Source organism: Brassica rapa, chromosome A02, assembly GCF_000309985.2.
Source record: "Brassica rapa cultivar Chiifu-401-42 chromosome A02, CAAS_Brap_v3.01, whole genome shotgun sequence".
Classification (NCBI taxonomy): domain Eukaryota; kingdom Viridiplantae; phylum Streptophyta; class Magnoliopsida; order Brassicales; family Brassicaceae; genus Brassica; species Brassica rapa.
The window spans coordinates 20,047,770-20,108,717 of NC_024796.2; the positions used below are offsets into that span (position 1 = coordinate 20,047,770).

A 60,948-nucleotide genomic window follows, 5' to 3' on the forward strand; every position below is an offset into this window, starting at 1 on the left:
GGTCGCTACGTAGCGACCGAGCGATCGTCCCGCTCGGTCGCAACGTAGCGACCGAGCTCGAGCCAAAGCTCAGTCGCTACGTAGCGACCGAGCGACTCGTCCCGCTCGGTCGCTACGAAGCAACCGGCCTCGAGCCAAAGTTCGGGGTCGCTGTGTAAGCGATTGAACCTTTCCGAACATCGATACGACACCAGTTCTTGCATTCTCGTCAAACCTTCGAATGCTATCTCCCGAAGACCGTAGCAAGCTTAGTCCATGTTTCCCGTTATTCTAATTCATCGATCAAACTTCGCGGATTAGAAACCGCGGAAAACTCGTAGTAAACGTGTCGAGTCGGAAGACGGCCCTAAGGGACCTAAAACACGACTCGAGGCCCATCCTACGATTTTCCTAACCAAAAGCCCGTAAACCACAGCATGGTTTACGCTTGGCCCACAAGGAAGGATAAATGTCAAGTTTCCGCGGATAAATACGGAAGTTTTGAAGATAATGGTGAAGATCGGGAAAAATAGAATATCTCCATTTTTATGCTATGACGGCTTAAGGGCAGAAGAGTAAAAGCGTAAACCGACCTTGGAGCTAGTATATAAGGAGTCCTAGGCGAGGAGCAAGAGAAAGAACTTTTTCAGAGCAAACTTAGCACTTAGAGCAATTTAGGCAATTTTTCCGTTTTTTGTTATTTCGAGCTGCGACTCAATTAGGTTTAGCCGTCTTAGGGTTGCTAGAACTAGGAATCTCGCCGACAGCTCTCGAGCCCAGGCTTATACCTTGTTGTAAACGCTCATACGCAGATTCGGAATAAGATCTTCTTTGCTCTCTTTTTCGAGTTCTTATTCTTTATCGTTGTTATTCTCGTGTTCTGATTGCTTGACGTGTGGTAATTAGCAGATATCCGGGTCCTCTGGGAAATTAGGGTTTTCCTAGTTTCCTTATTTAAACAGAAATCGACGTGTGTGAATTTCGGTTCCCACAATCGCGATGAAATCCCTAATTTTAACCCGCTCTAGCGTTTTGAAAGGAAGTCATAAAAAAAAAGAAGTTTTCGGATATCGTCTCCTCTCGACTATCTTCTACGGTTCTATTTTCATAATAGGTAACTTGAATTTGGTTTGTTGAAGAACTCAGTCTGGTTGGTTTGTTAATGTCGTTGATTTGCAGGTTTTAAAAAAATGGTTTAACACAAAGAAACTAAAGGGAGAGAAACCCCTACTACTGAGGAAGAGGATAGAGATACGAACTTGGTCGCTGCGATTGATAACATAAACCCGATGGATTCGGTTGAAGAAGAAGAAGAAGAAGACAAGAACTATGGAGACACGAGTGTTAGTGATTCTATCTCTCTCTGTATAACTAGGATGAATATTTCGTTTTCTTATTGGAATAAATGGTAGTGATTAATGTTTAGTGAGTAATTGGTCTAAAACAAGTCTGATTTGTATCCTTCTTCCCACTGTATGATTGTTGCATGATTTCTGCACTCCGCTCATAGCTTAGAGATCTCATTAATTGAATTGGGAGAACTAGTTAATGCTGAGGAAGAATAAATGGGAGGGTGGATTAAGGCGTTGAAGGCGTTAGACATGAGAGTCGCTGCAATAGAACCTTATGTTGAGAAAGTCGGTGAAGACTCACCTCAGGATGTGAAAGAGAAGGAGAAAAAAAGTAAAGGGGATTAAAAGGACAGTGCACACACTTGATGACAACCTGAACAAGACAATGAGTAGGTCTAAGAACAAAAATGAGATCTTTGTACCTGGTTGTAAACTTGCTATTGTTGGTTGTTGAAAATATGGTGAAAATGTCTTAAGTACTGCTATATCTAATTGTTGTTTTATGTTTAAACTTATGTTGGTTGTTTTTGGTTGATGTATAACTAACTCTGTTGTTTCTTATTTGAAGGTGTAGTACTAGTAAAACATAACAACCTAGCGAACAAAAACACATAGCAATATATAAGTTTAGAACAAAGAGATAAACACGAGAGCACCACAAATTTCATAACATTTTAGGGAATCTAACACAAGAAATTAAGGAGAACCCTTTACTAATTTCTTGAGCTCTTCGATCTCCTCACTCATTTGTTGAATCTTTAATTGCAGCTTCAAGCGGGTCTTGACGTCGTCACGAGCGTCTTTCTTCAGATCATTCACCTCATTTTTGAGTGCTTGAAGACATCAATGCGAAAGTGCGAGCCGTCATCCTGAAGGTGCAAGGGTAATTTTGAAAGTCAACAAATAAACAAGAGAAACAACCATATATTCATATACCGCACATCATTCTAACTTCGAACACTTTGCATACATAGTACCGCCTTCCTTGCTCGCCTGTTTCCACTACGATAGATTGACCACAAGCACACTTGTTTGGTATGCCATGGTTTGCGTCCGCCACTGCATAGAGCCAATCACATTCTCTTTTGTGTTTCTTCATCTGGCCGTAGTAACGATCCGTTATTTTTTGACGAGAGAGAGAGAGAGAGAGAGAGAGAGAGAGAGAGAGAGAGAGAGAGAGAGAGAGAGAGAGAGAGAGAGAGAGAGAGAGAGAGAGAGAGAGAGAGAGAGAGAGAGAGAGAGAGAGAGAGAGAGAGAGAGAGAGAGAGAGAGAGAGAGAGAGAGAGAGAGAGAGAGAGAGAGAGAGAGAGAGAGAGAGAGAGAGAGAGAGAGAGAGAGATGTTAGGAGTTTTCAAGGCTCCTAGACACAAATGATGTAGTATAAAAGATTGTCGAACCAATTCTAAGGGATTTCAAAGTACTGAGAATGCAAGTACTCACTTAATTTAAGTGCAACCGATGATTTTAAAAGGTTTCTAAAATAATGATTAATGCTAATGAATGAAGTTTCAGAACAATAAATGAAATGACTTTCTTTCTAAGGGAAAAGAGAACTCATGGGTATAGGGATTAGACCTTGGGTGATCAAGTTTCGAACTAAGGATGGCAAACGATCAATCAAACTATCAACCTTAAGCTTAGACACAATTCTAAACAAGCTCTATGTCTAGATGAATGCTCATTTACTAACACATTTCAGACATCAAATGTCTTTGGTTGAATAATATGAAAACAATCATTACTAACAAGTCTAATGGCTATCTTAGCACCTCTAACAACAAATGTTTTTGGCAAAATATGCTAAAAGCTAGAAGAGTTGTCTCATGCATTTCATCGAACACCTTTTGGGTGGGAAATGCCTAAGGATCAACTTTTGAGAGGCCAACTCAGAAGATTCATTATGAATACTCTACTAGCAAAGAATAAGAATGATCTACACTAAAACATCCTAGCTCTAACCTAATCACCCTAAATCTCCCTAACCCATGAATTCAAAAGGTGATTACTCACTAATCTCCATGATTCCTCTTAAACCCATATTGGATTTCAGATTAATCATGTAGAGAAACACAGAAAATAGATATGAAAACAACAGGATTGCAATAATAAAATGATCAATTGATTCAAGAGATGAACTTTCCAAGAGGTTTTTGGTGGTTTCTTTTTGATAAAAGATAATCTGCCTCTGATGGCATACAAAAGATACTTAAACATAGGTTCAGGAAGTGTAAAACGTGCATAATAAAATGACCAAAAGGCCCTTGATAAATCATAAGTTCGAGCAAATAGGAGACGCGCAGCGACCTCGGGACGTCCCTCCGACAAGTCGCTCCAGGCTTCGGGAGCGACCTAAGATGGTCGCTCTGAGAGGTCGATCCGGCTCCATTTTGTGTCGTCAGACGATAGAAAAGCGAGCGACCTTGGAGTGTCGCTCTGGCCAAGTGGCTCTGAGAGGGGTGTCACAGCGACTTCACGGTGTCGCTCCGGTGAGTCGCTCCCATGCACTGCTCGTCCAAGGATCACCTTAAACACTTCTTTTGAGCTCCAAATGCACCCAAATGTCTCCAAGAACTCCATGTGGTACTCCAATACCTGATAAAGACTCATGTATGCAAAATGCAACCTAAACATGGCTAAATCCTAGTCTATATGATCAAAATGCACATGGATGAGTGGATAAAACAATGGAAATATGCAAGATATCAACTCCCCCGAATTTGTTCTTTTACTTGTCCACAAGTGAAACTTTCTAGAACTCATAGGGAGAGAGGTTTGAAGGTGGGAGCTCATAGCCAAAAGAAACACAACTAGCACTCAATTCAACATCTAATCTAACATGAGCACACTCTCTTATTACACTCTAGCTTCTCTAGGCCTATCTCAACTCTTCTTGCTCTTACACTCATCATCAAGCATCCACACATTCAAATCAACCAACTCTCACATTCATTAAGCATAAAACATCAGGTGAATTCTTGCAAATGGTCAGTTGGTCCAAGTCATTTGGTTGGGTAAGCGAAGGCTTTTATTCAAGTGAGTCAAGAGGTTCAAAATATATGATCTTTAAGGTGGTTTACTCTCGAAACAAGTAGCCTTGACATTGCACATAATATATCTAAGAAAGAGATCAACTCATGCATACAATGCTCAATCTCCATTGTTCTACCCTTTTCCCAGACATACAATTACACAATCATTCCCAAATGTCAAACCCAACTCACATCTCTCACCAAAAGATCCTAAGAACTTTAACTCCTTCTCTTTGAAATCTACAAGGGATTTTCCACAACCTCAAAACATTTATTAACTCCTAACAATTTTTGCTAGCCCCCTTTTTCTTTCTTTTCTCTTTTTTTTTTTCTTTTTTCGTTTTTTCCTTTTTTTTTTAGGTGGGGGCCAAGACTTTACATAACTTGAGCTAGAGGTTTTTCTACTTATCCCAATAAGACAATTCACTTAAACACAAAGAGTCATTTATTTTCCTTTTTCATTGCTCCCAAATCATAATCACAACACTCACCCCCCACCTATAGCTAGACAATAGAGTGCCCAATCTAGCAAGAATGAAGATCAAACATTGTCGTTTCCGATACTCTTAATATTATGTGCTTGTAAGACTTTCCGAAGAAGGCCTCACTCATCAATCAATGAAGGCTTAAAAGGAGGAAGGGATTTTGGGGAGAGGTCTACCACTAGAGATTGTCAAAAAGATTGGCATAAAGGATGCGACAACTCAAGTGTGTATATCCATGATTCAGTACACAAGGGACCATGAGAAAGATGCATTAAGTTTGTTCAGTTCAAATAAGGGTGTAGTTGGCTTTAAAGACTGAGTTTCAGCAATCAACAAGTTTCAGGAAGAGTTTTCAAGGCTCGAAGCATACAAGTCTTTTTGAGAGGTGCATAAGCTACTCAGGTGCAAAGTAGTGTTTTTTACAAGGCATTTAAAATCATTGCTCCCAATGCAAGTGAATGCAACCTATATGCTCTAGACTCTCCTAAAAATGTAAGTGATGTATTCTATATGATTTTGATTTTTTTTTTATGCAAGAAATGTATGTATGCGAGACTCAAATGCAAAATCATCAAAGCAAACATGATCAAATACTTGGTACCTCCCCCAAACTTAAGTGACACAATCTCTGTGTTATCAAGTAGAGAGAGATACCCTGTTGGGGTCAAAAACAGTTATGACGGAATTACCACCCGAAAATCCTCGGAGATCGTATTTCCGAAAGAGATAGTAAAAGGAAAGATGTAATTTTCGTAAAAATAACCAATACGAAGTTTTTACGAAGAAGTATCCTTTGAGATTCAAACCGAACAAACCAAGCTCGGTCACCGCGCATACACACCGTCCGGTCGCTATGCAGCAACCAAACACGAGCCAAGCTCGGTCGCTACGTAGCGACCGAGCGTCCGTCTCGCTCGGTCGCTACGTAGCGACCGAGCGATCGTCCCGCTCGGTCGCTACGTAGCGACCAAGCGATCGTCCCCTCGGTCGCTACGTAGCGACCGAGCTCAAGCCAAAGCTCGGTCGCTACGTAGCGACCAAGCGCTCATCCCGCTCGGTCGCTACGAGCGACCGGGCTCGAGCCAAAGTTCGGTCGCTGTGTAGCGATTGAACCTTTCCGAACATCGATATGACACCAATCCTTGCATTCTCGGCAAACCTTCGAATGCTATCTCCCGAAGACCGTAGCAAGCTCAGTCCATGTTTCCCGCTATTCTAATTCATCGATCAAACTTCGCGGATTAGAAACCGCGGAAAATTCGTAGTAAACGTGTCGAGTCGGAAGACGGCCCAAAGGGACCTAAAACACGACTCGAGGCCCATCCTACGATTTCCTAACCAAAAGCCCGTAAACCACAGCATGGTTTACGCTTGGCCCACAAGGAAGGATAAATGTCAAGTTTCCGCGGATAAATACGGAAGTTTTGAAGATAATTGTGAAGATCGGGAAAAATGGAATATCTCCATTTTTATGCTATGACGGCTTAAGGGCAGAAGAGTAAAAGCGTAAACCGACCTTGGAGCTAGTATATAAGGAGTCCTAGGCGAGGAGCATGGGAGAGAACTTTTTCAGAGCAAACTTAGCACTTAGAGCAATTTAGGCAATTTTCCGTTTTTGTTATTTCGAGCTGCGACTCAATTAGGTTTAGCCGTCTTAGGTTACTAGAACTAGGAATCTCGCCGACAGCTCTCGAGCCCAGGCTTATACCTTGTTGTAAACGCTCATACGCAAATTCGGAATAAGATCTTCTTTGCTCTCTTTTTCGATTTCTTATACTTTATCGTTGTTATTCTCGTGTTCTGATTGCTTGACGTGTGGTAATTAGCAGATATCCGGGTCCTCTGGGAAATTAGGGTTTTCCTAGTTTCCTTATTTAAACGGAAATCGACAGTGCAAATTTCGGTTCCCACAGTTTGGCGCTAGAAGGAGGGGGGGGGTACGGATCAATCTAACCCGCAAAAGCCACATCACTCTCAATCAGACATGTCAACTAACGACGGATAACGTGCAAACTCCTCTTAACGGAGGCAGCGGCACCGATCTCCACACTCCAGTAGCGGACGTATCCGCGGCCAACGCACAAGCCAACGCCGCGACGCTCGAGGAGTTTAAAAAGATGTTCGCCACCTATGAGAAAAGGTCGGAAGAACAGGATAAGCTCGTGAATACCTTGACCAAACAGGTTGAAACCTTAACGGCAAGGACCCAAGCAATCCGTCCCCGCGGAACCACCAAAATCCGCGGGAAGAGGCTCGACTTCGCCACCCCACTCGATAGAACAGGAGTCGCGCGGGAACGACCTTCCGGTCAAAACCCTAGCGAGAAATCTCCCATCGAAAAGGGGAACTCTGAAAATCTTCCGCCCCCTGCAAAGGACTCGGAGGATAACGAAGCCGAACACATTGACCTGGATCCTAGCGATGTCTCCAACGACACCGACGAGGATGTCGACAGACATCCAAGAAGGACCAGGAGCCGATCTGCTCGGGAAGGCTACCCGTTCGAAAAACCAATGACGGAAGAAGAAGAAATCGCCTATTGGAACGAACAGAGGAGCTGGCTGAAAGGCAAACCGAGCTCACTCGCAGTAAACACCGACAGGCTCGGAAATCTACTGACGAGACATCGGATATCCGCGATCTTCGTGACTACATCACCAAGACTGCGGCAGAAGTGAGAGCCGTAAAATTCAAATCCATCATGCTACTAGTGCTGCCCCCGAGATCGATCGACTGCTGGAAGGAGCTCGAAAGACCCCCTTTACCAGTCGCATTTCGGATATGAGGGTGTCCGATCCGGGAAAAATCAAAGTACCGAAGTACGATGGTACGGCCGACCCAAAAGCGCACCTTCAGGCTTTCCACATCGCGATGGGAAGAGCAAGACTGAAGGACGGCGAAAAGGATGCCGGCTATTGCCGCCTGTTCGTCGAAAATCTTGAAGGAGCAGCGCTCGAATGGTTCGCACGCCTTCGTCGCAACACCATCGGGAGTTTCCGACAGCTCGCATCGGAATTTCTCAAACAGTACTCTGTATTCATAGACAGAGAAACTTCCGATGTTGATCTCTGGAGTCTCTCCTAGAGGGAAGACGAACCCCTCTGCGAGTTTATCAGTCGGTTCAAGCTGATAATGTCCAGGGTCAGCGGGATAAGCGACAAAGTGGCCATCGACGCGCTGAGAAAGACGCTCTGGTACAAGTCGAAATTCAGAAAGTGGATAACTCTCGACAAACCGCGAACGATCCAGGACGCCCTCCACAAAGCGACGGACTACATCTTAGTAGAGGAAGAAACTAAAGTCTTATCGCAAAAACATAAGGCGGCAAGACCATCCTCGAAAGACGTGGATCCGAAAGGGAAAAAGAAGAACTCTCGTAACGACAAGTACGTCCATCACGAGGGGGAAGATCTCTAGGGGCGCATAACTATGCGATCAATTCGGATCAGGGCCGGACCACGGGCAACACATGGACTCGCAATCAAGGGTATGACGAAAACACCTTCTGCGAGTTCCACCAATCCCGAGGACACTCCACGACCAACTGCAAAGTCTTGGGAGCAAGACTGGCCGCGAAGCTACTCGCTGGAGAGCTCTCGGAAGTAACTAGCGTCAAGGATCTCATCCTCGATTCTGATCGCCCTCCAAAGACGGACAGAAATCCGCCCGCTGAAAAATCCCCTCAACGAAACCAACCTGGGGATAAACGCGGTAGGAGGCCGGACGACAAGGGAAACGATAACAATCGTCGCAGAGTCAATATGATCATCGGAGGATCACAATACTGCGGCGATACCGTGTCGGCCATCAAGGCTTACCAACGGAAGGCAGAGTCGAGTGCAAATTGGCCTACATGGTCTCCTCCCGAGATGGCCAAAATTGCTCGATCACCTTCACAAAGGAAGAAGGCCGGCGGCATCGATCAACCTCACTGCGACCCACTCGTCATAGATCTCGTCATACGAGACTTAGAAGTCGGAAGGGTACTCGTCGACACGGGAAGCACGGTCAACGTAATCTTTCGCGACACTCTCAAGCGGATGAGCATCAAACTCGGAGAAGTAATTCCGACGCCAAAACCACTCACGGGTTTTTCAGGCGAAGTATCGATGACTTTCGGATCGATCCAATTGCCAGTCATGGCCAAGGAGATCACGAAAATGTCGAGTTCGCGGTAGTCGATCATCCCGCTATCTACAACGTGATCATGGGAACCCCATGGCTCAACGCCATGCAGGCAGTTCCGTCAACCTACCACCTGGGTCTCAAATTCCCAACGCCAAGCGGAGTCGCGAATATCTGGGGATGCCAAAAACAGTCGCGACTATGCTTCCTCGTAGAACACAAGTTAAGGCAAATCACGACTTCTGCAGCTGTAAACGGCAAGCGCACGAAGATAGACCGATCTTCGGCCAAAAGCGCCCCAGGAAAAGACAAATTAAAATCGTCTACCGACGCAAACGCATCGGACGTCGAAGCTCGACACAAGTCCAAAGCCCACGCTACAACTCAACCCGAACATCCAGAAAATAGCGTTGACCCAGCCACGATCGACACGGTCAAGGCGGACATCGCGACATCTACCGCCGAGTAAGAACACTCGCGGCATGAAACAGAACTACGAGATGGCTTGATCCTCGAAAGGGGTACGTAGGCAGCTCGTCAAAAGACGAGTTCAGCTATCCCCCTCTCTAAAAAGGGGGGGGGGAGTGGGTGCGTATACTCGTATACTCCCACTTAGAAAAATCTTCATTATTGTAATCGAGTTTTTAGAAACTTCAAAAACTTTTACAATATACGTTGTCCTTTTTATCGAAAACGCTTACGCTTCAGTAAAACACAAAAGAAACTTTCAGGACACGCCTGTAAACATTAAGACATCCGGTTTACGCTTGTCTGCGGCCTCATCCGGCCCAAAAATCGTAAAAATTATCATCTTTCAAACACACAAATATACACGTATAATCCTCGAAATAACTGCGAGACGTCGCAAAAGTTAAAATTCAAGGATAATACTAACAAATTGTCCGAACGCGACCACAAAAACCTTACACCCCGTTCGTCGATTGGCCCCGACGAACACGCCAGCCGTCTTAAACAAACGCAATTCGATCACTCTTTGGATCTTTAAAAACGTCCAGCACAAGTACAAAAGCGCGCTACAACAAAAATCCAAAATTTTGGTTTAGCACTTCCAGTTGATTCTGAGAAGATGCTCGATTCGTACCATACAAGTCATATAAGCCGAGAACATATCGCGGACTTTAAATCGGTGCGAATCAGGAAGAAATCACAACAGGAAAAACGATAGCCGGCTAGTCACCGCACAAACCTTAACCGAAAGTAAACCTAGGTCTTGCCCTAAACCCAACGCTCTGGTCTCAAACATCTCAAGGCATGATATCTAAAAGATACGAGATCCTAAACCATGTCTCTCCGTTCGTACCTCAATGTTCTCGAAAATCGTAAAATAGGTAATTTTTACGAGAATCACGAACGAACTAACAGGTCGAACGTCTAATCATAACTAAATACGAGACGACAACTCGTATTTACTTCGACCCTATTCAGGAAAACTCGAAACGAAACATTCGTCATATAAATAAACCGCGTAAGGCGGCAAGGGATTCAAAGCCACCAAAGGCCAGTCCCGGTAAATACAAATACGGCCATCTAGGCCTAAGCAAAATCCAAATTCAAAAGGCCACACTGGGCCGAAAACAGATAAAACGATAACTACTCCCCCGCTCATAATCCAAAGTCAAAGTCCCCGGACAACGAAGCACCGAACGCATCCGCGGGACGATCCACTTCCTCGCCACCATCGGGAAACCCGGTCGAAACCTCCTCGGTATCAGGGGAAACCGGGATGGAATCCAGAACCCTTGAATCCGCTCGTCGATCGGAGGGATAAGCGCCTCAGCGTGGGCACGTTCATTCATCCCACTCTTCATCAAGCTCATTTCTTCCTCAAACACGTAGTCATCGGCTCGCGTCCTCCAAAGACTTCCGACCGAACCGCGGCACTCACGGAAATCACCCACCGAAGTAAAGGCGTTCTTGAGGTTTCCATACTCAACCTGGAATTGAGAGGCACGAGTCTTCATCACCTCAACGATTTCTCTTTTGCCTTTCCTTTCCGCCTTACGGACAGCCCGCGCATGATCACGAGTAAGTTGCGCTTCTCGCTCCAAGATCTCGCCTTGCACGCGAGCGAGATATCGTTCCGCTTTCTCCGCTTTCAAACGATAGATCATAGCCTCCCTATGACTCGCTTCAATGGCCGATCCAAGCAAGTTAAGGCCCTGCGAAATCAATTAACGCATTGTAAGCAGAAAAGGAAAAACCTAGGCAATCACGAATATTTTCGAAAAAATCATACCCCGTTGATGATTCGGGACCCTTCCGCGACGATTTTCGGCCTCGCCGACTTCTCGCAGGGGAGGAGCATCAAAACCCGGTGGTAGACCGGCAAAGAAATCATCGAAGTCCGGGATAGGGGCCTCGCTCGAGCCATTGTCATCGCCATAAGCTAGGTTCGGATCCCATCCTGGAAGCATAGAGTCATCCATCGAAAATTCTATATCGCCAAGGTCGATATCTTTTCCCTTCCAAGAGCTCGACTCCGGCACGGCTGGTGGGCTACAGCGGGACTCTGGTCATCAGGTTCAGAGTCACTTCCCGTGTCTGCAACCGAGGCAGGACCAGGGTGCACGAACCTCAGTGCCCTCCAAACCTTCTTCGGCGTAAAGGAAGTCCAAAAGAAGGGACCATTCCTGAGAAGATCCCTCACCTCAATAGTGTCCTCAGGGAACGAAGCAAGAGGATTGATGAAAGGACGATCGTTCGGTAACCTCCGGAACAGTGGAATGCAACTCTCTTCGACAGACGCAGCGTCTAAACGGACAAAGAAGAAAAACTTCTTCCACGAGTTGAAGTTCGAAATGAACTTCTTAACCACTGACATAAATTTCCGAGAGACCAACCTATGCTTATCCGTATCCGTGACAAGTTGAAGCCTCAAAAGCGCTTCATAATGATCGACGGAAAGGGAAAGGCCATGCTCGTAGCTTAGTATCAGGATCCCAATAAGATGCTGAATGGCAAGGGGAATCAACTGAATTATTGCAACTTCGAAACGATCCAACACTCGGACGAGAATTTTGGGTGTTGGGAACCATAGGCGACAACGCACTACGAACGCCTCATAGCAAGTAAAGTAACCCTCTGGGGGGCTGTTAGCACATTTCCCGCGGCGGGGAACCCGGAACTCCACAGCATCCGGGATATGGTAGAACGATCGCATGATCGCGAGAAACTCGTCGGTACTCCTGCTTGCATCCCCTTTCTCGACTCCACGATGGATAAGGACCGGGAACGACTTTTCCTTGGGAGGGGTCAACGAGCCATAATGAGCAACCCACCATGCCTCGTTCTCGGCAGGATGTACCGAGTGAGGCACGAACTCCATCTTTGGAACGATGAGCTCTGCATAAGCACTCGCGGACGAAGACCCTTTTTCGCAATCTTTTTCTTGCTCGACATCTTTACACTTCTCTTGAGAAAATAGAGGAAAAGGGTGGAGAGAAAGATAGAAAGTTTTTCTTAAGAAAGATCTTAGAGAAAGACTAGAAAATGAAAAAATTATGGAACAAGTTACCTCCCTTCTTATAGGCCTGAGGATTTACTATTCAAGCTCGGACTTTCGGATATTAATTTCATCCATCACGCCTAACTTGCCAAACATGCCTAACCGCACGCTAGGATCCTACGATGCATGATCCTAACGGGCTGGGGGGCTAACTGTTGGGGTCAAAAACGGTTATGACGGAATTACCACCCGAAAATCCTCGGAGATCGTATTTCCGAAAGTGATAGTAAAAGGAAAGACGTAATTTTCGTAAAAAATAACCAATACAAAGTTTTTACGAAGAAGTATCCTTTGAGATTAAAACCGAACAAACCAAGCTCGGTCACCGCCCATACACACCGTCTGGTCGCTATGCAGCAACCAAACCTGAGCCAAGCTCGGTCGCTACGTAGCGACCGAGCGATCGTCCCGCTCGGTCGCTACGTAGCGACAGAGCTCGAGCCAAATCTCGGTCGCTACGTAGCGACCGAGCGATCATCCCGCTCGGTCGCTACGTAGCGACCGAGCTCGAGCCAAAGCTCGGTCGCTACGTAGCGACCAAGCGATCGTCCCGCTCGGTCGTTACGTAGCGACCGAGCTCGGCCAAGCTCGGTCGCTACGTAGCGACCGAGCGATCGTCCCGCTCGGTCGCTACGTAGCGACCGAGCTCAAGCCAAAGCTTGGTCGCTACGTAGCGACCGAGCGCTCGTCCCGCTCGGTCGCTACAAAGCGACCGGGCTCTAGCCAAAGTCCGTTCGCTGTGTAGCGATTGAACCCTTCCGAACATCGATACGACACCAATCCTTGCATTCTTGTCAAACCTTCGAATGCTATCTCCCGAAGACCGTAGCAAGCTCAGTCCATATTTCCCGCTATTCTAATTCATCGATCAAACTTCGCGGATTAGAAACCGCGGAAAATTCGTAGTAAACGTGTCGAGTCGGAAGACGGCCCAAAGGGACCTAAAACACGACTCGAGGCCCATCCTACGATTTCCTAACCAAAAGCCCGTAAACCACAGCATGGTTTAAGCTTGGCCCACAAGGAAGGATAAATGTCAAGTTTCCGCGGATAAATACGGAAGTTTTGAAGATAATGGTGAAGATCGGGAAAAATGGAATATCTCCATTTTTATGCTATGATGGCTTAAGGGCAGAAGAGTAAAAGCGTAAACCGACCTTGGAGCTAGTATATAAGGAGTCCTAGGCGAGGAGCATGGGAGAGAAATTTTTCAGAGCAAACTTAGCACTTAGAGCAATTTAGGCAATTTTTCGTTTTTGTTATTTCGAGCTGCGACTCAATTAGGTTTAGCCGTTTTAGGGTTACTAGAACTAGGAATCTCGCTGACAGATCTCGAGCCCAGGCTTATACCTTGTTGTAAACACTCATACGCAAATTCGGAATAAGATCTTCTTTGCTCTCTTTTTCGATTTCTTATACTTTATCGTTGTTAATCTCGTGTTCTGATTGCTTGACGTGTGGTAATTAGTAGATATCCGGGTCCTCTGGGAAATTAGGGTTTTTCTAGTTTCCTTATTTAAACGGAAATCGACAGTGCAAATTTCGGTTCCCACATACCCAAAAGAAGACTAATATGCAAAAATGAAATGGTATATACAAGGGAAAGAAAGAAGTACCTTCTACGGATAGTGATATGCCCCAGCATCGTCGTCATCAGGTGGGAATGTGGTGTAGTAACCGCCTGATGCTGAGCCGTAGCCTCCATACCATGGTTGGCTCTCAACCTCGTCAATCTCGACCTCACTATCAGAAGAAGCGAGGGATGGGGACTTGTTTCCGGAGGTGGAGGGTTGAGTGGGTGGATTCCTCCACTTGCGCTGAAGCTGTGTAGCAGTGAGGGGGAAACCAAGAGCATCATGCTGTGGTGGAGGCTGGGGGACTGATATATTCGCGAAAGCGAAGTCTGCTGAGCTACATCCAGCTATTCCTCCCCTGGTTAAGACATCAGCTACTTTCTTCATGAACTTGGCTGAAGTCTTTGCCTGCTTCTTCACAGTCTTGCTAAGCTCCTTGCACTTATCCTTCAGCTTTTCTATCGTCCTGTCCTGTGCCTTGCTCCATCTCTGAAGGCGACCAATGTGCTCATGAGCATCACGAAGAGCCCCAGGCGGAAGAACTCCATCATGTGGCTTGAAGTAGTAGCGCGGAGGTCCATAGATAGGCTCAGATGTGTTTGTAGCAGGTTCGTCAGGTCTCGTAGGAACACTCCTTTTCCTTGGTGGAGCAATGGGACCGAGAGACCCGTGTTGTCCAAGAAAGTCTTCCTGGGATATGTTGAAGCTGACAGCTCCAGGTCTCTCTAAGCTCGTCAGGTTCTGGTTTGGAAGAACCACTTCGACCGGCTTGCCCTGCAAGTAATAGTGGTAGACGTAGTCCTTCCTATACATCCCACTGAAATAGGTGGTAATCCTCAAGTAGGTGCCATCAATGAACTTAGGCCCTGCTGCGTCCTTTCCCAAGGGAACATTCAGAAACTGGAGCAGTGGTGTGATCATAGAGGTGTACCACGCCCAGTCTCTGTAGTACTGGAGACGACTCACGAAGAAACTGACCATCCTGAAGGTAGCATAGATGTCGGTGCTGGGAAGGGGCAACACTCCGGAGGGGGGGGGGCGTAGGGACGGATAGCTGGGCAGAGCAGTCGCATGTCTTTCTCAGTGACATTACCAGCTTGCTTCTGTGGGTAGACTGCATGGACGAGCATCCTATGGAGGTAGCGTACTGACGGGTGCCGGATATGTGAGTTCTTGTCAGCCCCGGTAGAGTGTTTGTTTCCAGTGATCAACTTCCAAAGCTCGGTGAAGAGGTTTTCACACTTGGGAAGGGAGCGGTCTTCTAGGTCTTAGAACACCATGACTCTCCCAATGTCCTTGAAGTTCATGTTGTATTCTCTTCCATTGACCTTGAACCTGATTTTTCCTCATCCTTGCCTCACAGGTGCAGTCTCGTGATAAGTGACCACAAGGAAAGACAAGAACTGACAGAAGACATTCTTGTAGAGAGGGTAAGCCATGGTGAGGAGTTTTGGCATCTTCAAATATCCCAGCATCGCCTCAATATCAGACTCAAGACCCAATTCCTTCAGCAAATCAAGGTCGGCGAACCTGGTTGGAGTCCAAGTGACCCCATTCAGCAAGTGATCATACAGCTCTTTCACAGATGGAGTTTTCTTCCTGTCCATATCAACAGCAACCGCCTTCCCTTTGGACATCTTGGCTCTCTTTGTGGGAGCCTGCTCATCACCACTCTCAGTGTCGCTCTCCTCATGAGTGGGAACTGCTACACTTTTTCCTGCCCTCTTCTCTTGTTCTTGTGATTTCCTTGTAGCCAAGGTCTGCTGACGAAGAGTCCTCTGTGTCCCTGAGCCAATTGGCTCGGAGGTTAAGGCCTTTCCTCTTAGTGCAGACTCTTTTCTTTCAGCTTCTTGCCTCTCAGCTTCCAACTTTTATTTTGTTTTCTTAACCATTGTCACCTGAAAAATTCAAAACTTGAAAAGAGATAAGTAGGTGGAAGTAAAGAAGATCAAGACTTTGCAAGTGAAATTTGTAAGAGTGAACTCAACAAATGAACGAACAATTTAAGATCAAGTTCAACTCAATGCAACAATTTCACACATTTAGCACTAAAAGATCAAGTGAAAAGCAAGAATTACACTTCTCATTCTTTCAAACATCTAAACACACCTATTTCACCCACCAACACACTCAATTAAGGTCAAATTCGAAAAGCCCCAAATTCATGAACCCTAATTTTGTCAAAGTGCAAATTAAACTCAATTTCACCATTAATTCATCAATCCAACTCGATAGATAAGCTTTCCCTAGTCTATTTCACCACAATCTAGCAAGAAAATGACCAAATTTCGATTTTCAAATTCTAGGGTTCATGGACCTACGAATTTGAATTTAAAAACTCAATACCTTGCTTTGGATGAAAGAAAATGGTGAATGGGTGGTGAGGAATTGACTACAGGGGCAAAAGCTTGGATTTAGAAACAAGAACTAGGTGATTTGGTTGGATTTTGAGAGAGTTGTGGGAATTTTGGTGAGGAGGAGTTTGAGAGAGTATGAGTGAAAAATGAGAGGAGGGGAGAGATGAGGGAGATGAATTCGTGGGTTGTGGGTAGGTTTAGGGTCGTCAGGTTCGGTCTAGGGTGGTTAGGATCGGTTCACTTGAATTAAACCGGGGTTTAGAGTTAGAAAACTTACCTGGATCGGCTCGGGAGCGACCTCGGATAGTCGCTGTGGGACGTCGCTCCGACTAATTTTTGTGTGTTCCAAAACGTCACAAATGCGAGCGACTTCGAGGTGTCGCTGTGGTGACGTCGCTTTGGGCTGGAGCGACTTCGTGTTGTCGCTTTTGGAGGTCGCTCTGAGAGCGTTTTCGAGCACCAAACGTTAAAAACGCGAGCGACTTCGGGGTGTCGCTCTCGGGACCTCGCTATGGAGCTAGAGCGACTTCATGTGCTCGCTCTGTGAGGTCACTCCGAGAGTGATTTTCTTGATCCGATGCCAAAAACGCGAGCGACCGTGCGTTGTCGCTCCCGTTACGTCGCTCCCAGCTGGAGCGATCCTTCACACTCGCTGCTGATCCTCGCTCCCACGATCGATTTTCTGCTCAAACCGGATCGACCAGGCACCTGCACACAACTTCAAATCTCCAATTCTTTTTTTTTTTTTTAGAAATATGATGAAAATGAAAATACTAATGCAATATGTACAAGGATACGCATGGGACTTCCTCCCAAGTGAATAAATACATACAATAATAGTTAAATACTTTATATTCGTTATATATGGCAATTGTATCGAATATAGCCCATTAATTTACAACTCTCTTATGCCAATTAAAGGAGGTGTCTTGTCGAATACCTCTTCCATGCATGCATTGATAAGTCTACCAAACGTAACAGTTTTATGAGGATAGCTAATGCTATGATTTACACCAATTAGCAAGTTGATTTGACAAGAAGTAGAAGTAAAAAATGTATTTAATAAAGTTTAAAAATTAGTTTTCATCTCAATATACTAATTAATCGAATTTTGTGTGACCAACTAGTCCATATTTATGCTTTTATTTAGTTGGTTGGAGATATATACTGGAGCTATATTAACAGGTGAAATGACAACTTTTTAACAAGTATCCATTGTCTTATATAATGTTGGTGCTTTTATATGAAAATGTAAAAATGAAGTTAGTTGTAACTAATCCAGTAAAGAAAAAGCCACATAAAAACGAGAAGGCATGGCAAGGCCACATCCAGTATAAGGCAGTAGTGGAAAACAACTACCAATAATATCCGTTTTCTAGAACACTATTAAATGGTCAAAGAGAAAGTTCATGCTTTTTTAAAACAAATTTGAAAGTTGGGGATTTCAGTGACAATTTTCCCAATAATCTTCATCTATATTTAAACATGTTTTGTCTCTTTATATATCTTCATCAATATCCATCTCTAAAATATTAATTATCTTTGACCCGACCAAATTTTCTCCGTTACCAAACTTTCTTCATGGCCAATTCGAGGTTGCTTTCCCTACCAGATGAACTGCAAGAGAAAGTTCTCCAACACGTGGCTGCAGGATCCATCTCAGATCTTGCCGCTGTCAAATTGACCTGCGAACAACTTAAGGAGGTTTCGGAACGACCGTTAGTCTATGCAACCTTTAACCTAGTAAACATCAATTTCCCATTGTTGGCTCGGATGCCTGCAACGTTTTATGCGGAGTGTTATCGGCCCGGTAACCCGTATGCAATCTACTTAAATTTTGTGTTTCTTGCATATCTAATTATGTAATTATGACCTTTTAATAAAGAGCATCTTGTGTTTTTTTCAAATCATATTATGTAATGCTGTTTCTTATGGTTCCTTCAAAAATGAATTAGTGGATAGTGTTTCTTCATCCATCTGAAGAAATCATACAAACTACTCCGTAACTTTAATTGGTTTCAATTTCTTTGATATTTAGTTATAAAATACGAGATCAAAATTTTCATAGAATAAGTATTATAAGAATTTAAATGTTTGATGTTAGTTTGAGAATTTTAGGAATATTTTAGGATTAAAAATTATAAAACCCTTTAATTGAGGTAATAGTTTCACTTCAACAGTTAATGCTATGATTTACACCGCTTTGAAAGTTGATTTGACAAGAAGTAGAAGTAGGAGTAAAAAATGTATTTGATAAAGTTTAGTTCACTTGGTTGGAGTTATATAATGTTGGTTCTTTTATATGAAAATGTGAAAACGAAGGGAGTTGTAACATATATTATCAGAAAAAGCCACATAATACCGAGAAGGCATGGCAATGCCACAACCAGTTTACTGCAGTGGAGAACATATAGCAAGAATGTCTGTTTTCGAGAACACTAATATTATAAAAATTTAAATTTTTAATAATTTATAATATATGACATGCACTGCGACTTTTTAAATTGAAGCACTTTCAAATTTGGTTGACAAAATCATAAACTTTCCCATGGACCAATTATAGCACCAACTTACCTTAACATATCAAATTAATTTGACTGAACCAATTTTAAGACGTCGCCAGTTCGGTTAACATATAAATTAGACCGGTTAATTTACGTTTATAATCCCTGGAACCTAAACAACCTCGTTTTGTCAACCATAATTCCCTCAATTATGCAATCCTAATTCCTATTTCTCTCAACATCGAAAAACAGAAACTCACTTCAAAGCTTTGTCTCAATTTCATGATGAGTTCGGCTTCAGAAGTACAATATGGAGGAGGCGATCGTGGGTTCCCAATGAAGTGTGCCTGTGGATTACGTGTTGTATCTTTATTATCGAAGATAAAAGAGAATCCAAGAAGACCTTTCTACCGTTGTATAAGCAAAAAAGATGTAAGCTTCCTCCTAACTTGTTTTTGTTATTTAGATAGAAAGATATCTAACTGGGTCATGAATTAGGGGCATATGTGTAAGTGGATTGAAGATGCTGTATGTGAGGAGGTTGAAGATGCTATTCCAAAACTCGAAAACCTTGACATGGAGATTACTAAGACCAAAACGAGGTTGATGAGTTAAAGACTTTGATTGTAGATTTGAAGATAGATGTAGCAAGGAGCAAGATAGAAATCATGAATTGGAAAGCTTTGATGGCAGTGTGCCTTTACTGTGTTTTATGGATTTGTTGTTAGTAGAACATGGTAGATCCAAAATTATTTAAACATGGCAGATCCAATATTATTTAAACATGGCAGATCCAAAATTAAACATCACCAAACCATAACAGAACGAGGTCATTCAGGTTTAACATCGACAACCATAACACCAAATATTATAGAAGTATCAATCGAGAAACAAGATCATATCACTTCGTCTTTCTCAATTTTGTTGAGAATAACATGGCAGAAAACAAAGTCAGTATAAACAGACAATGGTAGACTAATCTCTTTAATGAACCATTTTTCTCTTGGAGATTCTATTTCGCCAGGCAAAGAAATATCATCAGATTCTTCCTCCTGCTCAATGAGAGCATAAGTACATTTGATACCAACACCGTTTCCCTGTGGATCAAACACAGTAGTATTTTCACCGACTCGTGTCCAGAGATTTCTAGATTATGGGCCGTTAGGTCTCCTGCAATAGCAATGCCATTCTGATTTTCTTGGATAGCTTGGAATAGAAGACAAAGTTAGATCAAGCAACAAAACCACAACATGCATGATTCAACATTATCTGACCGGGAAAATCAGGAGGAGGTATTAAGAAGATGTGGTCACACTCTTCAAGTATGATGACCACTTTCATTGGCTGTCCTAGAACTTTGTTTTTCATATAATAGTTTGCCATCATATCATCTGATGGGTGAAACCTGCAGCAGGCAGGGTAAAACTTAAGACAATTGGTTCGACCAAGACATCATCAATGGCCAAGACATCTCAAGAAACATATAGATAGGCATTGAGAGATAAGATCACTTCTTTAAGGTGTTGAAGAATTTGATGAATGGTTCGACTAGTTTAAGATCTGTTTTGACTTTATCATAAATCTTGGCACTGGTATGAAGTTTGTGTGTGATGTTGCATTCGTCAGTTTGGAGCTCTTCGAGATTATGTTTCTTGAACTCGGGCTCAGACTCGGAATCGTGTGCTATTGCTATCCTCTTAAATGGACGAACCTTTCAATTTTCTATATTCACAAAGGAGTAATAGAATTAAGAACAGTGGTTGAAAGAATTAAAAAAGCATAGGAATCCGAAACTTTGAAATCGATAAACCCTAATTTTAAAAACATCACAAGTACACGTACCGAGAGGAGGATTTGAGTCTAAATATTTCTTGTCCGCCGTGAGAGGAGGTTGTTGAGCTTGCTGTTCTGTGTAATAAAAAGAGTTAATGTCTGAGGAGGTTGTTGAGCTTGTTGTTCTACACTCCTCTCCAGTAAAATCTGATTTTCCAAAGAAATATTCGCTATTATGTGTCGTTTATTAAGGAAATAATAGTCATTTTACCAAAAATAAATAATAGTCATGAATAATTATAATGTATTTTTATTGAACCATTTTTTTGCTATTAACCACAACGGGTCCGACGTCATATGACAACCGCAAAATTACTTGTTTTGTGTGTTCTTAATTAGAATGACATTGAATTCCTTAATAATAGATAACTTTACTGTGAACTTAGGTCGGTTTATTAAAAATTAAATTGGTTATATCATGTGATTATAAACTTAAATTGTTTCAAAATTAAATCTTTTGAATTTATTTCTTAATCAATACAATAATCGTTAAATACTTTATATTCGTTATATAACTTTATTAATACAGTTATACATTATAATGACAAATGATTTAAAAACATAAATTGTTTGTTTCGAAAAAGAACATAAATTGTTTGTTTATTTATTTATGATATGTGGAATAATATTATCATATAATAGCCTTTAATTTCTACATTGGATTTGGAGGTGTTGAAAAGATTCAACATTGGATTACATCTTTATTTTTCATCATTGTAACATTCACCAATTGAAGGAGGTGTCATACATATTCATCATTGTAACGTCCACCAATTAAAGGAAGTGTCATATCGAAAGTCCTAATTCCTCCTCTGTGTGTTTGGGCATAATATTTTACAAAACATAATAGTCAAATTCGAAGAAATATTGTTCAATTCTACAAAATTTGAAGAAATGAAGAAAAAAATGAAGTACCAATGGCGTAAAAATGAAGCACCATTAGAGATGTTAACTTTTTAATTTACAAACTAATTCTTAACTTTATACAGCTAATGCTATGATTTATGGATCCTAATGTTGGGGTTATTACGTACTGTTATACCAAAATTTACACAATTATACATAGCAAGACAAAAGCTGGGTGACGGCAGCGGATTTAAAATGTTCAGTTCTTCATTTTTTGGAATTAATTATTTTATAATTAATTATTAATAATACCTTATCCTTTTTCAAATTTACCAATTTTACCTATCTTTTTTGTTTTAACATTAATGTGACCCAATTACTATTTATTACGAATTAATAATAATTATATAATACAATTATTACACGTAATATAAATAAATAAACAAAAGATTTTATAAAAACCACTAAATACATATATCTCTTAAGTGATTAAAAATGTATTTTAAAACAAAAATGAGCTTATTTTATTCTAAACTCTTCTAAATCGAACATAAAATTCTTAGAAATCAATAATTTCATATTCTTTGTTATTAACATTCAATTAGATAAAATTAATAATGTAAAATTTGAAATTAAGTGGATGATATTAACACTTTTAATAATGTAAAATTAATAATGTAATTTTTTTTTGCTGTAAAAAAAAGACATTAACACTTTAACTTGTGTAAGTAAAAAATAATAATAAATAAAAGTTAAGGAATAGTTTATAAATAAAAGAGTTCATCTTAAAAAAATGAAGACCTGAACAGTATTTCTTCAAATTTAAAGAATTATTGTTCAATTCTTCAAAATTTGAAGAAATGAAGAAAAAAATGAAGTACTAATGGAGGAAAAATTGAAGCAAAAGTGGAAAATGAAGCACCATTGGAGATGCTCTAACTTTTTAAATTTACAAACTAATTCTTAACTTTGTTTTATTATTATTTGTACACAAAATTGGTAATAAATGTTAATGTCACCCAATTTGTTTCGAGGTTTATATATTACTTTAATGTAATGTATAATAATTGTAGCATATTCATAATCTTTAAGTTCTACATTAGAGATGTAGCTTTATTTTTTCATTGTAATGTGTAATAATTCTACTTTAATGTAATATGTAATAATTGTAGCATATTAATAAATCAAACTCGTGTTAAAGAGGAGGTTTATGGCAACTGTATCGAAAATATAAAAACCCATTCATTTACATTTCTTCGAAACACTCTCTCTCAGTTTATATCCAGTAATATTTTTTTTGAGAGAGGGCTTCTAGAATCTTTTCGTACTGTCTCTCTTCCATTTCCAATCTTAGAACTACAATCTTCAATGGAAGAATCCAGACTTAGTGCTCTACCCGAAGAATTACAAGCTTTGGTGGTCCAGGGCGTCCCTGCGTGGCTAAAACCTCTTTTCGCGATCTCTTCAGATTGAGAACTACGTCGAACATATGCAGGAAATAACTGTGAGTCCAGAAGTTTATGCGGCGCTTAATGTGTTTAATTGGCCTTCACACATTTCTAGGCCTTTGAGGTTATATGAAGAATGATTTTCACATGGGAGCCCTTCAACACTATACCTCATGGATTAAATGGCGTGATGATCTTAGCAAGGGTCGAGATATGTAACACCGCTGGTTTTGGACGAGGGAGTTGGGGATTTTTTTTTCCATTTCTTTGATGTTATAATTCATCCAGATACCAGGCTTTGGTAATATTAATAATATCTAGTTTTTTGCTTGTTCTTCTTCAGTTTCATTTCTTTGCGTGTTATTATAAACACATCTGTCAATTTTTAGTAGTTTTATGTATTAATATTGGTCTCATTAATATTTCGATGAGTACGAGCGTGAATAAGTAGTAAATGTATTTGGTGTTTAATCCATCAAATTATAAATAGAGTTACCCAATTATACATTGCAAGCGATGGTGTTATATAACTTTATTAATACAGTTATAAATTATACTGGCAAGGTAACGGCCGGGAATCGGCACATGATTTAAAAACATAAATTGTCTGTTTAAAAAAATAAACGAAATTGTTTGTTTATTTGTTTATGATATGTGTAATAATTTTATCATATAATAGACTTTAATTTCTACATTGGATTTGGAGGTGTTGAATAAAAGATTCAACATTGAATTTCATCTTTATTTTTTCATCATTGTAACGTTCACCAATTAAAGGAGGTGTCATATCAAAAGTCCTAATTCCTCCTTTGCGTGTTTCAGCATAATAGTCTACAAAACGTAATAAAACAGCTAAGGCTATGATTTATGGGTTCTTTGCGTGTTAATAAACACATTTGACAATGTTTTATAGTTTTAAGTATTAATATTTCGATGAGTACGCGCGAATATAAAGTCAGTTTAAGAACATAAGAAAACAGAGTTTAATTTCTACAGCTATGGGGCTATGATTTATGGATCCTTATGTTTTCGTTCGTACTGTTATACCTAAGTTTACCCAGTTATACATGGCAAGCCAACAGCTAATATAAGGCAGTGGATTTAAACCCTTAAACCTTAATATACCCAATGTTTATATTCACATATAGATTTCTGATACTCCCCTCTTTTTAACAATTAAATATATAAATTATTTGCGAGACTGTTGTGTTATTTAAATACAACATGGCTGAATTATTTAAATACGAAATGTCTGAGTTATGTAAATACAACATGGCTGAGTTATTTAAATACAATACGACTGATAATTTTAACTTATATTTTAACTTTGCGAGACTGATGTGTTATTTAATACGACATAGCTGAGTTATATAAATGCGATACAGATGAGTTATTGTTACTTAAAGTATGAGATAATGTTATTTTTTTTTACTCAGTTTTGTAAAAAATCCAAGATACAGACAAGGAATCACTTTCTAAAACCAAAATTATCAGGACCAAACTCTTCAAAAATGTCGACGAGATCACGCCAAACTCTGGTTAACATCCACGATGGCTTGTCGCCTCCATGCGCCCAAGTCCTCTTCAACTCGTGTATCTGGCAACGAAACATCGTTCTGGCAACCAAATTAAATTGCATCCAAACCATCAAATTATGCCTTCGATCCCACCTGTTTTTGCGCTACGACAAAAAATATTACAAATATTAGTGTTGTTGCTATATCTATCTAATATAGACACATATATGGTCCTTACATCGAGTTGAAAAAACCAGCGTTCCTTAAAATGATCGGGAATGACGCAGTATGTCGGCCACTCATGAACCCAACCTTTGGCTAGGTAGTGCTGGTTGTGTCAAGCAAGTCACCCGGACCAGGGTATAGAACGGGGAGGTTTTCTCGATTTGCAGAGCTTTGTATCGCATTGACACTGTCATCTAACCGCCTTGAATAACCAGGAACAACCTGCATAACTTTTGATGGGGATATATTTTTCTATAAACAGAGAATGAGATGGGAGAAATAGAAATGCAAGTAGTCGCCAAATTCAATGAATAAAAATTGCAAGTTCCTATATACAGTAGATTTTTAAGTATCGTATATCTTCTTATACTATAAAGTAGACAATTTTCTCATTTTAGGCTGCCACGTCAAATAGTAGGTTTTTTCGAAGCGACACGTGTCCATTTTAGTAATCCACTGCGTTTCATTAATCATTTCTGCATTGGGCCTTTGCATGTTTAGATTGTTGGGCTTTGTCTTAGGTATTTAGGTTATTAGGGACAACAACTGATAGACCATATATTTTACCCATTTTTAATCATGATCTATAACTGTTTTAAAGTGTTTTAAGATACAATTATTATGTTTTGGAGTCTATTTAGAGTATTTACAGGTTCAGGGACGTTTAGGAGAAATATGGTGATTTTGGAGTCTTTTGGAGCTTTTGGAGGTGCAGAGTTGCACAGACGCGTCAGATGTTTAGCTATGGATGGAGACCTTCCGACCGTGATATTTAGCCCATATTTTGACACAAGATAGAGCTTTGAGTTAGCTTTCTAATTCCACCGGTCTGAGGTCAATAAGCATCCCGTAGCAGAAGTTATGCCTGTTTTACTGAAGAGTGGTCAGTCTGCCTCGCGAGAGGAAGCTGCCGAGAAGAGGAAGCCGCGTCGATCGATGCAGCACTCTGCACGTCGATTGATGGAGATCCCAGATCGTGGGCCTTGTATATTTTATGACCAGAAGTAAGCACAAATTACCAGAATGTCCTTGAACGACCAGAAATCCTATTTATGTTATTTCTAAGCCATTGTTAACGGCTACGCTTTATTGACGCTTTCATTTTCATTGTTTCTCTTAGAGGAGAGAAGGGAGGAACTCCTATCAGAGTCCTCCTGGAACTCCATTGGTTTTCTTATCTATTCTATTTCAGTTTTATATCTATTCATCTATGATTTCTGTTTTCATGTCTGAGTAGATCCACCTGTTAGATCCAGGGTTCAGATAGGTTTGTGGGATTAGCTCCAAACTATAGATCTGCCTTGTTGTTATATTCATGATATATTTGTATTCATTGCTTCTTTTAGAGTAATTAACTAGAACTTGATCATAGGATTGCATACTCAAGCACCCTTGTTATCCCATCCTGACATCTATCTATCATATTAGGACTGCTAGAGAGGGCTAACCGCCAATTTAGTATCTTAATAAGGCATATCATACTCGCGCATAGGCCTGGGTAGAACCCGTCGATCGATGTCTTCAACTGACTATCGGTCGACGTAGGCAAAGGTGTATCGGTCGATGTCCCAATAGGACCATCGATCTCGTTGTCAATATACCAACCGTTGAGACACGAGATCTAGCTTGTTAACCAGTGAAACATGCGACAGCTGATCACTGAGTTAAGCGGTTGAGCTCTAACATATCATGCATGCAACAAATATGTACATATAGGAATTATAATCTCCAACACCTGAATAGAAACCCTAGATCTATCAACCATCCTTCCATCAAACTACTCCTTGCCAAGCTGAACAATTACCTTGTTCATCTTGTTTATTGCTTTATTTATTACTTGCTTTATTTACTGCTTTAATACCTATTAGCCTAGCTTAATCATATAACTATTAGATCTAATCGGTTCCCTAGCTCCTTGTGGATTCGATCCCTAAATACTATAACTCGACCTCTTTTGATGAGAGTAACACTCTTTAGGGTAATTTGAGTGATATCAAATTTGGCGTCATTGCCAGGGAGCTTTGATCGCCATTAGATCTTGTTTAGTTAGATTTAGTCTAGGTTTTGATACTGTTCGAAAAACTCATAAATTTTTCTTCTTCTATTTCAGGTACATAACTCTTAGTACCCGAAAACAATGAAGAGAGGATTTCTAGGTCCTTCAAGGAAGGAGCCTGCTGGTTTATGCACGATCCGTAAGTCTACGAGGGATGTATCGATCGACACCCTCAAAGCAGCATCGATCGATAGCGTGAGCCAAGCGTCGAACGATACTATTCATCATGTGTCGGAAAACACTATTCATCGTGGTACTATTCATCCGGGTACTGTTCATCATGTTGATGTTCATCCGGGTACTGTTCATCGCAATACTATTCATCGACACTGTTCATATTCTGTCGCTCGACACTGTTCACCCGAACATTGTTCATCGCGACACTTTTCACCCGAAGACTGTTCATCCGAACACTGTTCACCCGAACACTGTTCATCACGATACTGTTCATCCGAACACTGTTCATCGTGACACTGTTCATCGAAACACTATTCATCGCGGAACTGTTCCTCCAATGACGAACACCACTTACGGAGAGACAAAGAAGGTCGAAGCGCTCATACTTAAGATCAACAAGAAAGGTATTTGGCGAGACGAAGAAGGTCGCCCTTGCAGCCCCACAGGACAATTGATTAATGCAGAGGGTAGTGTAGTCCCTGATGTAATTGCTGTAGCTGAGACGAATACCTTTAATTTGACAAGTCAATGGTATGATTGGGGAAGTGAGGATCCATTCTACGGTCTTCCTCATGAGGATCCCAAAGATCTTATCAAGAGATTTGAGGAGTTAGCCTCAACAAACAAGCACGATGAAATATCTGCAGACCACATTATCTGCAAGATCTTCTCTTATTGTTTATCTAGAGATGCTTTTAGCTGGTTCAGTAAGCTGGAACCAAGATCTCTAACCTGCTGGGAAGACGTCAAAGAAACCTTCATAGACAAATTTTTCAGCGAGGCTGTAGCAACTCGAAGTAAAAGGTTTGATTACATGATTAAAGAACGGGAGAAAGGAATAATGATTAGTATGAGTCAGATTCTTGACTTCATCTACAGCGAGGAGAATGGAGATATTGGAACACCGACAACTCGTGTCAAGCAGCCAGACATTCAGGTTCACCATGCAGATGAGAGTAAGCAGAAGGACGAACTAAACAGAGAAAAGCTGGTCAACCATGGTACAGTTGAGGATGATGAATATCATGTATCAGGAGAGCAGAGCAAAGTAGAAGAAGCTGATACAAAAGATCCGACTTCAGCATCGATCGACAGTAGTAACTCAGAATCGATCGATATCAGCACTTCAGAAACGATCGATACAAATATTTGTCATCGATCGATACCTTCTACAATCCCTGATGCTACCACTGTGTATGTTAGGACTGGACGACCGAAGGCAATTAGAGACTTTAACAGTCCTGAGGATGCCTATGCTAAAAGGTCTGCATTGCGTCGTTCAGCACTTCAGAATACTGTCCTTGAGCTGCACCCTGCATATATCTCTCTTGTGGGTCAGTATTCTTTCCATGGTTTTCCTCATGAAGATCCCACTAGCCACCTGGAGACATTTGTAGATCTGGCATCGACCATCAAATGCAATGGAGTCTCTGAAGACCACTATTTATGCAAATTATTCTCATACTCTCTTGCTGGAGAAGCAGCATATTGGTTCACGAAGTTGCCACTAGGATCTCTCACTACCTGGAATGACATCAGATACGCCTTCCTCAACAAATTTTTCTATGATGCAGCAGCAAGTCTAGAGATTGAGATGAGATCTATGATGGAATATTTGGTGGAAGATGATGAACAACGTGTGCCTGGAGAGCTGAGCAGAATATAAGAAGTCAATATTAGTGACATGAGCTCAGAACCGATCGACACTCCGACCTCAACATCGATCGACACTCCGACCTCAACATCGATCGACATCCCAACCATAACATCGATCGACCCCAGACTTCAAACATCGATCGACACAAACTCATGTTGTCGATAGATACCACTCGAAATCTCTGAAAAATCGAGTTGTCCTCAGGACATTGCAGACTTGACACTGAAGAGCATCGATGTATCAAGTTCTTATCCTGACCAAAAAGTAGAAAAGAAATCACCATGGAAGATTTCATGGAACTAGAAGAATTCTTGGAGTTAGAGGATGGACAACAGCTTGGAGATTTGGATTCGAGTGAAGAAGTAACTATGGAAGACTTCTTGGAGCTGGAGGAATGGCTTGGGGATTTAGACCAGAACCCGAAGCAGAAGTTTGATGATCAGCACACTTCGGGAAAAGGTCTGGAAAATTCCTTAAAGGCTGACGACATCGACCGACATAAACCTGATGAGATCGATCGACACCCACCATACGACATCGATCTACAGTCGCAGTCTAACATCGATCAACATACACCCGATTGTATCGATCGACGCCCGCCCAATTGTATCGATCGACACTCATGTTTGGATGAACTATCTGGATACCCAATTGAACCAGGAACGACTGAGGAGATAATGCACATGTCTAAGACATCACACATTGATGTCCCCGAACATCTAAGACCACCTATATGCGCAGAAGAAGCTGTTGGGATTTGCAAAAGAGTGAAGAGGATACATGAACCTGTGAAGATTATGGTTCCATGTGCAGTGTTGAAGTTGAATCTCCTATCCCACCAGATAAAGGTGTGTATCTGAGTTCTTACATTGAGGTATTGAATGATCAACATCATGTAGAAGCTTATTAGAGAGGGCTGCGATTTAGAGATGAAGTAGATGAAGGCCCAGCAGGAGCACCATCGAGCGACATCAGCAAATCGGAATTGATTGACACTAACACTTCATCATCGATCGATACCGATCAGCTACCATCGATCGACACCAAACGCGAATCAGAGCAGAATGAGTATAAATTGTGTGGAAATATTTTTTATGGAGATACCACCACGCATTCAGACAAGTCTGGGGGAAAGAAGTGGAGGAACTGGAAGAAAAAAAAGAGAATCAATGAAGGTTCTCAGATATCATTGATTCCTCACTTCTCAGATGATGCCAGGAAGTCCCGAGTGAGATTACACAAGTCTGTGGAAAAGAAGGGGAGAAATTGGAAGAAGCGGAAACGAACCAAAGGAGGTTCTCAATTACCATTGACTCCTTACTTCTCAGATAGTGTCAGAAAACCCAGAGTGCGCAGCAGATGCTTCTCACAGCCTTTTGCAAAGCTCAAAGCACTCCTTATTGCTGAAATGATAGACAAAGGAGAAGGGTATATGGAGGAGGCTTTCACACAAGAATGAAGAAGCTTCAAAAAGTAGACATTGAGACTTGGTTTGGAGCAAGTTCTCATTCTCATCCGGACTGAATCAGATCTCCAGAAGTCAAGCTAATGACTAAATATAAGCGCTGAGTGGGAGGCAACCCACTGTTAGGTTTGTTTTAAATATGGTTTAACTTTCATTTATTACTAATTTTTCTTGTTTTCTAATGATTTCAGGTAAAAAAAAAATTATTAGTTAATTTGTTTTATTAGTTATATATTACTAACTTTTAGACTTTTAGTGTTTTATTTATGTTAGGTACAAGGAAAAGATCCGAGGAAGACGAGTTTCCATAGAAATCGACGATGGCTAGCTAACATCGATCAACAGAGTATCAAGGGTATCGATCGCCACTTAATTGTGTTGGTCAATATTCACATCAAAGTTAGGTATATTGTTCTTCCTTGTTAAATATTGTCCTTATGATTTATTCTCCCACCGATCTTAGGCTGAATAACATTGGTCACAATGTTATTTAAGTCTGGGGGAGGTTATATTAATATTAGGTTTTAGTTAGATGTTTAGAATAGGGACCCAAGTAAACGATTGCCATGATATCGACCGACGAGAACAAGTCGATATCGATCGACATTGCTACATCTTCCACGACCGATGACAGTACGTTAACATCGATCGACATCCATTCCGGTCAGGTATATCATTCTAACTTGTTAAATTGAGTACTTATTATTTATTTACACCATAACTCCGACTGGATATACACTGGTCACAGCGTTATCTAAGTATGGGGGAGGTTCTACTAATATTGTGCTTTAGTTAGTTAAAAAAAATAAAAAATAAATAAAAAACAGATCCGAGTAGACGATTGCTTAGCACATCGACCGATGACACCAGCTCGATATCGATCGACAATGCTTCATATCCAACAATCGATTGTCTCTTCATTGTGTCGAATGATTGCTCTAGCCATCGACCGATGAGACCATGTCACTATCAATCGACAGCACTTCATCAACATCGAACGATTGTCTATTCATTGTGTCGATCGACACTAATGTCGAGCAGGTTATCGTTTTTACTTGTTAAATTGTCTACTTATTATTTATGTTCTTACCATAACTCCGACTAGATATACACTGGGGACAGTGTAATTTAAGTCTGGGGGGATGTTTACTGACATTTGCTTATCTATTGAGTTTTATAAAATGTTTTCAAAACTGTTTTTATTGAGTCAAGAAGGGGATAATGAACTTATTAGATTCATGCTTGTTATCTAACCACTCTTTAGCTCCATTCTAGACTTACTGATTGCAGATAGTACTAAAGATACTAAAGTGGATCAACCTGTCAACTATGTTCACACTTGCTGAGATTATTTGAAGGAACCAAAGCTGACCTCCAACCTAATTTGACTTAACTGCTTGTCTTGGGGCTTGGTATACACTGGATCGGATTCCTCCCTCAGGTCTGAAAGGTAAAAGTCTAAGTGATTTTGGTTTCCTTATCTCCTCCCTTTGGCATCCTAATAAAATAAAATAAAAGATTGAGATGATTTCTTGCGGTTTAGAGGGGTAGGTACATTACCGATGACCCCATTATTCTACTCTAATATAATGATCACACATTGTTGGAAGTGAGGGGTAGGTACATACCGATGACCCCACTATTCGCCTACACTTTGTCAACAAAAGAAAAAAAAAAAATAATAATAAAAAAATCGAAAAGAAGGTGAATAAGATGGAATGCATCAGCATCTTTGTTCATTGGAATTGAGATAAAAAGGATTCAGAGAAGGGAGATATAGAGTAAAAGAAACCAGAACAAGACTACCTGTTTATCAGATACCTGTTGGGGTAAGAGTCCATGTGTCTTGTGATCGATACTCCCAAGGTAAAGCATACACATTTATTTATGTTAAGAAATGAGGTTGGTAGAGGGGAATGTCAGACATGATTTACTAAGATGTTGGCTAGGTGAATTTGGTTGCTAAGCTAGGATATTGTATAATGTGCTTCTGTGATTAGGACTTCTTAGATGTGGATTGCAATATTGGAGAGGTGATGATTCTAAGTTTTAAATCATGTGAGTCCCCGCTGTTTTCAAAACCTCTTTAAGAGAGACTGCCCGTCTGTTTTGCTTGAGGATAAGCAAAAGGGTAAGTTTGGGGTAGTTGATAGACCATATATTTTATCCATTTTTAATCATGGTCTATAAGTGTTTTAAAGTGTTTTAAGATACAATTATTATGTTTTGAAGTCTATTTAGAGTATTAACAGGTTCAGGGACGTTTAAGAGAAATATGGTGATTTTGGAGTCTTTTGGAGCTTTTGGAGGTGCAGAGTTGCACAGACGCGTCAGATGTTTAGCAATGGATGGAGACCTTCCGACCGTTATATTGAGCCCATATTTTGAAAAAAGATAGATCTTTGAGTTAGATTTCCAATGCCACCGGTCTCAGGTCAATCAGCATCTCGTAGCAGAAGTTATGCCTGTTTTACTGAAGAGTGGTCAGTCTGCCTCGCGAGAAGAAGCTGCCGAGAAGAGGAAGCCGCGTCGATCGATGCAGCACTCTGCACGTCGATCGATGGAGATCCCAGATCGTGGGCCTTCTATATTTTATGACCAGAAGTAACCACAAATTACCAGAATGCCCTTGGACGACCAGAAACCCTATTTATGTTATTTCTAAGCCATTGTTGACGGCTATGCTTTATTGACGCTTTCATTTTCATTGTTTCTCTTAGAGGAGAGAAGGGAGGAAATCCTATCAGAGTCCTCCTGGAACTCCATTGGTTTCCTTATCTATTCTATTTCAATTTTATATCTATTCATCTATGATTTCTGTTTTCATGTCTGAGTAGATCCACCTGTTAGATCCAGGGTTCAGATAGGTTTGTGGGATTAGCTCCAAACTATAGATCTGCCTTGTTATGATATTCATGATAGATTTGTATTCATTGCTTGTTTTAGAATAATTAACTAGAACTTGATCATAGGATTGCATACTCAAGCACCCTTGTTATCCCATCCTGACATCTATCTATCATATTAGGACTGCTAGAGAGGGCTAACCGCCAATTTAGTATCTTAATAGGGCATATCATACTCGCGCATAGGCCTGGCTAGAACCCGTCGATCGATGTCCTCAACTGACTATCGGTCGACGTAGGCAAAGGTGTATCGGTCGATGTCCCAATAGGACCATCGATCGACACTCTTTCGTTGTCAACATACTAACCGTTGAGACACGAGATCTAGCTTGTTAACCAATGAAACATGCGACAGCTGATCACTGAGTTAAGCGGTTGAGCTCTAACATATCATGCATGCAACAAATAGGTACCTATAGGAATTATAATATCCAACACCTGAATAGAAACCCTAGATCTATCAACCATCCTTCCATCAAACTACTACTTGCCAAGCTGAACAATTACCTTGTTCATCTTGTTTATTGCTTTATTTATTACTTGCTTTATTTACTGCTTTAAAACCTATTAGCCTAGCTTAATCATATAACTATTAGATCTAATCGGTTACCTAGCTCCTTGTGGATTCGATCCCTAAGTACTATAACTCGACCTCTTTTGATAAGAGTAACACTCTTTAAGATAATTTGAGTGATATCAACAACCCAACCCGATTGTGAGCCACATTTTCTGCACGAAAGCGATCATCTAGGATTCATCTTCGATCTCTTTTTTTTTTTCATCTTCGATCTCTGTCTAGCTTAAGCAACAATGGTGTCTTCGAGAGGATTCTTCATGGTGAATCTCTGAACCAAACTCTGTTCGTTCCATTTCTTCTGAGATTCATCTCTATGAACCGTTACAGAATGTAATGATTCGTTGCCATTAATTACTGTCTTAACTTCTTTGACCCAATCCAAACACGATTCTTCATTCAATGTATCTTCGCTCTCTACAAGATGGTGGCTCTAATCTATAAAAAGGTTAGATTTTATCATGTAAATATCATCCTCGCAAATCCTAAAGATACTAGAAACTTCTCATTGTTTACGCATCCCTTGCCAAATCTCAATCTCATGTCTCTCCAAGATACCCAAATTCTTGCAATCATATCTTCGGTATGATTTCACCTCTTTTCATTTCGGAAACTGTAGATCTCGACTGTTAAAAGATTAGTCATTCGATATTGATATGCTGAATACCTTTTAGGCTTGCACCGTTTTACTAACATCCAAGGAAATTAAATCATACCTTCTCTCTGCTTCGGTTGATTTCAGAAGCTTTAATATTGTGATTAGCAATTATTGGTTCTGAAAAGTTCCAGAATCTGTGTTCACTGTAATTATGAGTTTACCAGGAAGTAAAGGATGTGGAGGAAGAGTCTTGATGGATGAATCTAATAAAAGAGTATACCAAAATTTTAATTGAGAAAAGTGAAACGCCTAAAGCTACAAACACGGGAGCATTGGCAAACCAGGCAGGAACCGTTCTTCAAGAACCAAGTCACTTGGTAGATATAAAAGCAAAGCAGAGAGTTGCATGTGGGTTCCAAAACGTCTGATAGATGATCAATTAAGATGAAAATGCGTACTTTCAGAGCTTTCATGTCATCAAACACAGAAAAAAAAGTCCTTCGGAAGGAAAACTTTCAAGAAAAGTACTGGAGTTGCAAGCTAATCCTACTGTGCTTTCTAAGTTAGAAAACTACTAAGAAAGCTCATAAAAAGATGGAAAAATATGTGATTGCTTTGGGTTCAGTCTTGCGTTCCAAGAAAACAGTTAAACTTTTTTTTGTACATATAGCTTTATATTTGATGCTTGACAGAAAGAGGGAGAAGTCAGTTTTTGGTTTGTGGAGTGAAAGTTTGTTGTATCATAAATTGGAAAACCATAAAGTAAGATTTTCTTAGGCAAGATTAGAATCTAATTTATGTCATCACTAACCATTGTTTTCACATATAAAATCATACATCCTGTGGGATTAAGCTTGAAGTAGAGTAAGAAGCAAGTTACCTAATCATAAAGAGTTATGGAAAGATATAATGATTAGGAAATATAGACTTATGTTAAACGTAATGAGTTTAGGAAGTTATGAGTTATATATAAGGAGATGCTAATGTGTAGCATAACTTAATGAGTTGTGAGAGCTTTGGTTTTTGAGATAGTTTTCTAAAGCATTGAGGTTAATAAGAAGAGTTCTTATTTTCGTGTGTGTCATCTCATAATCAAAGAGGTTACAATTACAATATTTGGTATCAGATCCAAAACGAAATCATGAGTGATTTAGTTCCAGCAACCGTGAAGGTAAAAGGAGGAGGAGCTTCTTCCTCGATACAATGTCCCATGCTTACATCAACTAACTATACTGTTTGGGCCATGAGGATGAGAATTGCTCTTAAGGTTCATAAAGTCTGGGAAGCAATAGAAGAAGATGCAACAACCGGCGAGAAGAATGATATGGCAGTAGCGCTATTATTCCAATCGATACCAGAAGCACTTGTGTTACAAGTAGGAGAGTTTGAGACAGCTAAACAAGTTTGGGAAGCCATTAAAACCAGGCACATAGGGGCTGAGCGAGTTAAGGAAGCGAGACTTCAGACTCTGATGAATGACTTCGATTGGTTAAAGATGAAAGATACCGAAAGCATCGACGATTTTGGTGGTAAACTATCGAAGCTTGCAACAAAGTCGGCCTCTCTTGGAGTTCACATTGAAGAAGTGAAACTTGTGAAGAAATTCCTTTCAAGTCTCCCGCGTAAGAAGTTTATTCACATATTAGCCTCGCTTGAATAAGTGTTGGATCTCAACACAACAAGCTTTGAGGACATCATGGGACATTTAAAAGCATATGAAGAGCGCATCAAGGATGACGAAGAAGTAGAAGATGATCAACCGAAGCTGATGTACACGCCTACTGATGGACAACTTAATCTAAACCGGCCTTCTCAAGCCCAACAAAGTCGATCGAGTCAAGAACAAGGCTACAACCGAGACTATTACGGAAACCCGTATAGAGGTAGAGGCAGAGGAGGTCGTTACGGAAGTTACAGAGGCCGAGGCAGAGGACGCTCATACGAAGGACGAGATGCGTCAAGAGTCACCTGTTACCGGTGCGATAAAGTCGGTCACTTCGTAGCTTAATGTCCAGAGCTCAAACTTAAGTTACAAGAGGCTCAAGAGAATGACAACACTGAGACACAGGAAGCTGATGAGCTTATGATGCACGAGTTCGTATTTTTAAACGAGAAGAATGTCTTACCGGATAAATATGAAACAAATACGGAGGAGAACATGTGGTATCTCGACAATGGTGCTAGCAATCACATGACCGGGTATAGGAGATATTTTTCAACGATCAACAACACCATTACCGGTAAAGTACGCTTCGGTGATGATTCTCGTATAGATATTAAAGGAAAAGGGACAATATCTTTTTTCGATATGAACGGAGACTCAAGAAAGATGACAGCCGTGTACTTCATCCCTGACCTTAGAAGCAACATCATAAGTTTGGGACAAGCCACAGAGGCGGGCTGCGATATCAGACTGAAAGGAGATGAACTAATTATGCATGATAAGCATGGAAAACATCTTGTCATAGCCACGAGATCAAGAAACAGGCTCTATAAGGTTCACATGGGTCTAAAGGCAGAAGCATGTCTTCACACTTCTACAGAAAACGAGTCAAAGAGATGGCACTGATGCCTAGGGCATATAAACTTCGACTGTCTTAAGGCTATGATACAAAAGGAGCTAGTTATTGGGATTCTGAAACTAAGCGTTGAGAAAGAACTATGTGGATCGTGCTTACTTGGTAAACAAGCAAGGAGGGTATTCCCAAAGGCAACTACATACCGAGCAAGTGAGACACTAGAACTCCTACACGAGGATCTTTGTGGGCCTATAAGACCAAACACACTTGCAGGAAAGAAGTATATATTTGTTGTGATTGACGATCATACGAGATACATGTGGAGTATGTTACTAAAGGAGAAATCAGAAGCATTCGAAAAGTTTAAAAGGTTGAGAAAAACGGTGGAACAAGAGACTGGGAAGAAGATTATTACTTTCAGAACGGACAAAGGAGGAGAGTTCGTATCAAAAGAGTTTAATGATTATTGCGAGAGCGTCGGGATAAGGAGACATCTTACAGCTCCATATACACCCCAACAGAACGTGGTGGTAGAACGCAGGAATCGCACTCTGATGGAGATGACGAGAAGTATAATGAAGCATATGCACATACCTAACTACATGTGGGGCGAGGATACACGGCATTCAACATACATAATAAATAGGGTCGCCACCCGATCTCTGAAAGAGGTGACGCCTTATGAAAGGTATCAGAAGAGAAAGCCAAACATTGAGCATATACGGATATTTGGTTGCATAGCGTACGCCAAAGTCGACGCAAAATTACTAAGAAAGCTGGATGATCGTACGCGCATGCTGGTCCACTTAGGGACTGAGCCAGGATCAAAAGCTTATCGCTTATTTGATCCCAATACTCTGAAGATTATAGTGAATTGAGATGTCGTCTTTGATGAGGCTAAAAGTTGGAACTGGAACACTGACAAGACAGGCGCAGATAAGAACTTCGTGGTTACGCTAGGAAGATTCGGTAACCATGGAATAACTACCAAAACATTGCAATTGCGTATAGTCAAGCAACCAGTGAAAACGCAGAAGAAGCACCCGACGTCGATGTCTCAGATAACAATGATAATGAAGTTGAGATCTTTGAACCAGAGACACAAGCATTAAAAAGATCAGGAAGAGTACACATCAAACCTAAGTACCTCGACGATTACATCTTGTTGTCAGAAGAGCTCGGAGAAGAGATACTAATGTTCCTCAATAACGAACCGAAGAACTTTATGGAAGCTAAGGAGTCAAAGGAGTGGACGCGAGCGTGCATAGAGGAGATAGAATCCATTGAGAAGAATGAGACTTGGATTCTATCTGATCTTCCCTGTGGAGTAAAGCCTATAGGATTAAAATGGATATTTAAACTTAAGCGCAACGCAGATGGAAGTATCAACAAGTATAAATCGCGTCTGGTGGCTAAGGGATATGTACAAAGGTACGGAGTAGATTTTGACGAGGTCTTCACCCGGGTCGCAAGAATTGAAACCATACGGCTCCTCGTTAACCTTGCTGCGACACATGGATGGGAAGTGCATCATCTAGATGTAAAAACTGCGTTCTTGCACGGAGAATTAAAAGAAACGGTTTATGTCACACAGCCAGAAGGCTTTGAGAAGAAGGGGGAAGAGAATAAAGTCTATAGACTCGAGAAAGCGTTGTATGGACTGCGAAAAGCGCCAAGAGCATGGAACAACAAACTCAACGCCATTCTCTGCGAATTGAAGTTTACAAAATGCGCAAAAGAACCTCCCGTGTATCGAAAGTTAGTCAATGGAGACTTACTTGTGGTGGCCGTTTATGTGGATGATTTGTTTGTGACAGGAACCAATTCACAAGTCATACAAGAGTTCAAAGCAAACATGTTGGGAAAGTTCGATATGAGTGACTTGGGTCGACTAACATATTATCTAGGTATCGAGGTCAATCAACATGAGAGTAGGATAACTCTCAATCAAAAGAGATATGCATCGAAGATCTTGGAGGAAGACGAGATGGACAAGTGAAATGCTTGTCATACTTTGATGGAGATGGGTCTGAAGCTTTCGAAAGCTGAAACTGAGAGGGAGATAGACGCGACAAGGTACAGAAGGAACGTTGGATGTTTACGGTACCTGCTACATACTCGACCCGATTTTTCATTCTACATAGGAGTCCTTAGCCGATATATGCAGAGCCCGCGAGAGCCGCACGGAGTCGCCATGAAGCAGGTTTTGCGCTACTTGCGTGGCAGTCTTGCATATGGTCTCTCGTTCCCGAGGTCAACAACAAAGATACCAAAGCTTTGTATAGTGACAGCAATCATAACGAAGATCCAGATGATGGTAAGAGTACAACGGGTCACATATTTTACCTTGGAGATAGCCCGATATCCTGGTATTCACAAAAGCAAGATACAGTTGCTTTGTCGTCATGTGAAGCTGAGTTTATGGCGGGGACAGAAGCTGCAAGACAAGCAATATGGTTACAAGACCTACTAAGCGAAGTAACAGGAGAGCCGTGTGAAACAGTGATGATTCGGATTGATAATCAGTCAGCTATTGCATTAACAAGAAACCCAGTTTTTCGTGGCAAGAGTAAACACATACACAAGAGATATCATTTTATCAGAGAGTGTGTAGAAAACGGGCAAGTAGAAGTAGAGCATGTTCCTGGAGAAGAACAAAAGGCTGACATCTTAACAAATGTATTAGGAAGAATCAAATTCAAGGAGATGAGAGACTACATTGGCATGGTCGATTTGGAGAATAGAAGCTTCAAGCTTAAAGGGAAGAATGTTGGATTCAGCTTGAAGTAGCTTAAGAAGCAAGTTACCTAATTTTAAAGAGTTATGGAAAGATATAAGGATTAGGAAATATAGACTTATGTTAAACCTAATGAGTTTAGGAAGTTATGAGTTATATATAACGAGATGCTAATGTGTAGCATAACTTAATGAGTTGTGAGAGCTTTAGTTTTTGAGATAGTTTTCTAAAGCATTGAGGTTAATAAGAAGAGTTCTTATTTTTGTGTGTGTCATCTCATAATCAAAGAGGTTACGATTACAATATTTGGTATCAGAGCCAAAACGAAATCATGAGTGATTTAGTTCCAGCAACCGTGAAGGTAAAAGGAGGAGGAGCTTCTTCCTCGATACAATGTCCCATGCTTACATCAACTAACTATACTGTTTGGGCCATGAGGATGAGAATTGCTCTTAAGGTTTATAAAGTCTGGGAAGCAATAGAAGAAGAAGCAACAACCGGCGAGAAGAATGATATGGCAGTAGCGCTATTATTCCAATTGATACCAGAAGCACTTGTGTTACAAGTAGGAGAGCTTGAGACAGCTAAACAAGTTTGGGAAGCCATTAAAACCAGGCACATAGGGGCTGAGCGAGTTAAGGAAGCGAGACTTCAGACTCTGATGAATGACTTCGATTGGTTAAAGATGAAAGATACCGAAAGCTTCGACGATTTTGGTGGTAAACTATCGGAGCTTGCGTCAAAGTCGCCTTCTCTTGGAGTTCACATTGAAGAAGTGAAACTTGTGAAGAAATTCCTTTCAAGTCTCCCGCGTAAGAAGTTTATTCACATAGTAGCCTCGCTTGAACAAGTGTTGGATCTCAACACAACAAGCTTTGAGGACATCATGGGACGTTTAAAAGCATATGAAGAGCGCATCAAGGATGACGAAGAAGTAGAGGATGATCAACCGAAGCTGATGTACACGCCTACTGATGGACAACTTAATCAAAACCGGCCTTCTCAAGACCAACAAAGTCGATCGAGTCAAGAACAAGGCTACAACCGAGACTATTACGGAAACCCGTATAGAGGTAGAGGCAGAGGAGGTCGTTACGGAAGTTACAGAGGCCGAGGCAGAGGATGCTCATACGAAGGACAAGATGCGTCAAGAGTCACCTGTTACGATTACAATACATCCTACAACCAATCCATGTTATTCAGTGCTCAGAATCAAAAGAGCGACGCTTTCTGATTTAGATATTTTTCCAAAATGGTAAGAAATTGTTCATATAGAGTTTGAAAAAAGTTTGTTTTCAAAACATCTTGAAAAATGATTTTTAATGGTTTCCTTCATATTCCTCGAAGAGATGTTACATTAAATTAAGTTTCTCTCTAATTCATTCCAAGTATTCTTAATTTTTATTAATTAATTTATTGATAAAAAACTTCTTATTCAATTCGATTAACATTTTCTACAAAATTATAAAAGTCTATTATTTTTTTTTTTTTTGACAGCAAGAAAATCACAGACTCATGATGACTCTGTAAACCATGTTGGTAACTCCGCATCCATGTGAACGACAAAGGACAGTTGCTTCCTTGCACTACGTGCTAAGCTATCCGCCCGAAGATTCGCCATCCGAGATACATGAACGATGTCTGAGTTGAGGAAACTTCTTTTGAGAAGCTTGATATCTTCCAAATAACTTTCAAATGCTGGCCATTCTTCTGGTTCCGAAACCATCTTCACCAATTGAGAACAATCCGTTGCAAACGTAACCTGGAACTGTCGTAAATTCTTCATGCATTCCATTGCCCAAATCAAAGCCTCTACCTCCGAATGAAGGGGAGAGAGGCATGCCCTTACATTCCTTGCCCCCAGTAGACCATCAAAACCCGGTAAAGTACTATACCAGCCTTGCCCTGACATTTGATCCTTATCCTTCCATGAACCATCAACAAAACACCATCGACCTGATATCTCTAAAGGAGTAATAGCTTGTACCGAGAGCCCCCTCGTTTGTTCATTTCCTACTTGTGCCTCTGTCCAGAGTGAAGATTCTACCTCCGCTAATTTTAGAGTGTCACGTGGATCAATATCCAAATTACTAAAGACTTTGTTATTTCGGGCTTTCCAAATATACCATAGAATCCATGCAAACTGATGGTCATCCATCTTCGGTTGCACTCTCCAAAAAAGATGATCCATATTAGCAAATAAAGAGCTGATAGGAAAGATATTAGGCGATGACGGAATCTTGGAAAGTGCCCACACTTGACGTGCAGGGGGACATTCAAAGAATACATGATTTATTGATTCTTCGGGGTCTCCACAACGAGCACATCATATATCTCCTCTTATCCCTCTTGCCTCTAAATTTTTCATTACCGATATACATCCTGAGACCAGTTGCCACAAGAAATGTTTAATCTTCGGTGGGCACCGCAATTTTCAGCAGAAAGCTTTCAAGGTATTTACTGTAGGGCCATAAAAGATTGGAGGTTTTACCCTATCAGGGTACATGCGTTCAACCTGATAACCTGATTGTACCGAATATTTTCCATTATTAGTAAAATGCCATCCATTCTTATCCTCGAGCTGGTTCCTACTTAAAGGGATACTTTCAATAATTTTTGCGTCATTCGGATCCACTAGAGTCCTGATTGCCTGCACATTCCATGAACGGGATTCCTGATTGATTAGGGAATCCACTGTGAGGTCCGGATAAATGTTGTGAGAATTTTTGTTTGCTGGTCTCGGGCGAGTGGTTGGGATCCAAGGATCATTCCATACAGAAATAGATGATCATGTTCCCACCCTTTTAATTAGTCCTTTACAAACCAGAGATCTAGCAGAAATAATACTCCTCCAGCCATATGACGGGGAGGAAGATCGGATCGGTTCCAGGGGTGAAGCATTCCTATAATACCGTCCTTTAAAAACTCTTGAGAAAAGAGTATTTGGTTTCTCAATTAGCCTCCATAGTTGCTTACCAAGCATTGCTGTATTAAAATCCATGAGATCCTTAAAACCCAAACCACCATTATCTTTGGTTTCACACAATTTATCCCATGATTTCCAGTGCATACCTTTTGTACTACTTCCTGGGCTCCACCAAAATTGTGCTACAGCACCCGTTAGCTTCTTAACTGTAGCTTTCGGTAACCTATACACAGACATTACATGGTTTGGTAAGGCCGTAATCACCGATTTAATAATCACTTCCTTTCCACCTTTTGTAAAAAAACGAAAGGTCCATCCGTTAACCCTTTTATTCAACCGTTCTTGAACAAATCCAAACACTTGGACCTTAGAGCCGCCCAGACTTTCCGGTAAGCCTAAATAAGTTCCCATTCCACCTAGAGTATGGATTCCCAAGATATCTCGCAACTCTTGCCGAATAGTGTCATCAATCTTGTGTCCAAATTGAATTGACGATTTCTGGAAATTAATCAGTTGCCCTGAAATAGTCTCATATTCCTTTAGAATCCTAAGAATAGTTTGACATTCTTCCTTGTTTGCCTTACAGAAAAACAAACTGTCATCTGCAAATAGTAGATGAGAAATTGCAGGACAAGCCCTTGCCACTTTCATTCCAGTTAGTAATTTCTCCCTCTCCGCCTTTTTAATATTTGAAATTAACGCCTCCGTACACATAATAAACAGATAAGGAGATAAAGGATCTACTTGACGTAATCCTCTCTGAGGGATTATCATTCCCCGAGGCTGCCCATTTAGAAGAACTCTATATTGGACTGAAGATACACATTCTCTCATCATTTTGATCCAATGTGAATCAAAGCCCATTTTTTGCAGGAGGGCCTCAATAAAATTCCACTCTATCCGATCATATGCCTTACTCATATCAGTTTTTATAGCCATAAACTTATCCTGGCAAGACTTATTTGTTCGTAGGCCATGAAACATTTCCTGCGCAATGAGAATATTATCCGAAATTAACCTTCCTGCCACAAAAGCCGATTGTGTTTCCGAAATTAACCTGGGAAGGCACCGTTTCAATCTTTGGCATAAAACCTTCGAAATTATCTTGTAACCAACATTACAAAGACTTATCGGCCTTAGTTCCGTCATCTTTGTAGGTCTCTCTACCTTTGGAATCATACAAATATTAGTTAAATTTAGTCTTGGATCCAGAATTCCTGTGACCAAAAACTCATTCACCAATTCCACCACATCTGTTTTAATTACATGCCACGAATGTTGAAAAAAAAGAGCTGTCATTCCATCCGGTCCTGGAGCTTTCTCCGGATGCATCATAAATAAAGCTTGTCGGACCTCTTCTTCCGTTGCTACCCGCAGTAGCATTTGATTCATCTGTGGGGAGATTGATGGTCTTATCTCTTCCAGAAAACTATCAAACTCAGTAGGGATGGTAGATTTAAACAAACCCTCAAAATAATCTACCGCCACCTTTTCCACACCATTCTCATCCGTGACCCAATTACCCATTTCATCATGAAGGTCCACTATTTTATTCCGAATCCGACGTTGCTTTGTCAAAGCATGATAAAACTTTGTATTAAGATCCCCAGATGAATACCACATATTTCGACTCTTCTGATGCCAATACTCCTCCTCGTCCTTGTAGGCCTCTTGTAATTTCTTAGAAATCTCAATAATATCCTCCTGTGATCTATTGTTATCCATTTGAACCTCTTCTAATGCTTGTTGAAGATTTTGAATCTTTTCCTTTCCATATGGTTGGTTGTCTTTTCGCCAGGAGGATATTTCATGACGGCAATTACTAATTTTAGATATAAAATCCTCTGGTTGACCTGCCCGAGTTTCTGTCCAGCCCGACACTATTGACTCCATAAACCCCTCTTGGCCTATCCATCTTTTATCAAACCTGAATTGTCCCTTTCGTCTCTTTGTCGGTTTCTCATCCAAAAAAGCTACCACGGGACGATGATCCGAACCTACCATCTTCAAATATTCAGTATAAGAGCATGGGAAAAGTGTATGCCACTCCTCATTAGCCAACGCTCTATCTAGTCTGCAACGGACCATTACCGCACCCTTTCCTTTACCTCTCCGTCCTTGCCATGACATTTTATTTCCACGAGCCGGAAATTCTAATAAACCGCTATTTCTGATCATATTGTTGAAAGGGATAAACGATGTCGCACTTCTCAAAGAACCCCCATCCTTTTCATGATTCCCAGTGATCTCATTTAGGTCTCCTATAATAAACCACGGTTCCGATCTGGCTAAACCGTACCGGGTTAATCTCTCCCACACCTGATCCCTTAATGTCTGATCTGGCTCTCCATATACAAATGTAAGGAAAGCTTGTTTCCCATTAACCACCGCCTCCACATCTATCATTCTATTACTAGAATATAAGATTTTAACATGATATTCATTATTGTAATAAAGAGCCAACCCGCCACTTCTCCCAACTGGCTCCACCGTAACCAGACTATCAAAACCAAAATGTGATTGAAATCGTTGTACAAATCCAAACTCTTGCTTCGTTTCAGATAAAAATAAAAAATCTGGTTTATGATTATGCCATATCTCCCTAAGATAACTTATGGTCCAGTGGCTTCCAACACCTCTACAGTTCCAACTTAATATTTTCATATATAAAATTCTTGTGTCGCTCCTTCGAGCCGGAAGATCTGAGTTTAATGATACTCAGCAATCTTATGATCCCAAATCCCCGTAATCCCTGCAAAACACGCTTAAGCCCCATAAAATCTCCATCAATCTCCTGAGAATCCTTACGTCGCCAGTTAGGCCCGTTCAGCCAACATACTAACGTCATATTACCAACATTCAAAAAACCCGTAATACCAATAGACATATACTTATTATTAATTGAGCGCTCACGGTTCGCTCTAAAAAATGCATAAAGATTATGAAAATAAAATGAAGTTCTCAAAGTCTTAGAATCCTGTCTATTCTTATAATATATACCGGTTAGCCCATAGAACCATTTTAAAATATTTTCCAAATTTCTGCACACCAAATTCCCTCTGTTACTGTAAACCCATGTTGACGCATGTCGAGAACCTTTACATAGCAAATGAACTCTATATGAAACAAAATCTATAAGTTTCCAACAAACCCATCTCAAGGAAATATAAAGAAAGGCGAGTCCAATAAGACACGTATACTCCAAAGGAAACACATAAATCCATGCACTTAATTCACGTATCATAACTCGTACAAAATGGAACCCTTTATATCCAAAGCCAAAGCCACAATAGCTATTCCAAAATATACCTTTCATATCCCATCTCCTCAGACACCAGCTCACATAATCCTTTCCAACCAATGATCCAGGGGCAAGCAGGATACCAAACCAAGATAGTACCAATACGTTACTTGAGAAGCTAGTAATGATCCACCCTCCACACCCGTAAATCCAAACCAAAAAGACCAAATATTTTCCCCAAAGTAAAACAGTTCCAAGTACACCACAAGAGCACCACAAAACCAAACATCCAATTTTATTCCAGATCTTAATAAGACATCTTATTTTAATAATTAAGAACCCATCCTCATCACCTAATTCCCTTTTACTTAATTTTATTATTATTAAGCCGTGATACATAAATTTAGAACTTGAGATTCGACTGCTTCGGGTATGAAGGCCCCTTACTCTCCACCGGTTTACCGTTATCTCCGGGACGAGTTCCCACCTTTGCAGCAGCTCTTTTGCGTGGAGAGAGAAGCGCACTTGCCGTCCTCATCTTGTTACTTCCCACAATGCTACTAGTAGGCTTGAACAGCCTCTTGCGATTACCCTGTCTCTTCGCCATCTCTTCTGTCGCCGTGTCTTTGCTGCTGTCAAACTCACCACTCTCCATCCCTTCCTTCTCCTCCGAGTATTCTTGAACCCCAATAACCTCAGAATCTTTCTCCGCTTCCTCCTCCGAGAGAGTCTGGAACTCCTCTTCTGTTGTCAACTCCACCCCTCTCTCCAATAAAGAAGCATTGATAGCCTCTAGTTCCATATCAATAGCCTCTAATTCCATATCATCTTGGTTCTCCTTCATTCCCTGTAACTGGAGTAACCCCATCTCCTCCTTTGTAGCCTCCATAATCGCTTCTGAGCCCTCTGCCTGCGTCTTAGCTAGTTCGAGTTGAAACTCTTCAGTAGCTGTAGTGGCATCTACCGCATCAGTGCCCTTAATCTCTCCTTCTTCACGTACCTCCTGACCTATGTTCTGCTGTCTTTGTTCATCTCTCAGCTGTTCCATAGAAGGCCTACTACGTGCCTCGTGAACCCCAGCTCCCTCACCCTTAGCTCCGCTGCTTCCCTCGTCTCTTCTGGAGGTTCTGAACCGTGAACCCTCGCCACCACCTCTGTAATTACCGTGGTGAGAAGGAGCCACTCTAGATCCCCCTCTCATCAACCTTAACCCACTTGGATCCACCTGCATCAGATGCCTTCCCCTTCCCCTTCCCATAATACTCCCGAACATCTCGCTTTTTATTCTGTTGAGTTGTTTGACCATTGATAACAACACCTTTATAGCTACGAGCGCCTCCTTCATGCTTAGCCCCATCAGACCATGCCCATTGCCTTCTCTGATCTCCCTCCTTCGTTCAGGACTCGGCTTAGGTTTCTTCTCATTCAACGGACATAGCTCATCCTTGTGGCAAAGACTGGCACAGAGCTTGCAATACCCAAATAATTTCTCATACCTCAGAGACACCGCCACCTCCTCTTCCTCATAAAATTCTCCTCCTTTGAAATCCACCGTCGTCTCGAAGCATAACTCCTTAAAAGCGTCAATCACTACTTGAACCCGGTTATGCTTCACATCAACCGCAACAACTCTCCCCAAGGCTCCACCAATACTCTCGAAGGTCGGGACCGTCCTGAACTCCAGAGGAACCCCCAAGACTCTTATCCAGAACATGATCTCTGAGGGAAAAAGCTTGGATTGTTTTGGTTGCCACCTTGCCAAAGCCAGCATCCAGTAGTCAAAATGGTAAGGCTGTTGCTTCAACACCGCTTCAAGTTCCTCCTTCGTCGTGAAGTCGAACTGAAATTTACCAAAGCCCAGATCAGTACCCGTTACCCTCTCTTCCTGTTTCCAAATCTTTGGGAGATTTGTGAAAAGCGCATTCATCTCCTGCTCCACTGGATTCATACATCTCCCGATCAATGTCTTGGAATAGGTTTTGATCAGCGCAGAATTGTCGAAGTGCGCCACTGAAATCTTCAATCTCTTACGCATGCCTGCACCGTTCCTCAGCTCCTCACCGTGATTCAACATCTGACTCTGCGTCATGAGTATCACAAAGAAGAAGCACGATTGAAGCATATAATGGCAAAATGAAAAAGCAATGATGTGCCAAAGAGACTCAATAAACTTTTTCTTATATTGACCCCAGTTTTCCAAAAATTCCCATACCAAATATCCCACAATTAACCCGTATCTCCTTAATTTGATAGTCTCTGATCTCAATCCCGAAAGATACGACGACCCCCAATCCTCCATAAGGTAAAGCAAATCAATCGCTACTAGATGAAAGTGGAAAATTAAATAATCATAATCTAGATTACAACCTGTAGAGATATTGCAATCCACCTTGATAGCCTCTGAAATCCCTCGCCTTTGTCCCCAAATCTGCAGTATCCATAAGATCTCACAGAACTCCTTCGCTATTCCCATAACGGTCCCCAAACTATCCAAACGCAGACCTTGAAAACCACAATCCGTGAATTGATCATGAAAGATCGGAAAAACCCAATCCCCATCTCTAATTCCCGGATCCCATCTTCTTGAAATCATGAAACCCTAAATCGCCAAAAGCATCGCCTCCATAAAAGTCTATTCAGTTATTGTAAAAAATTATTTTGTTTACTAAACTTATGAACTTATTTAAAAACATGTATAAAATAATAAATTGACATAACTAAGTAAAATACATATACTCTCGAATTGGTGACAGAAGTTCTATTTAGTTTTAAGTTACAAAAAAGATCTATTTAGTCGACTAAAACTAAAAAAAACAACTAAGAAAAAAAAATATATACCTCCCGCACCGATAGTAAAATACAGAGACAGAAAAAGGTTTTGAAAATCGGACGGGACCGGCCGGTCGAACCGGTCTGACCGTGACTCGTTAAAGAAGCCGAGTCCGGTTCGGTGTAAAATTCGGATTTGAGAAAAACCGGTGAAACCGGCTAAAAACCGGTAAAACCGGTGATCCGGTTAAACTTTGAAACCGGTTCAATAGAAATCAACATATAATTAATGTATTTTTAATTATTATTAAAATATAATATTTCATAATTAATGTTTAACTTTTACTATTTAATTAGTTTTCTAATTGATTTTTTTTTTAAAGATGTTTTTTAAAAAAATCTCTTTTTGACTCTCATATTTTATTCTCATTTTTCTATATTCATAAAATTTAAGACTTTTAGTTGTAAAAATAAGTAAATATGTAATTTAAATGGTTATTCATTTTTTTAATCAATTTTGGTTGATATAGTATTCACTTGTATATATAACTAAACTTATGGTTATTGTTTATTATCTAATTAATAAAAGAGAACATAGAACATATTATATGTAGAACTACATTTTAGGTCTATATAGTGTAAATATATGATTATTTACATTTATTTATTTTTAAATAGAAAACCCGGTTCGACCGGTTGAACCGGTCCGACCACATAACCAGTAGCTTTACCGAGCCGGTATCCGGTCCGGTTTTAAAAACATTAACAGAAAGTAAATTTTTTTTGGTAAAATACATAAAATAAGTTGTTAATGGGGGTGATTGATTGGGCTGTAGCTTTAGAAAATTTACTTTAAAATTTAGTCTGTAGGATTTTTTTATTTAGCTTTAAAGAAATGTAGCTTTAAAGTTTTCTATAGATAAAAAGATGGGGCTTTAGAAAATAAAAATTTTACAACTATTTTTTGTGTTTTTTGGCTGTAGCTTTATTTTTTTGGCTGTAGCTTTAAAAATCAATATAAAGCATGATTGGTAATATTTAAGGTTGTAGATGAAAATTAAAGCTAAAGTTTCCTCCTACAGCCCAACCAATCACCCCAATGTCTTACTTTCTTTAGAGCGCTAAAAGTTAAAACAGATTGAACTTTGCTCCAGTGCTGAGCTCCACTAACAAAATTCCTAAACTGTAAAGATCAACCATCAAATACCTTGGGTTGACATTTCTAGGGTCATCCTGCGGCGTTGGATGGAACTTGGAATGGTTACCGTAGATGGATGGATCTAGATCCGGCTGCGTTGGGCCTTCCAGGAAATAACAGGGCTTGAATCACTTCATCTCGATGGTGGCGAAGAGTTTCGGCTTAATCTTCTATTCATCCCGGTGGTTTCGCGCCGTTGATTGAGCTTCGCCCTACCCAAGCAGCGGTGCTTCTATATTTCACTGATTCGTCGTCTTCTCAAGCAGAGACCGACAATTTAGATATCTATGCCCCGCCGCTCACTCTTACGGGACATTGACTTTTCCTACCTCTCAATAATGAGAAGCAGCAAAATGGAAACGTCTGGGTGAGACCACTACGAGTGTTCATAGTTCATAGTTCTTCATAGTTCTTGGTACTTTATAGTTCTTCTTCTATTTCTTACAACACAGTGACTGGTTTGTCAGTGGGAGGATTTCACCATTTTTAAAGGCTTCAATGAAAGTGGCAGTGCTTCATATTCAACTTACTTTCTCAAAGAATTAATTACGAGTAAGCTTTGCTTACGAGTTCACTACTGTTTCCAAACAGGTTTGTTTCTACTTTCTATCTGTCTATCTGATATACTATGATTTTCACCCGTTTTTATACATGGTATATAAAAGTTTTAAGATGTATTAATCATATTTTAGAGTCTTTTCAAAGAAATTACAGGTTTATTCACCTGATGGAAGGAAATGATACTTTTGGGACATTTTGGAATGCTTTTACGCAAGAAAAATCGATCGACGCTTGAAGAGCAACATCGGTCGATCATAATCACTTACCATCGATCGACAAACATACATGTGCATCGATCGATGCCCAGTCATACGAATGAGATCGCAAATTAGAAGATTTCATTTCCCAGAAGATATATTATTTGCAACTTAAGTCCCTAGCCGCCTGTTAGGCTATATGTACTAGGGTTTTGTATCATTTTAGGGAGACACTTGCAAAAGACCTAGTTTGGAAAAGTAGCATTTTGGCTACCATTAGAAGAGTTTAGGATTTGAGAGATAGATCTGGGACTGCAAAAACAGAGAAAATCTTGAACTCCTATATTTCTATTACTCTATCTATTTGTGTTCTATGTTTCATTTGAGTTTATTTCATGCCATCATGACTTTTTCTCTCATGAATATGTTTGAGTAAACCAATTGTTAGATTTAGGTTTCTCACCATGGTTGAAATTATATACTGCTAATATGACTATTAAAAAGGTGTTTTGATTGTTCTTTCATTTGCTTGTGAACTTAATGCTAAAATTGAGATTGATCATCTTCATTTTAGATCTTAGGATTAATTGAGTCCAACTAACTGTTTCCCCTCAATACCTGAACCCACTTGCGTGATCTAACTAACTCAGGCGCAACGACAGTTGGTCTGAGAAGGTTAGAGAACAAGTTAAACCTGTTCGCAAAAGCTCGCTAGAATACGACAGTTGAGATCCGAGATCTAACGAAAATAACCTATCCGGTTAAACCATTGTTTAGTTCAAAAACCATCAAACCCTTTAGTCTAAACTAAGTGCATGTATTTCATACCTGAGATTTACCTGAATCTAGCTGCTTTCCCATTCTTGAAACCACTTCAATTCAATCTATCGTTTCACTTTTGTTTTCGATTTATCATTTACTACTTTTAAAACTATTAAAACCTTTTAGGCTATCTTCATTTCTAATTATTTAAGTCTGTTGAGTAATCCTAGAGTCTATGTTGATTTGATCCCTAAGTACTACATCTGAACCTCTGTTGATGAGAGTAACACTCTTTAGGGTAATTTGAGTGATATCAAATTTGGCGCCGTTGCCGGGGACTCTTTCTTATTACCATTAGATTTAATTGAGAATTTAGTATAGACTTGTTACGAAAAACTTGCTAAAGTTTTCTTTCTTAATCTGTTACGCAGACACAAAGAATGGAGAACACAGAGTGCGACCAACCATCGATCGACGGAGACACGTTTCCATCAAGCGACGTTGAGTCAGAAAAAATGAACGATACGGAGCTGCCGACATTGATCGATACCGCCCAGCCGGAAGCAGGTAAGTTTTCTCTTACCAAGCCCGCTAATGAGAAAGTAGTTCAAACTGAAAAAAATGGTCAAACGAGCAATGAAGCTAGCCAAACTAAACAAGGGACTGAAATCCCTGTTAAGGAAAATTCCACCTTAACTAAAGGTGAAGATATAAAATTTTCCATACAAGACTACCTTGATCCTGGTAAGACCTATTCCAATAGGTCCGCTATCAAAATACCAGGAGACGATACCAAGAAATCTAAGTTTTAACGCAGATTACTACTGTATGATTCGTCAAAACCCATTCCGTGGATCCCTCCCAGAGCACCCACAAGATCATATTGAAACTTTGGAAGAATTAGTACCAGATGAATATGATCGTTGCAAATTATTCTCATTCTCCCTAGAAGGAGAAGCCCTCAGGTGGTTAAACTGTTTAGCAGCAGGATTACTCACTTGTTGGGAAGAGATTAGAAGTGCCTTCCTTAGAGAATTTTTCACTGATGAACGCTACTGGAAAGTAAGAAAGCAAATTTTTACATTTCGCCAAGGTCCACGCGAATCGTTTAAAAACGCCTGGGGAAGATTCAGAGGCTATGAACTTGAATGTCCCCATCATGGTTATTCAGAACCACAACTTCTTAACATCTTTTATGGAGGTGTTAATTTGAGCTATAAAACCACACTCGATACAGCGAGTGATGAAAATTTCATCACTAGGAATCCCGAAGAATCTAGACGCCTTATCAAGAATATGACAACGGGAAGATCCTATGAAAGGATGGATGAAGAGATAGGAAATTTCACAAGTCCAAAAGACAATTCTGATTTGATAGAAATTAAGAATTCCCTTAAATCCCTTCATTCATTTCTTCAAAACAAACACCGATCTGATATAGCCCAGATCGACGACAACGCTTTGTCTGACACCGATGATTATTTGGACGAAGGAACGAACTGTTCCGATCTCTATGCTGTGCTTAATGTCGATAGCTTTACCCAAGCTTATGACACTGCTGTAAAATCACGTACCGGAAGAGAGAGGTTCAATATCAGACAAGCTCTTACTGGCAACCGTAGGACAAAATCGGAGTTTTACGGAAAAATAAATATGGTTTACGGAGAATTAATGGAGAAAGCAGATTCTTTGGGAGAACTAATCCGAAAATTAGAAGGTCAAGTAGCGGAGATTGCAACTGCCATAAAAAGAGATGTCGGATGTCTTCCCGGGAGAACTGATTTAAACCCAAGAGAGACGGTCTACTCAACCCGAACCCATAATTGAAAGAGTCTATAGAACTTTACCCCCTTTTGCTCCTAAAACGCAAACTAAGAAATCATTAGAGAACGCGATCTACAAGAAAGCCTTAGATAAGATTTCTGTTGAGATGTCCCTTAGTGATGCTATAAAAATAGCACCTTCGATTAAGAAGTATATAAAGGACGTGACATCTCCAAACTACCCAATTGCAGAACATAGCGTGATGATTATTTCAGAAGAAGTAAGTGCTATGATTAAAGGAGAAACTCCAACAAAGAGACCAGATCCTGGTAGTTTTGTCCTAGATTGTAAAATAGAAAACACGCGTTTTCCTAGATCATTATGTGACCTCGGCTCTAGCGTGAACTTTATGCCTTACTCTGTTGCAGTAACTTTAGGATATAAAGAGTTTATGTCAACTCCGATCACCCTGGTCTTAGCTGATAGATCTATTAGGGTACCCGAAGGAATTCTCGAAGATGTTCCCATAAAGATCAATGATTGCATCGTGCCTACGGATTTTGTTGTGTTAAAATACAGACAAGAACCCAAAGACCCCCTCATTCTGGGTCGGCCATTCCTAGCTACAGCTGGAGCAATCATTGACGTCAAAGAAGGACGAATTAATTTGAACATAGGGAATATCTCGATGACTTTTGATATGGAAAAACTGAATAAGCGACCCCTAATAGATGACCAGGCCTTCTACGTGGAAAACGTTTCTGAGGATGAAAAAGACTCTTTCATAAACATGTTTTCAGACAACCCCTTAGAAGACACCCTTAACCACGTGGAAAATGAAATTTTCAGCATATCAGATATGACAGATGATTACATGCGACTGATGGACGCTAGCATCGAAGTTGCAAACGTAGAAGAAAATGACGACTCAGATGTTGTCATCGATCGATACCTTCAAGATACCGTCGATCGACATACTCCCTCGCAATCAAATTTGTCTAAAGATAAAGCACCAAAGGTAGAATTGAAACCTCTACCCAGCGGTCTTAAGTACGCTTACCTTTATGACCAGTCCTACCCTGTTATCGTCAACGCCAATCTCACTAGCGGAGACTTGCTTTATTGCTGAATAAATTACACAAGTACAGGAAAGCGATCGGGTATTCTCTCGATGACATTCCTGGAATCTCTCCCGATCTTTGCATGCATCGGATCAACTTGAAAGATGATGCTAAAACGTCAATAGAGCAGCAAAGGAGATTGAATCCGAATCTGAAGGAAGTAGTTAAAAAGGAAATTATAAAACTCTTTGATGCTGGAGTTATTTACCCTATTTCGGATAGCAAATGGGTAAGCCCCGTACATGTTGTACCCAAAAAGGGAGGTATCACTGTAGTGAAGAATGAAAAGGACAAACTCATTCTGACTCGTACCGTTACTGGTCATCGGATGTGTATTGATTATAGGAAATTGAATGTCGCTACTAGGAAATACCATTTTCCCCTTCCCTTTATTGATCAGATGCTGGAGAGATTAGCTAATCACCAGTATTACTGTTTTCTTGCTGGATATTCCGGATTTTTCCAAATTCTTATACACCCGGATGATCAAGAAAAGACAACGTTTACATGCCCCTATGGAACTTTCGCATATCGCAGAATGCCATTTGGTCTTTGTAACGCTCCCGCCACTTTCCAACGTTGCATGATGTCAATCTTTACAGATATGACCGAGGACTTCATGGAAGTATTCATGGATGACTTTTCAGTCTACGGATCAGATTTTAAGAGTTGCCTCGATAATTTATGCAAATTATTGGAAAGATGCGAAGAAAAGAACCTTGTCCTCAACTGGGAAAAATGCCATTTCATGGTTAACGATGGAATAGTGTTAGGACATAGGGTTTCTGCTGCTGGTATAGAGGTAGATAGCTAAGACTGAAGTAATGATCAGTTTACCTCCACCCAAAAATGTTAAAGACGTGCGAAGTTTTCTCGGACACGCCGGATTTTACAGGAGATTTATACTGGACTTCAGCAAAATCGCTAGACCTCTAAATAACCTTTTATGCAAGGATATTAAATTCGATTTTACCCCTAAATGCATGAAAGCTTTTGAAGATTTAAAGAAATCCCTTATCACTGGCCCCGTCGTACAAGCCCCCGACTGGAATCTTCCTTTCGAAATCATGTGCGATGCGAGCGATTTCGCAATTGGAGCAGTTTTAGGCCAAAGGAAAGATAAAAAGCTACATGCCATTTACTATGCCAGCCGCACGCTTGATGAAGCGCAACGGAATTACGTAACAACAGAAAAAGAACTATTAGCTGTAGTTTACGCTTTTGAAAACTTCCGTCAATACTTGATTGGCTCACGAGTGATAGTTCACACTGATCACGCTGCCATCAAATATTTAATGCAAAAGAAAGATGCTAAACCTCGACTCATATGCTGGATTCTACTATTCCAAGAGTTTGACATTGAGATTAAGGATAAGAGAGGAGTAGATAATGGAGTTGCTGAGCATCTTTCCCGGATAAGAATAGAGGATGATGTCCCTATAGACGATTTCTTCCCCACAAAGAATGTTGCACACATAGATACATCTTTCGTCGGTCAAATATCTCTCACATCTGAAGATCAATCGATCGATGAGAGAGATGGCATATCGGTCGATTCACGTAGTGATACATCGATCGATGATGAGACTGATGTAACTTCTCAACTCTCCAATAACCAAGATCACGAACCCCCGTCTATTAAAATCAACTTCGATTTACAAGTTAATGTTTCCGGTGATGAGATTAATCGCACACCTGAGGACTTATCACAACGGGAGGTAGACGCGATTGGTAGAAACTCGAATAACCGACCCTGGTATGCCGACATAGTTAACTATTTGGCAGCTGAGGTTGAGCCAGACGAACTCAAGGGATATATGAGGAAGAAATTTTTCAGAGAAGTAAGACGCTATCATTGGGATGAGCCTTACCTCTATAAGTATTGTTCTGATGGCATATACAGACGATGCGTATCCGAAGCTGAAATTACGGACATTATCTACCAATGTCACAGAGCTGATTATGCAGGACATTTCGCTACCTTTAAAACGGTTTCGAAAATTCTCCAAGCAGGATTTTGGTGGCCGACCACTTTTTGCGATGTCCACGCATTTATAACCCAATGTGACAGATGCCAAAGACGCGGAAAAATCAGCAAAAGACACGAAATGGAACAGAAGTTCATTCTTGAAGTTGAAGTCTTTGATTGCTGGGGTATCGATTTTATGGGACCCTTCCCGTCTTCATATGGAAACAAATATATACTAGTCGCTGTAGACTACGTATCCAAATGGGTCGAAGCAGTAGCTTCTCCTGCCAATGACGCATCTGTGGTTATTAAACTCTTCAAGAGTATAATCTTTCCGAGATTTTGAGTTCCAAGAGTAGTCATTAGTGACGGTGGAACTCATTTCATTAACAAAATCTTTGATAGATTGCTTAAAAAGAATGGTGTTCATCATAGAGTAGCTACACTTTACCACCCACAAACCAGTGGACAAGTAGAAGTCTCTAACCGACAAATTAAGGAAATCGTAGAGAAAACCGTAGGAACCTCCAGAAAAGATTGGTCTAGGAAACTAGATAATGCACTTTGGGCCTACAGGACCGCCTACAAAACGCCGTTAGGAACAATACCATTCCACCTCCTTTATGGCAAATCATGTCATTTACCAGTCGAACTGGAACACAAAGCAGCTTGGGCTACCAAACTTTTGAACTTTGATATCAAACAAGCTGCATCCAGCTTAACAAGCTTGATGAAATCAGACATTTAGCTTTCGAAAATTCGAAAATTTATAAAGAAAGGACTAAAGCTTATCACGATTTCGATGAGAGCGTCGCTTCCTACACGGTCCCACCTTTCCCACACCTCGAGAGATTCTGGGACATCGTCGGCACAGGAGTTTGGGACACAAACAGGGCCGTGCTATCAGACATCCACCATCCTGCACTTCGCTACTTCCTACGGCTCCTTGCAAACACACTGGTTTGCAAGATGGAGCCCAACAAGGTCAGGATAAAGGAGCTCACATTACTTTTCTGCGCAGTGAATGGCGTGGTGGATTTGGTTGAGTTGGACGAGGACGGCGAAGTAAGCCCGCTGAACCTCGGAGCTGTCTTTGCCGCGCACTTGGTGGAGTTGAAGAAGAAGCCCTTCAACAGCAAGGGTAAGAAGAAGGAGACAGTTGGGAGTCTTCTGATCCCGATTTTCCAGTACCTCGGCATCCGCCTTGACCCTCATTCTGCCGACCGCGACCACGCCTTCCTCGACGAGCAGCACTTGGTGCACTCGCTATGGCTCGAGGAAGGGAAACTCTGGCGTTTCAGGATCCGCGATGAGCATCGCCTTCTACCCCTACCGGATAGGAGGATCACTGATTTCGGAAACAGCGTGGAGCAGCTTCGATGCATGCCAGACGAGGCATTCCTCCGCAACCCCCAGAACATGTCACGCCGACCTCCCAGCATTCGCTGTACCAGAGCTCAGGACGCACAGGCACCGCCTCTCCCCGACTTCCCGAACATACCGGACATCCCCATTCACGACCAGGGAGACTTTAGAGGTTCGTGGTGGACGCTCTTCAGACCATCTGGGCTAGAGTGTCTTGTCGGAGCAGGAGAGCTACATGAGCGCAGGCAACAGCACTAGCAGCAGCACGTAGGGACCCTTCCCAGGAGGACGACGAGGCGACTGATGAGGACACCGACTAGTCCTCATATTTCTATCTCTTATCTTCCTATTATGAACTTGTTTATTTATTTTCTGAACTTCTAGGATTTATGTTCTTAAAACTTATATTTGATGTCTGAGAATGCTTATTATTTCTTATGCTTGGTTGTCAAACAGAGCTAACATTAGGCAGGAACTTCAAGTTCGACTCCAAGCACATGCAAAATTTATGTGCTTCGCCATCGATCGATATGGAGAGGGTTACATCGATCGATTCTCGGCGAGTAACATCGATCGATATGGAGAGGATTACATCGATCGATGTGTAGTACGGATAGGTACTTCATTTTTACTCTAACATTCTCAAACTTCTAACTTGTTTTTAACCTACCCTTGGGCACTTTGCACTGAGACGGTGCAATTTAGGTCTGGGGGAGGTAGTTACTAACACCACTTTCTTGAGTTTTTGTCAAAAATCTTTTCAAAAATAATTGTATTGAGTCAAAAAGGGGATTTTGAACTAATGATTTCTACTTGAATGTCTAACCACTTTCTAGCACCATTCTAGATTTACTGATTGCAGATAATACTATAGATGCTAAAGTGGATCAACCAGTCAACTATACACACTTGCTAGCTTGTTAGAAAGAACCAAAGCTAACCTCCAACACTAACCTGACTTCACTGCTTGTCTTGGGGTTTCGTATACATGGGATCGGATTCTTCAGACAAGTCTGGAAGGTAAAGCCTTGTGTAGAATTATATATCACATTCATCTCTCTAATTTTGACCCTAGATTAGTAAGTAACTAATATTTCTATTCTAGAGTTAAAAAAAATAAAATAATAATAATAATAAGATCTATTGTTTATTTAGGATGAGTCTGAACAGGACTTGGTGGCTAAAACCATTAAGGCTTGATTCATAAAAGACACCAATAAAAGAGTTCGAAACAGGACTTGGAGGCGGCAATCTTCAAGGATCGCTTTCGCAAAGAACTCTTGGATATAGGTCAAAAAGAAGTGAACAGAGCTTGGTGGCAACCACCATTAAGTTTTGATTCATGGAAGCCTGTCCAATCTTGGTCATTGATCCTGCAATGGAAGCAGACTTTGACTCAAGAGAAAAATTAGAGAGAGAAGAATTAAGAACTAACTTTTACCTGCAGTTCCAGATACTTGTCTGAATTCTTTGCATCCTATGATCGATACTCCCAAGGTAAAGCTTACACTTTTTACATTGAGAAATGAGATTGGTTAAGGAGATTGATAATAAGATTAGTTAAGATTGTTGGCTAGATGACTTTGGTTGCTAAGCTAGGATATTGCATAATGTATTTCTGTAAGAAGGAACTTTTAGATGTGGAATGCAATATTATAGAGGTGATAATTTCAATGTTTCAAATCTGTGAGTCCCTGATGTTTTCAACCCTCTTCCAGAGAGACTGTCCGTTGGTTTGACATGAGGACAAGTCAAAAGATAAGTCTGGGGGAGTTGATATACCATGATTTTCACCCGTTTTTATACATGGTATATAAAAGTTTTAAGATGTATTAATCATGTTTTAGAGTCTTTTCAAAACAATTACATGTTTATTCACCTGAGGGAAGGAAATGATACTTTTGGTACATTTTGGAATGCTTGTACGCAAGGAAAATCGATTGACGCTTGAAGAGCAACATCGGTCGATCATAATCACTTAGCATCGATCGACAAACATACATGTGCATCGATCAATGCCCAGTCACACGAATGAGATTGCGAATTAAAAGATTTCATTTCCCAGAAGATCTATTATTTGCAACTTAAGTCCCTAGCCGCCTGTTAGGCTATATGTACTAGGGTTTTGTATCATTTTAGGGAGACACTTGCAAAAGACCTAGTTTGGAAAAGAAGCATTTTGGCTACCATTAGAAGAGTTTAGGATTGGATAGATAGATCTGAAACTGCAAAAATAGAGAAGATCTTGAACTCCTTTATTTCTATTACTCTATCTATTTGTGTTCTATGTTTCATTTGAGTTTATTTAATGCCATCATGACTTTGTCTCTCATGAATATGTTTGAGTAAACCAATTGTTAGATTTAGGTTTCTCACCATGGTTGAAATTATGTACTGCTAATATGACTATTAAAAAGGTGTTTTGATTTTTTTTTTTCATTTGCTTGTGAACTTAATTCTAAAATTGAGATTGATCACCTTCATTTTAGATCTTAGGATTAATTGAGTCCACCTAACCGTTTCCCCTCAATACCTGAACCCACTTGCGTGATCTAACTAACTCAGGCGCAACGACAGTTGGTCTGAGAAGGTTAGAGAACAAGTTAAACCCGCTCGCTAGAATAACCATCGATCGACGCAACTATCGTTCTGTCGGTCGATCGTTACAAAGGTGTATCGGTCGATGAACATAAAGTCACATCGATCGACACTCTCTCGAGATTAAAATACGACAGTTGAGATCCGAGATCTAACGAAAATAACCTATCTGGTTAAACCATTGTTTAGTTCAAAAACCATCAAACCCTTTAGTCTAAACTAAGTGCATGTATTTCATACCTGAGATTTACCTGAATCTAACTGCTTTTCCATTCTTGAAACCACTTCAATTCAATCTATCGTTTCACTATTGATTTTGATTTATCATTTACTGCTTTTAAAACTATTAAAATTTTTTAGTCTATCTTCATTTCTAATTATTTAAGTCTGTTGAGTAATCCTAGAGTCTCTGTGGATTCTATCCCTAAGTACTACATCCGAACCTCTTTTGATAAAAGTAACACTCTTTAGGGTAATTTGAGTGATATCACTATTCCTATTTCAACATGCTGCAAGTGGATGTTCAGACTCAAAAATCTATGTGTCCATGGCGCATACATATCTCTGTCTCTGCAGAGCATGATCAATATGCTAAAGCAAGAAACATGGAAGAATGATAAAGAAGTTGGGAGTGTCCGAAGGAATATTCCTCATGCATTTTGAGAAGATGCATCACCAAAAATAAAGGACGTATAATAAATCTGTAGGAAAGTGAAGGCCAACCTTATAAGAAACAAGTAGTGAGAAAGAAAAAGAAGGGGACTTTCGCTTAGTGAATGTCACACTATCAAACTTTAGAGTACACACCAAGGAACAAGCCTATAGATCATTCAGCGAGGCACATATTATATTTGCTGCGACAAAAATTTAATAACATAACAAACAAAGAATTGGTTTGAGGTGTGAGAGAGCTTCTTGAGTATGAATGTTATGCTCAGCAACTTGGGATGATGTATATGTATTGCAGCGATAGTAATGTGGATGCTCT

The 60,948-nt window shown here is 40.5% G+C and overlaps 4 protein-coding genes across 5 annotated transcripts; 3 read left to right on the plus strand and 1 right to left on the minus strand.

Annotated features, from left to right (window-relative positions):
* The first annotated feature begins 26,651 nt into the window (after window positions 1–26,651).
* On the plus strand, window positions 26,652–30,961 carry LOC117132174. The gene is made up of 2 exons (XM_033285919.1): window positions 26,652–30,281; window positions 30,412–30,961. Exon 1 carries the CDS (start codon window positions 27,083–27,085, stop codon window positions 28,697–28,699), a length of 1,617 nt encoding a protein of 538 aa, XP_033141810.1. The 5' UTR covers window positions 26,652–27,082; the 3' UTR covers window positions 28,700–30,281; window positions 30,412–30,961.
* A 4,968-nt stretch (window positions 30,962–35,929) lies between these two features.
* On the plus strand, window positions 35,930–36,802 carry LOC117131981. Its single transcript, XM_033285252.1, has 2 exons — window positions 35,930–36,143; window positions 36,249–36,802. Exons 1-2 carry the CDS (start codon window positions 35,930–35,932, stop codon window positions 36,800–36,802), a joined length of 768 nt encoding a protein of 255 aa, XP_033141143.1.
* Window positions 36,803–39,820: 3,018 nt separating this feature from the next.
* LOC117131982 lies at window positions 39,821–40,723 on the plus strand. The gene has a single exon (XM_033285253.1). The coding sequence runs from the start codon at window positions 39,821–39,823 to the stop codon at window positions 40,721–40,723; it is 903 nt and encodes a 300-aa protein (XP_033141144.1).
* Window positions 40,724–45,934: 5,211 nt separating this feature from the next.
* Window positions 45,935–50,022, minus strand: LOC108870442. Of its 2 annotated transcripts, none has more exons than XM_018655913.2 (2): window positions 48,046–50,022; window positions 45,935–47,736 (listed from the first exon to the last, which is right to left on the minus strand). In XM_018655913.2, exons 1-2 carry the CDS (start codon window positions 48,247–48,249, stop codon window positions 46,060–46,062), a joined length of 1,881 nt encoding a protein of 626 aa, XP_018511429.1. In that variant the 5' UTR covers window positions 48,250–50,022; the 3' UTR covers window positions 45,935–46,059. The 2 variants fall into 2 exon arrangements, with proteins under 2 accessions (XP_018511429.1, XP_018511430.1); XM_018655914.2 differs by having other exon boundaries at window positions 48,024–50,022.
* Between the last annotated feature and the right edge of the window lie 10,926 nt (window positions 50,023–60,948).

Excerpts from the sequence above, each read along its gene's own strand:
- LOC117131982 (XM_033285253.1), top strand. The coding sequence starts at position 39,821 with ATGAGTGATTTAGTTCCAGCAACCGTGAAGGTAAAAGGAGGAGGAGCT.
- LOC117131981 (XM_033285252.1), top strand. The coding sequence starts at position 35,930 with ATGGGACATTTAAAAGCATATGAAGAGCGCATCAAGGATGACGAAGAA. Across the intron at positions 36,144-36,248 it reads CAGAGGAGGTCGTTACGGAA|AGCTCAAACTTAAGTTACAA; the intron begins GTTACAGAGGCC and ends CTTAATGTCCAG.
- LOC108870442 (XM_018655913.2), bottom strand. The coding sequence starts at position 48,249 with ATGATTTCAAGAAGATGGGATCCGGGAATTAGAGATGGGGATTGGGTT. Across the intron at positions 47,737-48,045 it reads GGATTTCAGAGGCTATCAAG|AGTCAGATGTTGAATCACGG; the intron begins GTGGATTGCAAT and ends CTCATGACGCAG.
- LOC117132174 (XM_033285919.1), top strand. The coding sequence starts at position 27,083 with ATGTGTCGGAAAACACTATTCATCGTGGTACTATTCATCCGGGTACTG.